At 44.9% G+C, this 58,844-nt stretch overlaps 2 protein-coding genes across 2 annotated transcripts; one reads left to right on the forward strand and one right to left on the reverse strand.

Moving 5' to 3' along the window:
- Positions 1–4,886: 4,886 nt before the first annotated feature.
- Positions 4,887–23,024, forward strand: LOC116974594 (inosine-uridine preferring nucleoside hydrolase-like). The gene is made up of 5 exons (XM_033023242.1): positions 4,887–5,069; positions 9,291–9,470; positions 12,894–13,005; positions 14,560–14,696; positions 22,603–23,024. Exons 1-5 carry the CDS (start codon positions 4,887–4,889, stop codon positions 22,948–22,950), a joined length of 960 nt encoding a protein of 319 aa, XP_032879133.1. The 3' UTR covers positions 22,951–23,024.
- Positions 23,025–32,006: 8,982 nt separating this feature from the next.
- LOC116974591 (inosine-uridine preferring nucleoside hydrolase-like) lies at positions 32,007–47,522 on the reverse strand. The gene is made up of 7 exons (XM_033023240.1): positions 47,368–47,522; positions 43,455–43,522; positions 38,814–39,004; positions 37,632–37,811; positions 36,861–36,972; positions 35,812–35,948; positions 32,007–33,575 (listed from the first exon to the last, which is right to left on the reverse strand). The coding sequence occupies exons 2-7, from the start codon at positions 43,477–43,479 to the stop codon at positions 33,228–33,230; spliced, it is 993 nt and encodes a 330-aa protein (XP_032879131.1). The 5' UTR covers positions 43,480–43,522; positions 47,368–47,522; the 3' UTR covers positions 32,007–33,227.
- Between the last annotated feature and the right edge of the window lie 11,322 nt (positions 47,523–58,844).

Genomic DNA, 58,844 nt, shown 5'->3' on the forward strand with positions numbered 1-58,844 from the left:
CTGCGCCGCCCAGATTATCAAGTAAAACAGGATCAGAGCCTTGTGCAAGAGACTCCAGAAGGACCCTTTCATCTCCCCAGTGATTGGGATGTCTGTATAATGTTCCTCCAAGGGTGGTGAAGCTCACAATTCAGATGATCCCTTGTGCTGTATCAGTCGGACAGTGGAATATATATGTATACATTGTGTGTGTATATGTATGAATTATTTTCCCTTGTTTATTATTTAGTTTACTGTGTACTATATGTACATATTCTGTTGTGCTGCTAACACTCTTGACTCCTGATATAGTTGCAGTTAACACCCAGGATGTGAAGCTGATGACACTCTCCACCACTGACCCACCATTGAAAACCGCTACATGGTCTCCTGGTGTCCCCTTTCTGAAGTTAATCCTAGGTCCCTTGGTTGTGTTGACATTATGTGAGAGATTGTAATTATGGCACCAATCAGCCAGGAGGAGTTCAATCTCCCTCATATACATCGATCTCCTCATCTTGGTTCAACTTTGCAACTTGGTTCAAGACAGCCTTTCGAATTCAACATTAAATGCAGCAACTTAGACCAATTAGCTTTTCAATCTTTACATTTCCAGCATGTGTATTTGTCCCTCTCTCTTCTGGTGTTTCAGACTTCATTCATCTCCTCCATTCTGCACGTCCTAAATGTTTATTTTCCATCCTATTTATAGCTGGCAACACACAATCTCTATAGGTCTCCATCCTATGGTGATATGTCACCTCTTCCTTTTCTCCAGGATTGCTGCCTGACCCGCTGAGTTACTCCAGCATTTTGTGTCTATCTTTGGTCCCTAACCTTGTATGTCTTGACTCTTCAATTGCCTTTCTAGATGTCTCTTAAATTATTGTGTTTGTATCTGCTTCCAGCATAAGGTTGCCAACTGTCCCGTATTAGCCGGGACATCCCGTATATTGGGCTAAATTGGTTTGCCCCATATGGGACCGCCCTTATCCTGTATTTGACTGCTACTACTTGGGTCGAGGGGTCTGTCGGTTGGAGCGCTGCGTCGGACCCCGCCTCACCCGTCCCAATGTTGTGCAGCCCATGGAGTACAGCAGCAGCACCTCGCCCGTGGCCCTGTCGGTCGGCAGCCCCGCCAGCTATCCGCAATTCGGAGCTTCGCTTCCGCCGACACCACCAGCCCTCCTTCACATGGCCGTTCATCGGTTCATGAGTTGGATGGGGTGCCTGACTTTGCGCGCGGGCCAAAACGCCTCAGCTGGGCTCTGTGTGCAGCCCAGAACCCGGGCCAACTCATCATTCACCCAGCCACAACCAAGTCGGTCAACGAATTGCCATCGGGAATTTGTCCCTTATTTTGACCGTTTGTCCCTTATTTGGGAGTGAGAAAGTTGACAACCCTACTCTAGCACCACCTCTAGCATCCATTCGAGATAACAATCATTCTCTGTGTGCAAAACTTACCTCCTTGATCTCTAAACTTTCTCTCTCTCACCATAAACTTACGCCCTCTTGTTTAAAACACCCCACCTTGAAAAAAGATTCTTACTGTCAACCTCATAGTAGTCAACATAATCAAATACTTGTCGCAGCCCAGTCATTCCTTCTCCTCCCAACTCCCATCAGGCATAAAATACAGATGCTTGAATGCGTGCACCACCAGACTCAGAAATAGCTTCTTCCTTTCTGTTATCTGGCTTTGGAATGGTCCTTCCTTAAGCTAGCAATTCACCTCGATCCCATTACAGACATTGGACTTTGTCTATGGAACTGTTCCACTTCAATGCCGAGAAATATATTCTGCCCTCTGTACTTTCCCCTTTGCTCTACTTATTAAACTTGGTTTTGGCTCGATTGTAAATATATGTTTTGCATCTGATTAAGGTCAAAGGTCAAGGTCAAAAACTTTATTTGCCATTTGTGCTTACACACATAGGAACTCTTGTGCGGCTATTCAGAGAGTCAAGTTAAGTTAAAAATTAAAACAAAAAATTTAAAAATTAAAAAAAATTAAAAAAGACACACAGAAGACACATAGAGCATTGTAACTTGCACAAACCCTATATCAGGACATCAGTTCATTTTGTTGTGTTTTGGCCAAGAGTCTCACTGTTGCAGGGAAGAAGCTCTTAAAAAAGCGTGTTCTATTTGTGGCGATACTGTCTGCTCGTCTGTGCCTGAGGTTGTATGTGCAGTTTTTGTGTTTGAGCAGGGAGTGAGCTGGATGTAGTGTGTCTCTAATGATTCTCTCTGCTCTTTTTTGACAGCGCTGTGTGTAGATTGTGTCCATGGAGGGGAGTTCAGTTCTGATGATCCTCTCTGCAGTCTTTATGACTCTTTGCAGAGCCTTCCTCTCTGTCTGTGTGGTGTTTCCATACCACACCGTGATGCCTGTGGTGAGGATGCTCTCTACCAGTCCTTTGTAGACCTGGGTGAGAGGGCGACAGTGCAGACCAGCTTTTCTGAGCAGCCTGATGAAGTACAGTCTCTGCTGGGCTTTTTTCACTGTGGCTGCAGTGTTCAAAGTCCAGTTCAGATCTGATGTTACTTGTAGTCCCAGGTATCTGTAACTGTCAGCCCTCTCCACCACAGTCCCCTTGATGATGAGGGGCTGCAGGGGGGGTGGATTTTTTCTGAAGTTCATTATTATTTCTTTTGTCTTGTCTGTGTTGAGGCTTAGGTCGTTCACCTCACCTTAGGCAAGAATGTCGTTCACCAGACTCCTGTAGCCCAACTCGTCCCCCCCCTTGATGAGGCCCAGGATGGTGGTATCATCCGCATACTTAATAATGATGGTGTTTTCCTGGGTGGAGACACAGTCGTGTGTGTACAGGGTGAAAAGTTTGGGACTGAGACAGCAGCCTTGTGGTGATCCTGTGCTGACGGTGAGCTCTGCAGACACCCTCCTTCCCATCCTCACCACCTGTGGTCTTTCAGTCAGGAAATCCAAGATCCAGTTGCAGGTGGGAGTCGGGATGCCGAGGTCTGTCAGCTTCTCAGTCAGCCTGCCCGGGCGAATGGTGTTAAAGGCCGAGCTGTAATCCAGGAACAGCGTTCTGACGTATGTTCCTCTGCTGTCCAGGTGTTGCAGGATATGGTGTAAAGCAATGGCCACTGCGTCGTCCACTGAGCGGTTGGGGCGGTAGGCGAACTGGAGGGGGTCAATCGTGCCCGGGACCATGTGATTGATGTGTGTGAGAACCAATTTTTCTAGACACTTCATGGCAACTGGCGTGAGTGCCACTGGCCTGAAGTCATTCAGGGTGGATGGGTTTGGTTTTTTTGGAACTGGTACAATGGTGGAATATTTAAAAATACGGGGGACCACTGCTTGGTTTAAAGACAGATTGAAGATGTCTACATACACTCCCGTGAGTTGTTCTGCACAGGCCTTCAGAACTTTAGGAGGGACGCCATCTGGTCCCACAGCCTTGTGGCGGTTCACCTGCCTCAGAGCTTTCAGGACCTGTATGGATTAGAATGGATAGCATGCAAAACAATGTTATTCACTGTACCAATAATAATCCTAAACCCAAGCCATGTCTGTGTTATTGGGACAAATTGATTTAATAAGTTCAAGTCTTTGTTGTTATAAGTTCAGAAAAACTCTTTGGCCTGTACTCGTGGTTGGTCTCAGCAGTCACAGTATTTTTGTGACTTTTGAATCTGGAAACGTGGCGATTCTCTATGTACAGCCCAGGTGAAGTCTGCTGTTTGATTTTAGTGGATTGTGTGCAAAGTCAAAGAATTTCACTGTACCAGTGTACATGTGACAATAAGTGTAGGAAAGAACTGCAGATGCTGGTTTAAATCGAAGGTAGACACAAAATGCTGGCGTAACTCAGCGGGTCAGGCAGCATCTCTAGAGAGAAGGAATGGGTGACGTTTTGGGTCGAGACCCTTCTTCAGTCTGAAGAAGGGTCTCAACCCAAAATACTCCAGTATTTTGTGTCTACATGTGACGATAAATATCATTGAAGTATCATTGAATCGTTGACATTGAGATTTTCATTGGTGATATTGGACAAGACAACGGGAACATTAAAGCAGGGTTTCTCGCCCCTGGTCACTATCCAATGAACACTGCAAGTGAGTTCCAATGTGTGAGTGGCTGAGGTTCTCACCTAGCCCACAGCTATCAATGGCTTTTTTCCTTTATCATCATTACTTTTCTGCATATCTTTCATTCACTTATTCTATATGAGAACAACATTTTTCACACAGAGAGTGGTGAATCTCTGGAACTCTCTGCCACAGAAGGTTGTTGAGGCCAGTTCATTGGCTATATTTAAGAGGGAGTTAGATGTGTCCCTTGTGGCTAAAGGGATCAGGGGGTATGGAGAGAAGGCAGGTACAAGATACTGATTTGGATGATCAGCCATGATCATATTGAATGGCGGTGCAGGCTCGAAGGGCCGAATGGCCTACTCCTGCACCTATTTTCTATGTTTCTATCTATATCTGTCGATATCATCGTCTATATCTCTCATTTCCATTTCCCCTGTCTCTCAGTCTTAAGAAGGGTCTCGAACCGAAACCACCTATTCCTTCTCTCCAGAGGTGCCGTTGAGTTACTCCAGCTTTTTGTGTCTATCGTTGGTTTGAACCAGCATCTGTAGCTCCTTCCTACTCATTCCCCATTAATTTCCCTTACAGTGCACCCTATTCTACCAACCCCAACCCTCCAACATATTCCACCATTCAGCAATGCAATAGTATCAATTTAAGGGGACAATTATTTTTCTGCTGCCTTGAGAGAAAGGTCAGTGCCAAAACAAGTCAAATAACATGATGACTCAAAGCTTACATATTCACAGGGTCACCAGCACCTGGTGCGTTAGCTGCAGGACATCAGGCAGCTCATTCAAAGTCCATCTCATTGCCTTTCCCTCACAGGTACGAAGATGACAAAGAAGCTGTTTCTCCTAGACGTCGACTGTGGTGTGGACGATGCCCAGGCAATAATGATGGCCCTGGCAGCTCCTCACGTACAGGTCTTGGGTATAACCTGTTGCCACGGAAACACGTCAATCAACAACGTGTGCAGGAACGTGCTCCGAGTGCTTAAAGTTTGCCACAAGTCAGAGGTGGGTGATGTAAAGGGACAGATTCTTAGCACAGACATGCCTATGTGCCCATTTCAAAAATCAATGGGCGCTGCAACCTATGATCAAATTAAGCTATAAGTAAGCTGTAAGTAAGCTATGATAAGCTGTATCTAACAATGACAATTATTTTGAAAACTGTCATTTTGCTGTGATATAGATTAGATTACGTTAGTTTATCGTCATATACATCAGTTCAGTTTAGTTTATTGTCACGTGTACCGAGATACAGTGAAAAGCTTTCGTTGCGCGCTAACCAGTCAGTAGAAAGACAATACGTGATTGCAATCGAGTCATTCACAGTGTACAGATACATGATAAGGGGATAACGTCTAGTGGAACGTAAAGCCAGCAAGGTCCAATCAAAGATAGTCGGAGGGTCACCAAAGAGGTAGATAATAGTTCAGCACTGCTGTCTGGTTGTGGTTGGATGATTCATTTGCCTGATAGAATGCTGAAACTCGGGAGGGGACAGGACGGCGCCGGAGAGCCGGCCGGGATCATCCTGGCTGCGGATGAAGCGCAGGTCTGTGCCACGTCTCCCTCCTCCAATCACCGCGCTCTATCCTCAGTCCCACCCCCCCCACCCCCCACTCCTCCCCTATGGGGCCAGGGGAGAGGGAGTGTGGGGCCAGGGGAGAGGGAATGCGCGGCCCGGGGCAGCGGGAGAGGGAGTGTGGGGCCAGGGGAGAGGGAGAGGGAGTGTGGGGCCAGGGGAGAGGGAGTGTGGGACCCGGGACAGCGAGGAGAGGGAGTGTGGGGCCAAGGGAGAGGGAGTGTGGGGCCCGGGACAGCGAGGAGAGGGAGTGTGGGGCAGCGGGGAGAGGGGCATAGGAGGGGGGGAGACATTGAAGTGAGGGGGCAGGCGAGGGAGTGCCGGGGGGGGGGGGGGGGGGGGGGGGGGGGGATAAGGCCTAGTGTGTGTGAAGTTGCGGGGAGGTTTACAATGTTTCTTATTTAATGTCCCTTGTCTAGTCTGAAATAAAGTTCATTATTGGATCAGAAGAAATATAATTGTGTGTGTTATATGATTATATACATTTATATGATTTTCATGTATGTGTGTTTATAAACATTTTATTCTTTAACAAGAATTAACAGAATTATGAACTAACAGAATTATGAATCTAACCCTATATCACACACAAAAACTCTCCCCGCAATGTCAATTACCCTGCGAGTCGGGTCGGTTCCGGTTACTACAAAATCAACTCAAACACTGCTTGTGAACCATTTAAAAATAAATGATTTAAAAAACATTAAAAAAGACAATTACCAGAGTCAAATTTTATTCTTGACAAGAAGTATGAACTGACAGATTTATGAATCTAACCCTATATCACACACACAAACTGTTGCCCCGCAACATTGATTACACTGCGAGTCGGGTCGGGTCAGCAAAGATCTTATATCCGCTAAAAGATCTTTGGGGTCAGGTAGGCTCAGGTTACTAAAATGGGCGGGGAAAAATGCCCAGGATCCCCTCCATAGCGTACTACACGTCAGCCCATTGCATTTTGCAGGAGTAGCCTATCTTGCTCTGCTATAAGATCTTTGGGGGGGATGTCCCTCACCTCTCAAAACATGGAGGGGACGTGTCCCCTCTGGCCCCCCCGGGTTTTCCGCCCCTGCATCCGACTACACATCACACACCTGCAAACCTACACCTAAACCTGGAGAGGACACTCCAGGGTCACCTGTGGCGTCGACACAACATGGGGAGCAGCCGTTACCGGTTATAAGTCATCGCTAGATTGGCGTAAAGCGAAGCGCCAGGGGTTTCTCCCGACGGTGGGAGGGATTTTCTGATCTCACTGGACAGCTACCGCCCGCCGCAAGCTGGGCAGCCCCCAGCCAATAAGGTGCTGTCCCGTTATCCTCACTGGACGTACGGGGATTAGGAACCATCTGAACAGCAGATCGCAACCTTCGCACCTGCCAACAAAAGAACTCATCAAAAGAGACCAGCTCTAAAACTGGGAACTTGGATTGTCTGGACAAATTCACCCGTGGTCAACCATGACTGAGGGGGGCCTATCACTATACTTTTTGCCTGATGGGAGAGGGGAGAAGGATTCAATGAAATTGCTTGCTCACATGAAGTTACTAATTAAATTATCCATACAGTAATGATAAATGCAACAATAGAATGGTGCAAGTTTGTAGTGAGAATTTTGATTAGTGTAAAAGCATATTAAAATACATGAATGGAATAACCAAATGAGGTAGTTTTTGAGAGTAAGTGTAGAGTTGAGAGTTAGTGGCAACACTACTGGAACTAGGGTGTGAAATAGGAATTGGTTCAGTCTGATAGCAGTGGGGAAGCTGTTCTTAACAAGTCTGAACATCAGGTTTTGAGCTCTTGAATCTGCTCCCAGAAGGTGAAGAGAGAAAAGGGAAGTGACAGGAATTGGTTGATGATATTTCCATCCATCTTGATGTTTCTTTAATCATAGAAGACACAGGTTTGTGGTGTTATTCTAGCTGGAGGTCTGTCACCAGTGGTGTTCCATAGGGTTCCATGATGGAACCACTGTTATTTGTGATATACTCTAAATATAAAAATGACTTGGACGTAAAGGTCGATGGGCTGGTTACTGAGTTTGCAGATGACACCTAAATTGGTGGAGATGTGTGGACCCCGACTACAGGTGCTGTCTGCACGGAGTTTGTACATCCTCCCCGTGACCTGCCTGGGTTTTCTCCGAGAACTTTGGTTTCCTCCCACGCTCCAAAGACATACAGGTTCGGAGGTTCAAAAGGGAACTGCAGATGCTGGAATATCGAAGGTACACACAATTGCTGGGGAAACTCAGCGGGTGCAGCAGCATCTATGGAGCGAAGGAAATAGGCGACGTTTCGGGCCGAAACCCTTCTTCAGACTGATGGGGGGTGGGGAAAGAAAGAATGAAAAGGGGAGGAGGAGGAGGAGCCCGAGGGCGGGCGGATGGGAGGGTGGGAGGAGACAGCTAGAGGGTTAAGGAAGGGGAGGGGACAGCACGGGCTAGCCAAATTGGGAGAATTCAATGTTAATGCCATAAGGACGCAAGGACCCCAGACGGAATATGAGGTGCTGTTCCTCCAATTTCCGCTGTTGCTCACTCTGGCAATGGAGGAGACCCAGGACAGAGAGGTCGGATTGGGAATGGGAGGGGGAGTTGAAGTGCTGAGCCACCGGGAGGTCAGGTAGGTTATTGCGGACTGAGCGGAGGTGTTCGGCGAAACGATCGCCCAACCTACGCTTGGTCTCACCGATGTAAATCAGCTGACATCTAGAGCAGCGGATGCAGTAGATGAGGTTGGAGGAGATACAGGTGAACCTTTGTCGCACCTGGAACGACTGTTTGGGACCTTGAATGGGGTCGAGGGGGGAGGTGAAGGGACAGGTGTTGCATTTCTTGCGGTTGCAACGGAAAGTGCCCGGGGAGGGGGTGGTGCGGGAGGGAAGGGAAGAATTGACGAGGGAGTTGCGGAGGGAGCGGTCTTTGCGGAAGGCAGACATTGGGGGAGATGGGAAGATGTGGCGAGTGGTGGGGTCACGTTGGAGGTGGCGGAAATGGCGGAGGATTATGTGTTGTATTTGCCGGCTGGTGGGGTGAAAGGTGAGGACCAGAGGGACTCTGCCCTTGTTGCGTGTGCGGGGATGGGGAGAGAGAGCAGTGTTACGGGGTATGGATGAGACCCTGGTGTGAGCCTCATCTATGGTGGCGGAGGGGAATCCCCGTTCCCTGAAGAACGAGGACATTTCCGATGCCCTGGTATGAAATGTCTCGTCCTGGGAACAGATGCGGCGTAGGCGGAGGAATTGGGAGTAGGGGATGGAGTCTTTACAGGGGGCAGGGTGGGAAGACGTGTAGTCCAGATAGCCGGCATCGCAGGACTTCTGCGCGGACTCGGTGTGCCAAAGGGCCTGCTTCCATGCTGTATCTCTAAACTAAACTAAACTAAACTAAACTAAACTAAACTAAACTAAACTAAACTAAACTAAACTAAACTAAACTAAACTAAACTAAACTAATCTTGGATATGCATGGAATGGAGGGATATGGATCATGTGCAGTCAGATATGATCAGTTGATGTTGACATCATGTTCGGCACAGGCATTGTGGGCTAAAGAGCCTGTCCCCCTGTGCTGTATGTTTCTATGTTTTATGTTCCATGCTCTAGTTCATCGTCAATGTTTCTTTTTCTCGTACATGCAGATTCCCGTGTACCGAGGTGCGGATGTCTCTCTCCTTGGAAAAGAGTTAAATGCGCACTTATACCATGGGAAGGATGGTCTGGGTGATGCTCCAGACTCCAAAGCTCCAGGGCTGGAGAACATACAAACTGAACATGCAGTAAATGCCATGATACGGATTGCCACGGCACATGCTGGCCAGGTGAGAAGAACAGGCCATTCAGCCCCTTTGCCACATTCTGTTCAGTTTCTCCATCCCATTTCATCACCCCCATTTGCATTGTTTTGATTTTGTAGCTCCTATCTCCTTTGCATAACAAATGTTGATGTGGTTGCTGGAATAAAAACAGAAAAGTCTGGGAATATTTAGTGGTCTTGTTGCCGTCCACAAGTCCATTAAGCCTTTGTAGATTCCTATTAGTGTTCGCTTTGCGTGCCTTTGTACTGACCCACGACTCAATCTGTACCTCAGCTTTTAAACGTACAACCATTCCTTTGCAACCATGAGCCATAGAGCTAGTCTCCACAGCCTGGTGAAACATCCTCCCCACCTCTACCCTGTTATGCCTAGAGAGTAATTTATATGTTTCAATAACGTCACCCCTCATTCTGCTAAACTCTGATGAGTAGATGCCCAACCAATCATCATTCCAATTATTCAATTCCAGCAACGAATTTGATGAGTCTTTGCTACTGACACAGTGGCACTGGTAGAACTGCTGCCTCACAGCACCCGAAACATGGGTTTGATCCTGACCTTGGGCGTTGTTTGCGTGGAATTTGCATGTTCTCACTGTGACTGCGCGGGTTTCCTCCGGGTGCTCCAGTTTCCTCCCATATCCCAATCTTCTTCTTACAGGTATGTTACAATACTTACCTTCAGCGACGCTGCAATTCTGCCACTGGCCGTGTGCACAATTTTGGCGCGTTTGAGGGGGGGAGGGGGGGGGGGGGGCTAAAACGCGTTTTTTTCTTACATTGTCCTGGATTATATTTGGTTGGAGTGCAAGCTTTTGTTGAAGAATCGTTCCGACGGGCGTTCTGTGTATTTTTTTTTTTAAATCACCCGACTCGTTCAGCGCTGGAGTCATTTTAAAATCAGCTTCTAAAGCCGACAACGCCGACAACAGGGACGGATTTCATGTAGGTGACAAGTAAAAGAAAGCTGTTTATTTTTATGTATAAAAGTGGTCCTTAAGATACCTTTAGTTCACATTTTAAGTTGCGAAACGGTGATTTAGTCCCCGTACCAACCGGCATGCAGATATGGGGTCTACGTCACTGCAAACCGCAACGTTCCAAATGGTCGCGTTCCAGAAAAACCCACAGGCAAGTTGATTTAAATGGCTATTAATTTATAGGTATTAAACATTAAATTCCTTCCAATTGGCCTATAAATCCATGACAATGAGATTTAAAAATTATGTTATATTGTGAATTCTTGTGTGAATGTTATTTGGGCACTTAGGCTATTTAAAAATGTTAATCTATTCTTAGGAAATTGATAGATGTTTAGATCTAGTAATTGAATTTTGTAATTAGCTACAATTAGGTAACTAACTAATTATATGCTTTAATTTCAAGTCATCTAAGTAAGATTGATTCATATTTGTTTCAGAATGCTTCAATCTATAAAAACTGAAAATGTATTTTAGTTCTCTTAATTTTTAAGAAAGTTATGGCCATTTGACTGTCCTCGATCACAGCTTTTGTGTTAAGTCAATGGAAAAGCAATAGAGAACAAGATGCTAATTTCCAAGTATTAAAATGGCCATAACTTTTTTATTACTGAAGATATGAAAGTGAATTAGGTGTCAAATTATACTTCTTTTTATGCTTTATCTGATGGGGGTAAATTACAGACTTGATTTTTAAAATCTCAAAATGTTGTAACATTGAGTCCACACACAAGATTAGAAATTATTCAGCCAGAGCTGAACACACTTCTCGGCATCTGCACACCATGGTGTCTGTCTTGCGCTTCTTGTGCTTCATGTGCGTGGTGGCGGAAAGATTGGTGAAAACAGGCCGCGACGTGAACACTCTCTCCTTGACCCCACGCCATATCCCAATGACATGTGGATTTGTAGGTTAAGGGCCTATCCCACTTGGGCGTCATTTGTGCATCATTTACACGGCATCATTTACGCGTCACGCGACGCACGACGTGTGCATGGCGTGCATTACGCGTGCATGGTGCGTGGTGATGTAGGCAGTGACGTGTGGTCGCGCGCGGCGCCCCAGGATTTTGGGATTCACAAAATGACGCGCAAATGACTCCCAAGTGGGATAGGCCCTTTAATTGGCCTCTGTAAATTGGGATACACAAAACTAGTGTGAACGGATGAGCAAAAGTCGGTGTGGAATCAATGGGTCGATGGGACTGTCTCCATGCTGTATCTCTAAACTAAACTAAACTCTGAACTCCCTTTTTAGGTAAGGTGAACATTTTGTGTACTATACTTATACAGGTGTGGTATACCGAAGTTGCAGCAATACCTTTGCTTTCAGGGTTACCTGACCTGGGATGTCTGCCATTGTAACATATGCTTCAAAGGAGCAGAGTTGCTGGAGGGACTCAGCAGGTCAGACAGCATCTGTGGAGGGGAAAGGATAGTCAACACTTTAGATCAAGACCCTTCATCTGCACTGAAAGAGTAGAGGGGAAGTAGGCAGAATAAAGCGTGGTGGGGCAAGAACTACCAGGGGATGTGGATCCAGGTGAGGAGGGGATGTTGATCCAGGTGAGGAGAGGTTGATTAGCAGGTGGGGGAGGATAAGGTGGTGATAATCACAGAAGCTGGGAGGTGAGAAGTGGAGAACAAAAGGCTTCAGATTCTAAACTCTTAAGGGCCTGTCCCACTTAGGCGTCATTTGCACGTCACGCAGGTGGCGCGCGATGATTTTGTATATCCCAAAATCCTGAGGCGTCGCGAGCGACCGTGCGTCACTGCTTACGTCACCACGCAACTTGTGCGCGTAATGTGCACCATGCGCGGCATGACGCGTGCGTCGTGACTCGTAAATGATGTCGAGTAATTATGCGCAAATAACGCTCGTGGGACACGCCCTTTACAGGAAGGTGAAGTGTCAGGTTGGTGTCAGATGGGAACAACAAAGTGGGGGGGGGGGGGGGGGAATAAGCAATAGGGGGTGGACAGCAAATAGTTTAGTTTAGTTTAGTTTAGTTTAGAGATAAAGGGTGGAAACAGGCCCACCGAATGAGCGCCAACCAGCGATCCCCACACACTATTACTATCCTGCACACACCTGGGACAATTTATAATTTTACCAAACCAATTAGCCTACAAACTTAAGGTACACAAAAAGCTGGAGAAACTCAGCGGGTGCAGCAGCATCTATGGAGCGAAGGAAATAATTTCAAACCCAGTCTCTGACGCTGTAAGGCAGCAACTCTACCGCTGCGCCACCATGCTTTAATGAGAACAAGACTGTTTGAACCTCAAACTGCTGTAGGTGCTTCTGATTAAACATCTGAGTATAAAATGAATTCTAAATGAGTACCGAAACAAGAGAGTGAAAATACCGGTTGTATTTTACCACTGTACAATGTTTCCATACGTCTCTCATTCTCTGTACTGACCAACTATTTATTACCCCACAGGTTACGCTTGTGGCCACTGGACCCCTGACAAATGTTGCGTTGGCTTCTAAAATGGATCCAACTTTCCCATTGAAGTTAAAACATTTGTACATCATGGGAGGGAATATGGAAGGTAGACCCTGTATTTTGTGCTATTCAACTGACAGCTGAATTCGACCAGACTTTATCTGATATTCATATACTGTCGAGGAATTCCCCTTACTACAAAAGGGGATTAGATAGAGTGAATGCACAGTCTTTTACCCAGAGTAGGGGAATCAATTATTCAATCATGGCTGATCTATTTCTCCCTCCTAACCCCTTCTCCTCATTCTAATCAAGAATCTATCTATCTCTGCCTTAACATAGAAACATAGAAACATAGAAATTAGGTGCAGGAGTAGGCCATTCGGCCCTTCGAGCCTGCACCGCCATTCAATATGATCATGGCTGATCATCCAACTCAGTATCCCGTACCTGCCTTCTCTCCATACCCTCTGATCCCCTTAGCCACAAGGGCCACATCTAACTCCCTCTTAAATATAGCCAACGAACTTGGCCTCGACTACCCTCTGTGGCAGGGAGTTCCAGAGATTCACCACTCTCTGTGTGAAAAAAGTTCTTCTCATCTCGGTTTTAAAGGATTTCCCCCTTATCCTTAAGCTGTGACCCCTTGTCCTGGACTTCCCCAACATCGGGAGCAATCTTCCTGCATCTAGCCTGTCCAACCCCTTAAGAATTTTGTAAGTTTCTATAAGATCCCCTCTCAATCTCCTAAATTCTAGAGAGTTAAAAATATCCATTGACTTGGCCTCCACAGCCTTCTGTGGCAATGAATTCCACTGATTCACCATCCTCTCACTAAAGAAATTCCTCCTTATTTTTCTAAAGGAACATCCATTAGAATATGGGGAGAAGGCAGGAACGGGGTACAGATTGTGGATGATCAGCCATGATCACAGTGATTGGCTGTGCTGGGCTCGAAGGGCCAAATGGCCTACTCCTGCACCTATTGTCTATTGTCCTTTAATTCTGAGGCTATGACCTCTGGTCCTAGACTCTCCCACTAGTGGAATCATCCCCTCCACATCCACTCTATCCAGGCCTTTCACTATTCGGTAAGTTTCAATGAGTGAGCGGCAGAGTGAACATTATTGTTGGTGCGAATGCTTTGCTTGGGTTTGACAATCTGCAATGAAAACTAAACTGAGCTCTATAATAGTAAATATTTACATGGGCCTACCTCATCGAGGAATCTTGATATGCGACTGTGGGGCATTCTTTACTTAAATTCCTTAAAGCAGGGATTCTCAACCTTTTTCGTCCCGTTTACCCCTGGCAACTTTAATAGCACATAACAATGTTATTTCACTTATTTATGAACAACTAATGAGGAACAAACCAGAACCAAACAGTCAGTCAATGAGAAAAAATATGTACAAATCCAGAATCAACATATTTACCCCCTGGGTAGGCGAAATTCACCCCCTGGGGGTAAATTTACCCCAGGTTGGGAACCCTTGCCTTGAAGTAATGATATGACACCTGAATTGCTGAGATATTTGTCATTGAATATTTTCAAGTAAGTGATAAGGAATTACTTTCACTGTACTGCTAAACGTGTTTGAGTAAAGGGAGCTTTAAAGTTGAGGTGGGATGAACTTCATTCATGGGTTTTATTTTTCAGGCAGGGGGAACATCACCGTGTGCGCTGAATTTAACTTTGCAGCTGATCCAGAAGCAGCTCATATTGTCCTGAATTATTTCGCGTGTCCCATGCACATCATAACCTGGGAATATTGTCTTTACCATCCTCTGTCTTGGGTAAGTTGTTGAAAGCAAACTCAATAGACAATAGACAATAGGTGCAGGAGTAGGCCATTCGACCCTTCGAGCCAGCACCACCATTCAATGTGATCATGGCTGATCATCCCCAATCAGTACCCCGTTCCTGCCTTCTCCCTATATCCCCTGACTCCGCTATCTTTAAGAGCCCTATCTAGCTCTCTCTTGAAAACATCCAGAGAACCTGCCTCCACCGCCCTCTGAGGCAAAAAATTCCACACTCACAATTCTCTGTGAGAAAAAGTGTTTCCTCGTCTCCGTTCTAAATGGCTTAACCTTTATTCTTAAACTATGGCCCTTGGTTCTGGACTCCCCCAACATCGGGGACATGTTTCCTGCCTCTAGCGTGTCCAAACCCTTAAGAATCTTATATGTTTGAATAAGATCGCCTCTCATCCTTCTAAACTCCAGAGTGTACAAGCCCAGTCACTCCATTTTCTCAGCATATGACAGTCCCGCCATCCCGGGAATAAACCTTGTAAACCTACACTGCACTCCCTCAATAGCAAGAATGTCCTTCCTCAAATTAGGGGACCAAAACTGCACACAATACTCCAGGTGTGGTCTCACTCGGGCTCTGTACAACTGCAGAAGGAACTGCTAGCATTTATTTCAAGAGGGCTTGGAGACAAAAACAGGGATGTAATGTTGAGGCTCTATAAGGCGCTGGTAGGTACAGAAGAGATTTACTAGAATGTTGCCTGGGTTTCAGCAACTAAGTTACAGAGAAAGGTTGAACAAGTTAGGTCTTTATTGTTTGGAGCGCAGAAGGTTAAGGGGGGACTTGATAGAGGTCTTTAAAATGATGAGAGGGATAAACAGAGTTGACGTGGATAAGCTTTTTCCATTGAGAGTAGGGAAGATTCAAACAAGAGGACATGATTTGAGAATTAAGGGACAGAAGTTTAGGGGTAACATGAGGGGGAACTTCTTTACTCAGAGAGTGGTTATCCATTTTGGTGGCAAAAACAGGAAAGCAGACTATTATCTAAATGGTGGCCGACTAGGAAAAGGGGAGATGCAGCGAGACCTGGGTGTCATGGTACACCAGTCATTGAAAGTGGGCATGCAGGTGCAGCAGGCAGTGAAGAAAGCGAATGGTATGTTAGCTTTCATAGCAAAAGGATTTGAGTATAGGAGCAGGGAGGTTCTACTGCAGTTGTACAGGGTCTTGGTGAGACCACACCTGGAGTATTGCGTACAGTTTTGGTCTCCAAATCTGAGGAAGGACATTATTGCCATAGAGGGAGTGCAGAGAAGGTTCACCAGACTGATTCCTGGGATGTCAGGACTGTCTTATGAAGAAAGACTGGATAGACTTGGTTTATACTCTCTAGAATTTAGGAGATTGAGAGGGGATCTTATAGAAACTTACAAAATTCTTAAGGGGTTGGACAGGCTAGATGCAGGAAGATTGCTCCCGATGTTGGGGAAGTCCAGGACAAGGGGTCACAGCTTAAGGATAAGGGGGAAATCCTTTAAAACCGAGATGAGAAGAACTTTTTTCACACAGAGAGTGGTGAATCTCTGGAACTCCCTGCCACAGAGGGTAGTCGAGGCCAGTTCATTGGCTATATTTAAGAGGGAGTTAGATGTGGCCCTTGTGACTAAGGGGATCAGAGGGTATGGAGAGAAGGCAGGTACGGGATACTGAGTTGGATGATCAGCCATGATCATATTGAATGGCGGTGCAGGCTCGAAGGGCCGAATGGCCTACTCCTGCACCTAATTTCTATGTTTCTATGTTTCTATGAATGGCGGTGCAGGCTCGAAGGGCCGAATGGCCTACTCCTGCACCTAATTTCTATGTTTCTATGTTAGCTGTGTGGAATGAACTTCCAGTGGAAGTGGTGGAGGCAGGTTCGATTTTATCATTTAAAAATAAATTGGATAGGTATATGGACGGGAAAGGAATGGAGGGTTATGGTCTGAGTGCAGGTAGATGGGACTAGGTGAGAATAAGTGTTCGGCACGGACTAGAAGGGCCGAGATGGCCTGTTTCTGTGCTGTAATTGTTATATGGTTATATGGTTATATATCTGAGGAAGGATGTGCTGGCTCTGGAGAGGGTCCAGAGGAGGTTTACAAGAATGATCCCAGGAATGTGTAAGTAAACCTATGATAAGCGTTTGTCAGCACTGGGCCTGTACTCGCTGGAGTTCAGAAGAATGAGGGGGGACCTCATTGAAACATACAGAATAGTGAAAGGCTTGGATAGAGTGGATGTGGAGAGGATGTTTCCACTAGTAGGAGAGTCTAGGACTAGAGGTCATAGCCTCAGAATGAAAGGACGTTCTTTGAGGGGAAATGTCATTGGTTGGTGGTGAATCTGTGGAATTGTTTGCCACAGAAGGCTGTGGTGGCCAAGTCAGTGGATATTTTTGAGGCAGAGATAGATAGATTCCTGATTAGTACAGGTGTCAGAGGTTATGGGGAGAAGGCAGGAGAATGAGGTTAGGAAGATGAAATAGATCAGCCATGATTGCATAGTGTAGTAGACTTGATGAGCCAAATGGCCTAATTCTACTCCTATCACATGACCTTATGACCTTATGAAAGACAAAATAGGGACAACTAAACACGGCAGTTCTATAGAACTTTGGCCGCATTTGGAGTCTTGCTGCTCTATAGAACTTTGGTCTGGTTGCATTTGGAGTCTTGCATGCAGTTCTGGTCTCCGTATTACAGGAAGCATGTGGAGGCTTTGGAAGGAGTGCAGAGGAGGTTTATCAAAATGCTGTCTGGATTAGTGGGTATTAGCTTCGGGGAGAGGTCAGACAGACTTGGATTGCCTTTGCTTGGAATGCCGGAGGTTGCGGGAAGACCTGATAGAAGAATATAAAGTGATGACATGCATAGATAGTGTAGCCGGTCAGAACCTTTTTCCCAGGATGGAAAAATAAAATACTAGAGGACTTAGCTTTAAAGTGAGAGAGCCAAAGTTTAGAGGAGATGCGCAGGGCAGCTTTTTTTTAACCTGGAACGTACTCCTGGGGGTGGTGGTTTAGGCAGATACAGTGGTGGCATTTAAGAGACTTTTGGATTGGCACATGGGTATGAAGGGAATGGGGCGATATGGATTATGGGCAGGCAGATAAGAGTTGATCTTGATATCATGTTTGGCACAGACATTATTGGCCATAGGACCTCTTCTTGTGCTATACAGTGTAATGTTCTATGTACATAGGAGCAAGTGTAGACTAATTAAACCTCAAGCCTGCGTAGGAAGGGACTGCAGATGCTGGTTCAAACCGAAGATAGACACAAAAAACTGGAGTAACTCAGCGGGATAGTCAGCATCTCTAGAGAGAAGGAATGGGTGACGTTTCGGGTCGAGACCCTTCTTCAGACTGGTTAGGGATAAGAGAAACGAGAGATATAGGCCATGATGTAGAGAGATAAAGAACAGTGAGTGAAAGATGTACAAAAAAGTAACGATGATGAAGGAAACAGGCCATTATTAACTGTTTGTTGGGTGAAAACGAAAAGCTAGTGCGACTTGGGTGGGGGAGGTATAGAGAGAGAGAGAGAGGGAATGCCGGGGCTACCTGAAGTGAGAGAAATTAATATTCATACCACTGGGCTGTAAACTGCCCAAGGGAAATATGAGATGCTGTTCCTCCAACATCAAGCCTGTTCTACTATTCATTGTAATCACGGCTTCTCTTTGTTCAACCTTCTTGTACCCACCCTTTCCTCATGATTCTTGATACCTTTAATTAACAATAACTATCACTCAGAATTCAAATAACCAATTAACCTGAAATAAAAGTAAAAGAAGACTGAAAACATTCAGCAAGTCAGGCCGCATCATAGAGTCATAGATTAATACAGTGTGGAAACAGGCCCTTTGGCCCAACTCACCCACACCGGCCAACAATGTCCCAGCTACCTTAGTCCCACTTGCTTGCGCTTGGTCCATAACCCTCCAAACCTGTTCTATCAATGTACTTGACCAACTGTTTCGTAAACGATGGGGTATTCCCAGCCTCAACTACCTCCTCTGGCAGCTTGTTCCATACACCCACCATCCTCTGTGTGAAAAAGTTACCACTCGGATTCCTATTAAATCATTTCCCCTTCACCTTGAGCCTGTGTCCTCTGGTCATCGATTTCTCTACTCTGGGTAAAAGTCTCTGGGCATCTACCCGATCCATTCCTCTCATGATTTTGTATACCTCTATAAGATATCCCCTAATCCTCCTACGCTCCATGGAATAGAGACCCAGCCTACTCAACCGCTCTCTATAGCTCACACCCTCGTAAATCTTTTCTGAACCCTTTCAAGCTTGACAATATCTTTTCTATAATATGGTGCCCAGAACTGAACACAATATTCTAAATGCGGTCTCACCAACATTTTTTACAACTGCAACATGACCTCCCAACATCTATACTCAATATTCTGACTGATGAAGGCCAAAGTGCCAAAAGTCTTTTTGACCATCTTATCTACCTGCGACTCGACCTTCATGGAACCATGCACTTGTACTCCTAGATCCCTCTGGTCTACAACACTACCCAGAGACCTACCATTTACTGTATAGGTCCTGCCCTTGTTTGACGTCCCAAAATGCAACACCTCACACTTCTCTGTATAAAATTCCATCAACCACTCCTCCGCCCACCTGGCCAATCGATCCAGATCCTGCTGCAATCATTCACAACCATCTTCACTATCTGCAAAACCACTAACTTTTGTATCATCAGCAAACTTGCTAATCTTGCCCTGTATGTTCTCATCCAAATAATTGGTGTAGATGACAAACAGTAACAGGCCCAGCACCCAAGCCCTGTGGCACACCATTAGTCACAGGCCTCCATTCTGAGAAGCAACCTTCCACCATCACCCTCTGCTTCCTTCCATGGAGCCAATTTGCTAACCATTCAGCTGTACCTCCTTGGATCCCATTAGATCTAATCTTCCAGACCAGCCTACCATGCAGCACCTTGTCGAACGCCTTACTAAAGTCCATGTACACAACATCCACAGCTCTGCCTTCATCAACCTTTTTGTTCAAGTCTTCAAAAAAAATCAAAAGAAGGCAGTTGAAAGAAACAGAGTTAACAATTCCATTCTGAGTTCTAGTTTAGAATGTGTTGGGAAATTTGTCTCATCAATTGTATTTATGTATGGAGCCAATCTTGCTGATCTGTATACAAAAAATGTGTTCACTGTATCTGGTACACGTGACAATAAAGAAATCAATGAACCATCGAATTGGAGGATAGGACACTGAGGGTTGATCTTCCAGATGTATATAAAGTCACGAGGAGCATAAATAGGGTGATTGCCCAGTCTTTTTCTCAGGGTTGAGGAACTAGTGGACATAGGTGAAGGGCTACTTTTTCCACAGAGGTTGTTAACTACATGGAATGAACTGCCAAAGGAGGTAGTTGAGGCAGGTACTATAATAACATTTTAGTTTAGTTTAGAGATACAGCACGGAAACAGGCCCTTCGACCCGCCGAGTCCGCGCCGACCAGCGATCACCACACATTAACACTAGGGACAATTTACACATTCACCAAGTCAATTAACCTACATACCTGAAGATAGGCTGCTGGGAAACATGAGGGGGAAAGGGATAGCTCTTAAGTGCTGGTATGGGTTCGAAGATCTTAGTTCCGTTCAGTTAGTTTATTGTCATGTGCAGTGAAAAGCTTTTGTTGTGTGCTATTCTGTCAGTGGAAAGACATTACATGAGAGTGGTGAGTCTGTGGAATTCTCTGCCTCAGAGGGCAGTGGAGTCAGGTTCTCTGGATGCTTTCAAGAGAGAACTAGATAGGGCTCTTAAAAATAGCGGAGTCAGGGGATATGGGGAGAAGGCAGGAACGGGGTACTGATAGGGGATGATCAGCCATGATCACATTGAATGGCGGTGCTGGCTCGAAGGGCCAAATGGCCTACTCCTGCACCTATTGTCTATTGTCTATTGATTACAATCGACCCATTTACAGTGTACAGATACATGATAAGGGAATACAAAATGCTGGAGTAACTCAGCGGGACAGGCAGCATGGGTGACGTTTCGGGTCAAATACAAGTTCTGTACTGTTTCATGCCTCCAGTGTCCGTCACCCCCTGACTCTCAGTCTGAAGAAGGGTCTCAACCTGAAACGTCACCTATTCCTTCTCTCCAGAGATGCTGCCTGTCCCGCTGAGTTACTCCAGCATTTTGTGTCCTCTTTCGATTTAAACAAGCATCTGCAGTCCTTTCCTATACATGATAAGGGAATAACATTTAGTGCAAAGTAAAGCCAGTAAAGTCCGATCAAAGATAGTCCGAGCGTCACCACTGAGGTAGATAGTAGTCCAGGACTGCTCTCTAGTTGAGGTAGGATGATTCAGTTGCCTGATAACAGCTTGGAAGTAACAGTCACTGAATCTGGAGGTGTGTGTTTCACACTTCTATACCTTTTGCCTGATGGGAGAGGGGAGAAAAGGGAATGGCCAGGATGTGATTCGTCCTTGATTATGCTGCTGGCCTTGTCGAGGCAGCGTGGGTACAAATGGAGTCAATGGAAGGGAGATTGGTTTGTGTGATGGTCTGGGCTGCGTCCACAATTCTCTGCAATAGTTGAGAGATAGTGTGTGAAAACAGGCCCTTTGGTTCACAGAGTCCATGCCGACTATCAATCACCTGTGCTATGTCACCCCATTATCAGAGGGAATGTCAAATAAAATGGCTTCCTCTGGCAAAGGCATTAAAGTTGCACCCACTTCCTTACCAAGATTACAATGGCATATGCAGTTTGGAATGTCACCATTTAACTACAGTATTTATGTACATGTTTTATTGCCACTGCCTCCACGTCTACAACTGCATTGGCAGAACGCTATTCACGGCTGATCAACAGTGCCAACTATCAATTTCCTGAGCCCACTCACAGAATTGGGACCGCATGTGTTGCAATGAGAAAACATATGTGGCTTAATGCATGCCTCCTAACACGCCAACCTCCAATGGACATAAATACAATTTCTGCATGCGGTTCACATCTTAGTTAGCTAGTGGGGAAAGCGGAAGGGATGGAGGCATTTAACAGCTGCGTACATGTTTATGCCAGCTTGCCCTCCTCTCACCATCTGGAGATGTGCCGAGTTTAACTTGGCATCACCAAACCTCAACCTCATGATTTACTTCTCCTTTCAGTTTTAGTGGTGCTCATTTCATCTTTAGTGGTGAAAAGTACTTTAGTCCATTCCCATGGTTCCTCATGTGTAGGAAAGAACTGCAGATGCTGGGTTAAGTCAAAGGTAGACACAAAATGCTTGAATAACTCAGCTGGACAGGCAGCATCTCTGGAGAGAAGGAATGGGTGATGTTTCGGGTCAAGATCCTTCTTCCAACCAAGGTCTGAAGACGGGTCTTGACCCGACACGTCACCCATCCCTTCTCCGGAGATGCTGCCTGACCCGCTGAGTTACTCCAGCATTTTGTGTTTACCATGGTTCCTCATTTGAGAAGAAAGGGCTGTAGAGTTAAAGAACTTTACAAGGTTAACATGAAATACATCTTAACTGGATTGAATGTTATTAATGTGCAATGATTTTAGATTTATGGAAAAAATCTGGAGGTTTGTTAGAAAAACAGCAGCAATGCCAGAAAAATATTTGTTCAGTATTTAGCACTCACTGACATGAGATAAGGCAAAATTCTGCTATATTTGTTCAACTTGTTTTGTACTATCTGTAGTGCCTACACTGAAACCATCTGTGCACCCTATGTGCCACTGAGTCTGAAGAAGGGCCTAGACCCAAAACGTCACCTATTCCTTTTCTCCAGAGATGTTGCCCGACCCACTGAGTTACTCCAGCTGTTTGAGTCTACCTTCTGTTTATGGATGGAAGTGATGACATTTCTTTCCTGTAATTTGCCAGGCGTTCTTCGAGGAGTGGATACATCAAGGCACAAAGAAAGCTTCCTTTATGAAGAAGATAACGGCACACAGCGAAACAATTGCCAAGAGCAAGCAAGGCAACAGAGATTTGTATATTGTACCGGGTTTTGTGTCCTGCGATTCTTATGCAATGGCCACGGCTATTGACGAGAGTGTTGTCACTGAGCACATCCATGTGGGAGTGAGCGTGGAGTTACAGGGGTCACTAACCAGAGGGATGATGGTCCTGGACAAATCAAACCTACTGAAAAAACAACATCGAGCTTTTATCGCAACAAAATGTGATATGGAGAAGTTTAGTCAATTTATGATGTCCGCTCTGAAATAGTGAGAGGTTAATAGTAACAATAGCAACATCAGCCTTGTAACTGAATTAATAAAGTGTGTTTATATTTGCACCTACTTCTTCTCTCCCCCTCTCCCTCCACATACACTCCTTCCTCTAGCTTCACAATTCCCTCACCTGTATAACTGTATCAACCTATTACCTGCCCGGTTTTGTCCTACCCCTCCTCTCTTCCAGCTACCCCTGCCCCCCCCCCCCCTCCCCCCCCCACACTCACTCAACAAGGGTACAAACCTGAAACATCACCTGTTCAGAGATCCAGAGATTCCTACAGATCTGCTGAGTTACTCCAATACTTTGGGCCATTTTTTGTTTATTTCCTTTGTCTTCTCTTCCACTTCTCATTTTCTCCTCTAAGGGTAGTGAATGTCTCCATCCACAGTAATACACCTGTATCCTAATCAAGTTGTCTCTCTTCTTCCATGGGTTGTGTTATTGATCATATCATCCCCAAATTTAATCTTGTCCACTCAAGATCCCAACTTAGTTCAGTGCAGAGTTATGACCAGTAGTTTCTTTTGTTTTTAGAGATATAGCGAGGAAACAGGCCCTTCGGGCCAACGAGCCCGTGCCGACCAGCGATCCTCGATGATTAACTCTATCCTACACACACTAGGGACAATTTACACTTATACCAAGTATACAAACCCCAGCCAATTAACCTACAAACCCTGTATGATATTGGACTGTAGGAGGAAACCCAAGTTCTCAGAGAAAACCCACAAGGTCACGGGGAGAACATACAAATTCTGTTTAGACAGCACCTGTAGTCAGTATAGAACCCGGGTCTCTGGTGCTGCAGACGCTGTAAGGGCAGCAACTCTACCGCTGCGCCATCGTGCCGCCCTGTTGATTTTGAAGTTGATTGAATTCCTCTTCCATCCTGCAGATGGTGTATGGTTAACATTCTCTCTTGTATGTTCTGAAGTAGCTGAGGAGGTCAACATAGGGTGAGTGGATGCTTTGGGTCGCGATGTTGGGGAAGTCCAGAACAAGGGGTCGCAGTTTAAGGATAAGGGGGAAATCTTTTAGGACCGAGATGAGAAAAACATTTTTCACACAGAGAGTGGTGAATCTCTGGAATTCTCTCCCACAGAAGGTAGTTGAGGCCACAGTTCATTGGCTATATTTAAGAGGGAGTTAGATGTGGCCCTTGTGGCTAAAGGGATCAGGGGGTATGCAGAGAAGGCAGGTACGGGATACTGAGTTGGATAATAGTAGACTTTTATCTGAATGGTGGCCGATTAGGAAAAGGGGAGATGCAATGAGACCTGGGTGTCATGGTACACCAGTCATTGAAAGTAGGCATGCAGGTGCAGCAGGCAGTGAAGAAAGCAAATGGTATGTTAGCATTCATAGCAAAAGGATTTAAGTATAGGAGCAAGGAGGTTCTACTGCAGTTGTACAGGGTCTTGGTGAGACCACACCTGGAGTATTGCGTACAGTTTTGGTCTCCTAATCTGAGGAAATACATTCTTACCATAGAGGGAGTACAGAGAAGGTTCACCAGACTGATTCCTGGGATGTCAGGACTTTCATATGAAGAAAGACTGGATAGACTCGGCTTGTACTCGCTAGAATTTAGAAGATTGAGGGGGGATCTTATAGACACTTACAAAATTCTTAAGGGGTTGGACAGGCTAGATGCAGGAAGAATGTTCCCGATGTTGGGGAAGTCCAGAACAAGGGGTCACAGTTTAAGGATAAGGGGGAAATCTTTTAGGACCGAGATGAGAAAAACATTTTTCACACAGAGAGTGGTGAATCTCTGGAATTCTCTGCCACAGAAGGTAGTTGAGGCCAGTTCATTGGCTATATTTAAGAGGGAGTTTGATGTGTCCCTTGTGGCTAAAGGGATCAGGGGGTATGGAGAGAGGGCAGGTACAGGATACTGAGTTGGATGAACAGCCATGATCAACTCGAAGGGCCGAATGGCCTACTCCTGCACCTATTTTCTATGTTTCTATGATACATCTCCTTTGTTGTTATCACTGGGCTTCCAACTGCTTCCAAATAATCACGTTCCCAATGCTACCCCAAACACTTCTCTGCTGAGCCGTCACAGTCCAGGCATAGAGTCGTAGAGTGGTACAGCAGGAAACAGGCCCTTCCACCCACAACGTCACTGATTTACACGGAGATAAATGAATGAATGAATGAATGAATACTTTACTTTATTGTTTCATGTGACAAGTCACAGTGAAATTCTTTAGTGTAACTAATGTATGCAAATAGTCACCACATAAAGGGCACTGACAAAGTTACAAAGTATCACATGCCGGGTCCTCCTTTGTCCCCCCCCCCTCAGGCCGGTTCCCCCACGCCGGGTCCTCCTTTTTTTCCCCTCACATTAATCCCATTGTTTAATAACCCCCCCCCAAGACTACACCACGCCGATAGACTGGGGCAATTTACAATTTACGACTCACATTTCTTTGGGATGTGGGGGAAGTTCAGAGCACCCAAAAAAACCTCATGTGTTCAAAGGAAAAACGTGCAAACTCCACAAAGATATCAGGATTGAACCTGGGTCTCTGGTGTGATGAGGCAATGGCTGTGCTAGCTGCACCACTGTGTAGCCCCCTCTCACTGATGTCCAGAAATCAATGAGAAAGTGAGAAAGGAAGAGTGGGGTTTACTTGTTTAAATATGCTCTTCCATTGCATTTATCCGCTATGAGTGTATTCCTGATTAAAAGGCTTCACCTGTTGATTTAACTATTACAGCGCATGAAGTGCCGGTTATTCGAGTCTATCATACTGTCAGTAAAACTGATTCTGGCAGAGCGTAAAACTTCCCACTGTTGGAAGAACATACAGATTTCACACATGTGGACTTAATGGTTATTCGGGGCAAAGAGAGGAGTCATAGAATCATAGTGCAGAAGGAGGCCACGTATACATCATGTCCTTGCCAGTTTTAAACTAGAACAACTCACTAGTTCCACTCTCTGCCACTCACGAGGGACAATGAGGGCTACAATGAAACCTGCCTCCACCAAATCTGGAGGCAGTGCACTTCAGATTCAAATCACATGCTGCATAGGAAGAGATCACCTTCATGCTACTACTAATTCCCTTCTTCCTTATTTTGTACCTGTGACCCCTTGTCCTTGGCTCATCCACCAAAGGGAATAACCTCTCACAACCCACTCTGTCCAAACGACTCAATATTTTATATGCTATCAAATTTCCCCTCGACTTCCTCTGAAGAAATAGTCTCAGTTTCTTGACTCCATCCTTGTAACTGTTAATAAATTCTTCATCCCAGAGACCATTCTTGCTAATCCTTACAAAGCCATTTCATACGCCTTCACGTCCGTCCTAGAATGTGTGATCAGACAGGAACACAATACTCCAGTTGGTTTATAAAGCTGCAACATGACTTATTGTACTCCCAATACTCTTGCAACTGTGCAGCCAAAGTCTGCACCCCATTTGTAAGTTTACTCACACCACTGTAATGGACTAGATCTCAAACAATAGCAAGATGCTGTACTGAAAGAAGATGGAGAGATTAGCAACATGGTGTCAAGACATTGAACCTCCTCTTCAATGTCAGCGAAATGAAGGAGCAAGTCATCAACTTCAGGAAGTAGGATGGAATACCCACTCCATTCTGTGACAACGTGGCACAGTGGCGTAGCGGTAGAGTTGCTGCCTTACAGCGCCAGGGACCCGAGTTCGATCCTGACTGCGGGTGCTGTCTGCATGGAGTTTGTATATTCTCCCTGTGACCGCATGGGTTTTCTCCGTGGGCTCCAGTTTCACCCCACACTCCAATGACGTATAGGTTTGTAGGTTAATTGGCTTTGGTAAAATTGTAAATTGTCCCCAGTATGTAAAATAATGCTAGGGTACTGGGTGATCACTGGTCGGCACGGACTCGGTGGGCTGTAAGGCCTTGAACTGTCCTCCCTACGTGATTGTTAACACTGGATCTCTAAAGTCTATATGGTTGAGTTTCAAGTTAGAGTCATAGTCACAGAATCATACTGGGCAGAAACAGATCTTTTGCCTTACTCGCCCATGCTGACCTAGACCTATGCATCACTAGTCTGGCTTATCTGCAGTTGGCCAACGTCCATCTAAACCTTTCCCATCCATTAACCTGTCCAAATGTCTTTTAAATGTTATTATACCTGCTTCAACTACCTCCTGTGGCAACTCGTTCCATACACCCACCCTCCTGTGATAAAATTGCCCCTCAGGTTCCTATTAAATCTTTCCCCTCTCACCTTAAAGCTACGACCTCTGGTTCTTGATTTCCCTTTGTTGGGTAAAAGACTGCATTCACCCAATCTACTCCCCTCGCGATCCTATACACCTCTGTAAGATCATCCCTCAGCGTCCTGCACTTCAAGGAATAATGTCCTAGCCTGCTCAACCTCTCTCTGTAGCTCAGGCCCTCGAGTCCTGGCAACATTTTTGTAAATCTCTGCATTCTTTCCAACTTAACAACATCCTTCCTATAGCAGGTTCCAAGGTATAAAAATCACCCACAATCTTTAAACTGCTTAAATACTTAAAGCTCATTCTGCCCAGTGGGTTGGAGTGAGAGGATGGCTGAAGGATGGGTTGAAGTTCAGGAGGGAATAGCTCAGTTATTTATGTTGGTCTTGCACATGCTATCGTACGTGCAGCAGCACATCGCATTTATGGGAATGCCAGCAGAAATTTTAAATATTAAACATTTACAAGCCACATGTTCCACCAATCATTCAAAGAATAAAATATTGTGCAACCGAATCCTTTCCCCACTAAACTGTAAAGTTCCCTTGAAACCATGGTTAAAGTTAAAGCATGAAGGGGCAATTAAGCCCAGTAATTGTATGATAGCTCTCTGCAGGAGCAATCCTAGTTGTCCCACCTGTCCTCTCATAATCCTGCAACATTCATTCTCTTTCAAGAACCTCCCTACTTCCTGCCAAGATGCTGCACTTGCAATATCCCACAATTTAATTTTAATTATTCTTTTAATTGAGAGATACAGCATGGAAACGGGCCCTTCAGCCCATTGAGACCATCCGTTCTATGTTATCCCACTTTTGCATCCACTCCCTAACACATTAAGGGGCAATTTTTAGACACCAATTAACATACAAACCCCCAAGTCTTTAGGACGTGGCAGGAAACAGGAGCGCCCATGCGTCCACAGGGAGAACGTGAAGACTCCACCAAGACAGCACCCAAAGTCAGAATCGAACCTGGGTCACTGGCGCTATGAGGCAGCAACTCTACCAGCTGCGCCACTGTGCTGTATCCCTCAGGTTTGGAAACCCTTCCCTTCTGCTCACGGCCTCATGTAATTATCAGGGACTTTCTACAAAATGGTAGATTCAAATATCACGAAAAAGTAAACGTAACTTTCTGTATCTTAAGCAAATTAGAACTTTAATCAACTTCCCTCTAATATCTGATTAGAATATAAAGAGAGTATAGGGCAGAAAATAAGCGCTGGGCCACATTTTGAGTAGGAGAATCTTGAAAGCTATAACTCCATTTTCTCAGCTTCTGCCCCTACATTAACTGGTGAACAGTGCTCCTCTTAAAAACATAGAAACATAGAAAATAGGTGCAGGAGTAGGCCATTCGGCCCTTCGAGCCTGCACCGCCATTCAATGTGATCGTGGCTGATCATCCAACTCAGTATCCCATCTCTGGCTTCTCTCCATACCCCCTGATCCCTTTAGCCACAAGGGCCACATCTAACTCCCTCTTAAATATAGCCAATGAACTGGCCTCAACTACCTTCTGTGGCAGAGAATTCCACAGATTCACCACTCTCTGTGTAAAAAATGAATTTCTCATCTCGGTCCTAAAAGACTTCCCTCTTATCCTTAAACTGTGACCTCTAGTTCTGGACTTCCCCAACATCGGGAATAATCTTCTTGCATCTAGCCTGTCCAACCCCTTAATAATTTTGTAAGTTTCTATAAAATCCTCCCTCAATCTTCTAAATTCTAGCGTGTAAAAGCCAAGTCTATCCAGTCTTTCTTCATATGAAAGTCCTGCCATCCCAGGAATCAGTCTGGTGAACCTTTTCTGTACTCCCTCTATGGCAAGAATGTCTTTCCTCAGATTAGGAGACCAAAACTGTACGCAATACTCCAGGTGTGGTCTCACCAAGACCCTGTACAACTGCAGTAGAACCTCCCTGCTCCTATACTCAAATCCTTTTGCTATGAATGCTAACATACCATTTCTTTTCTTCACTGCCTGCTGCACCTGCATGCCTACTTTCAATGACTGGTGTACCATGACACCCAGGTCTCGTTGCATCTCCCCTTTTCCTAATCGGCCACCATTCAGATAATAGTCTACTTTCCAGTTTTTGCCACCAAAGTGGATAACCTCACATTTATCCACATTATACTGCATCTGCCATGTATTTGCCCACTCACCCAGCCTATCCAAGTCACCTTGCAGCCTCCTAGCATCCTCCTCACCACTAACACTGCCCCCCAGCTTCGTGTCATCCGCAAACCTGGAGATGTTGCATTCAATTCCCTCATCCAGATCATTAATATATATTGTAAATAGCTGGAGTCCCAGCACTGAGCCTTGCGGTACCCCACTAGTCACTGCCTGCCATTCTGAAAAGGACCCGTTTACTCCAACTCTTTGCTTCCTGTCTGACAGTCAGTTCTCTATCCACATCAATACTGAACCCCCAATACCGTGTGCTTTAAGTTTGCATACTAATCTCTTATGTGGGACCTTGTCGAAAGCCTTCTGAAAGTCCAGATATAACACATCCACTGGTTCTCCCTTATCCACTCTACTAGTTACATCCTCGAAAAATTCTATAAGATTCTTCAGACATGATTTACCCTTCATAAATCCATGCTGACTTTGTCCAATGATTTCACCACTTTCCAAATGTGCTGCTATCCCATCTTTAATAACTGACTCCAGAATTTTCCCCACCACGGATGTTAGACTAACTGGTCTGTAATTCCCCGTTTTCTCTCTCCCTCCCTTTTTAAAAAGTGGGGTTACATTAGCTACCCTCCTGTCCTCAGGAACTACTACAGAATCTAAAGAGTTTTGAAAAATTATCACTAATGCATCCACTATTTCTGCGGCTACTTCCTTAAGTACTCTGGGATGCAACTTATCTGGCCCTGGGGATTTATCGGCCTTTAATCCATTCAATTTACCTAACACCACTTCCCGGCAAACCTGGATTTCACTCAGTTCCTCCATCTCATTTAACCCCCGGTCCCTTGCTATTTCTGGCAGATTATTTATGTCTTCCTTAGTGAAGACAGAACCAAAGTAGATATTCAATTGGTCTGCCATGTCCTTGTTCCCCATGATCAAATTTGCCTGTTTCTGACTGCAAGGGACCTACATTTTTTAAAACTAATCTTTTCCTCTTCACATATCTATAAAAACTTTTGCCGTCAGTTTTTATGTTCCCTGCCAGTTTTCTTTCATAATCTATTTTCCCTTTCCTAATTAAGCCTTTTGTCCTCCTCTGCAGGACTCTGAATTTCTCCCAGTCCTCTGGTAGGCTGCTTTTTCTGGCTAATTTGTACGCTTCATCTTTTGTTTTGATACTATCCCTGATTTCCCTTGTTATCCACGGATGCACTACCTTCCCTGATTTATTCTTTTGCCAAACTGGGATGAACAATTGTTGTAGTTCATCCATGCAGTTTTTAAATGCCTACCATTGCATATCCACCGTCAACCCTTTAAGAATTAATTGCCAGTCAATTTGGCCAATTCACGTCTCATACCCTCAAAGTTACCTTTCTTTAAGTTCAGGACCCTTGTTTCTGAATTAACAATGTCACTCTCCATCCTAATGAAGAACTCAACCATATTATGGTCACTCTTGCCCAAGGGGCCACGCACAACAAGACTGCTAACTAACCATTCCTCATTACTCAATACCCAGTCTAGAATAGCCTGCTCTCTCGTTGGTTCCTCTACATGTTGGTTTAGAAAACTATCCCGCATACATTCCATAAAATCCTCTTCCTCAGCACCCCTGCCAATTTGATTCACCCAATCTATATGTAGATTGAAGTCACCCATTATAACTGTTTTACCTTTGTTGGACGCATTTCTAATTTCCTGTTTGATGCCATCCCCAACTCACTACTACTGTTAGGTGGCCTGTACAAAACTCCCACTAGCATTTTCTACCCCTTAGAGTTTCGCAGCTCTACCCATATCGATTCCACATCCTCCAAGCTAATGTCCTTCCTTTCCATTGCATTAATCTCCTCTCTAACCAGCAATGCTACCCCGCCTCCTTTTCCTTTCTGTCTATCCCTCCTGAATATTGAATATCCCTGGATGTTCAGCTCCCAACCTTGGTCACCCTGGAGCCATGTCTCCGTGATCCCAACTATATCATATCCATTAATAACTATCTGCACATTCAACTCATCCAGCTTATTACGAATGCTCCTTGCATTAAGATATAAAGCCTTCAGGCTTGTTTTTACAACACTCTTACCCCTTATACAATTATGTTGAAAAGTGGCCCATTTTGATTTTTGCCCTGGATTTGTCTGCCTGCCACTTTTACTTTTCACCTTGCTCCCTATTGCTTCCGCCCGCATTTTACACCCCTCTGTCTCTCTGCTCTTGCACCCATCCCCCAGCCTATTGAAATATAGTTAATTCAATAGAGTAGACAACATTACAATAAACACAATTCACTGTTGGATTTAGAACTTAAGACTCGAGAGATACAGTGTGGAAGCAGTCCCACTGAGTCCAGCTGACCAACAATCACCCCATACACTAGCACCGTCCTACACACTAGGGACAATTTAATTTTACTGAAGCCAATTGATCTACAAAACTGTTTGAATGTGGGAGGAAACTGGAGCACCCAGAGAAAACCTATGTGGTCGTGGGCAGAACGTACAGAGTCCGTACAGACAGCATCCGTAGTCAGGATCGAACCCATGACTCTGGCACTGTAACGCAGCAGCTATACCACTGCACCACCGAGCCGCCTCATTACAATCAACGCAATTCACAGCTGGATGAAAATAAAAACATTGTAAGCAGTTTAGTTCCATTCAACCTTTATTTTCTATTAATTCACACAGTATTTATGAGCCATCACAATATGAATTCAGTGGTTCCCACGAGATTCAGCAAAAGCAAAGCCTATTTTTATGACGTTATATTGTCACCATATCAAATAAATCTTCTCATGTCAGTTCTCCTGTGGAGTGTTAACAGCTTGAAATATCAAGGCAAACCATGTCTTTGAAATTGACATCTCTGATCACAACAAAATGAACCCAAATCCAATTAGGCATCTTAATAAACAATGATATGTATTCATAGGCCGGATTTATCATATGAATCATATTAAAGGCTGAATCACACAGGATATAAGATGCCATTAATCTCTCTGCTGGGGAAGAGAGCGTGGGGTTTAAGAGGCTTAGGAAGAGACTTCTAAAGCGCACGGCCTTCACGGGTCACAGGGCTGGAGGAGGCAACAGACGTAGAGAACTTTGAAGCCTGGAGGTGGTGGGCGGAGAGTAGGATATGTTGGGCATGGACTATTGAGCAGAGAGTGATGGGGAGACTTCACTGGCAGTGATTTGGTTAAATTTGCGGTGGCAAGAAATGAGGATGGAAACCAGTGCGGCATCAGAATAGTGTTGGAATGAACTGCAGATGCTGGTTTACACTGAAGTTAGGCACACAATGCTGGAGTAACAATGGGTGACGTTTCGGATCGAGACCATTCTTCAGACTGAGAGTCAGGGGGTGACGGAAACTGGTACATAACTTGTACTTGACCCGAAATGTCACCCATTCCTTCTCTCCAGAGATGCTGCCTTGTCCCACTGAGATACCACAGCATCGGAACAGTCAACTCTCGAGATATCACAATAAGGAAGGTTTCCGAATAAGGTTCAGAGGTGGGGTTGAGGGATCTTATGAGTTAACAATGGCAAACACCATTCAATTTTCCCATACCTTCCATTTAATTTCCTTGGGAAAGGTTAGTGTAAATATTTCATACTTAAAAAAGATGATCAAATTTCCACGACAGATTTAATAGTTAATCTCCTAACTGGTTTAGTTTGACTTTAAATGCCTTTATAAACAAGATAATAATGAGTTATTGGTAGCGTTGAATACCCCAATTTTAAGGTATCAATAGTCTGTTATTGCAGTATAAATTTTATTGGCGTTAGTTGGCATTGTGTATAATTGTAACTCAAGCACTGTTGGCTTTATGTTCTTCCATGTGGGACGTACCGCATCTTATTTCAGGGCGTTATTCATCAGCTGCTTGAACTTTTCCATGTCACATCCCAGGAAGACGGTGACTTTGTGTGGGAGCTTCAGGATGTCGAGGGTGTCCACGATCATCATGGCTCTGGTCAGAGAACCGTGCAACTCCACACTCACCCCGTACTGGGCGCGCTTTGTCACCACCGAGTCATCGATGGCAGCAGACATTGCGTACGAATCACAGGACACAAAGCCACTTCCAAACACCAACTCATTGCTACCTATGCCTTCCTGGGTGTAGTTCGCAGTATGTGCAGATATCTTCTTCATGAACCGAGCCTTTGGGGTGTCTTGATTCACCCACTTTTTGTAAAAGTCCTGTGAATGAATGGTGAATGAATGATACTTTATGATCCTTTACTGAATGCATTCAAAAGAGAGTCAGAGAGAGCTCTTAGGGCTAGCGGAATCAAGGGGTATGGGGATTAGGCAGGAACGGGGTACTGATTGTGGATGATCAGCCATGATCATAGAAACATAGAAACATAGAAAATAGGTGCAGGAGGAAGCCATTCGGCCCTTCGAGCCAGCACCACCATTCATTGTGATCATGGCTGATCATCCCCTATCACCTAACGCTGCCACTTATGGCTGTGATTTTTGGCCATCTTACTCAGTCCCCCTCTGCTCAGCAGGTGCAGAGAATCCTTCCCATCAATGAAAAATAAAAGTGTTTAAAAAATGTTGAGAATCTCTCTCCTGTCAATCACGCCATGAAGGCCACACCTTTTCCGGTGGGAGGGGGAGGGGTTATAAAACCTGGAAGTGTGGGTGTGGCTCAGTCTCTGCATGATGGGGGAGGGAGAGGTCACGACTCTGTCTGAGCTGTGAATCAACTGAACACACTGAATGTCTACTGAAATGTGAGTTTGGTGTTTTGTGTGGTTTTATGGTGGTTTCACCCTGCATGAAATGGTATGAAGCTGCATTTGAATTTGGTGGCCTTGCACCCTGCTTGAAGTGGAATGAAACTGCACTGAATTTGGTGGCCTTGCACCCTGCTGAATGTGGTATGAAACTGCACTTGAATTTGGTGGCCTTGGATCCAGCTTGAAGTGGTATGAAACTGCACTTGAATTTGGTGGCCTTGGATCCAGCTTGAAGTGGTATGAAACTGCACTTGAATTTGGTGGCCTTGCACCCTGCTTGAAGTGGTTGGAAACTGCACTTGAATTCAGTGGCCTTGCACCCTGCTTGAAATGGTAGGAAAATGGATTTGAATTTGGTGGCCTTGCACCCTGCTTGAAATGGAATTTCAAGGAATAGCCATGAGTCAACTGCCAGCCCACCAGCCGTGAGTGAGCTGCCAGCAGATCAGGCTTGAGGGACTGAGCTGCCACCCCAAGAACCCATACCAGCGCTCCAGAAAGCCCCCCCCATTGGACACCAATATTGGAATTGGTGGAGAGGTGGAATATTGCGTTGGGGGACCAGCCCTCCTGTGTGAACATGGGACTCATCGGGTCCCACTTAGTCTAGTTTAATTATAATTTGCTGTGCCACACCTAGTCATGTTCGACTGAGTGACTGGAGAAATTGCAGGCAGTGTTCAATGCAGGAGAGATGCAGCATAAAGTTGTCTTGAACAGCAATGTGCCTGAGGGCAGGTAGTATTTTAGAATTCAGCAACACAGGAGCAAGAAAAACAACAGAGACTTTGAAAGTAAGATGTCAAGGAAAATAAAAAATGGAATGTAAGAGGTTCCATGGTAGTGTAAAAATTAAAAGATAAGGTCAGGGCAAATCTTGGTCCCTTGCAGAGAGGGGAGGTTTTATAAAAGGAAATAAGGAAATAGCAATGGAGAAACAACAGAAGATGCAAAAACAAAACCAGAGAAACCAAGGATCTTGTGAGAGCGAGGAACTGAAGGAATTTAGTTTCCATCAACCTCATTGGAGACCCTCGGACTGTCTTTAATCGGACTTTACTGGACTTAATCTTGCACTAAACATTATTCCCTTTATCCTGTACCTGTACACTGTGAACGGCTTGATGTAATCATGTACAGTTTGTCCGCTGATTGCATAGCACACAACAAAAACAAGCGTTTCACTGTAACTCGTACACAATGAAATAAACTAAACTAAAACTAAAGAAAAGTTACTAGTTGGTGAAACAATAAGATGATAAATCCCAAAGACCCCATAATCCACATTCCAGAGTTTTGAAAGACATGGCTAAAGAGATAATGGACACAGTATTATAAACTTACAACATTGCACTGATCTGGAATTGTTCTTGTGGATTGAAGGGGAGTAAATTCTGAGCCCCCTTCTTAAGAAAGGAATGGGGAGAGAAAATAGGAAACTGCCAACCTCATAGACAAACTACAGTAATTGGACCAGTTGGATATCGATAACAATTCATGGTCACCATACGAACTAATAATTCCAGATTTTTTTTTTACCTGAATCCAAATTTGTCAATTATCACGGTGGGATTCAAACTCCCATCTCTGGACCAGTAACCTTGCCTCTGGAGCTTATCTGATTAACATAAGCACTAGGCTACCATTCCCCATGACTGTTCTGAAGCTGCTCCTACACAACATACCCAGGACAGATGATGGCGGAGGCTGTACTCCAAGGTGGCGATGTACACGGGACAAGTGAAGTGGCTCAGCACAATGGAAGCCGCTTCTGGGTCTGTGACAAAGTTGAACTCGCCGCAGACTCTCACATTCCCTCTGGCTGGAAATAAAACAGTGGAGTTAATGCTTGAGTGTAAAATATTGACTTAACGCACAACATAATAGCTGCATCATCTGTGAATCATTTAGTAAGATCTTAATGACAAGTTGATGGGCCGAATGGATCTTAATGATGGTAGACTTGATGGGCTGTATGGTCTAATTCTGCTCCTCTCACATGATATTTTTGAGCTTATGATAACACATTGCTCCAGATGTGGACTTAATTCCTTGGTACCTCACCTGGTCTTGTTATGTTCCAATTTTTGGTTATGGGTTGGAGTTGAACTGGGTACAGTCCTTTCCCACCACAGACATTCACTCCTAAGATTCCCTGCACTGTTACGGAATATAATTAAAAGGATGGATAATAATTCAATGTATTTTTCCAAATCAACTAGACAAGGCAAACTCTGGCCCTGTCTGCCTGCCTTACTGCCAGACAAGTACTATGGGCTGTCCATGCAGTACATGTATCAGAGTACCGACAAAAACAAAATACTGCAGATACTGGAATCTGGCGACAATATGCGTGCCCACTCAGTAGGTCAGGCAGCATCTGTGGGGAGAGAAACAGAGTTCATGTTTCATTGGAACGGAGAATTTAACTGTCAATTTCGATTTGTGCACCAGAGAAGGACTGAACAAGAGAAAAATAAATTGGATAAATTGGAAAACAGGAGAGGTTAAATGACAAAAGTTTGGTTCGTGCGAGATCACTAAGTTCCAGAGCGGGTGAAATTACAGAGCAATTATCCAGACACTGCAAGGTCTCTGAAATGGGAATGTAGGAAGTGCTCATTATCTGAAGTTGTTGCACTTGTGTGCAGTAATGTGCTATAGGGAAGGTGAGTAGTTGGTTTCATCAATAATGTCTCTTCGGACAGTGTGGTAAAGCAGGATCTGGGCATACCTTCCATGTTTCCACCCATGATGTACAGACCCTTCAGCTTTGAAGGAAAGGTGGGGTGTAACTTGGCAACCAGGGCTATGTTGGTCAGGGGTCCAAGAGCAACAAGAGTGACCTACAAGAGGAAGAGAAAGGACTTAGTATTGTAATGGTGAAATATTAATTGCTTTGTTTATTTCAATTATAAAGATTTCATTTAGTTTTGGGAATTCAAAACTGCAATCGTATTTGTAGACATTCCAGTTTATTGCAGACATTTGCAAATTTCATTGATACTTTGACACAATGTACTCTGTTCAACTTCAACTAATACAAACTTCTGATGTTAGAGATGTTAGAGATAACTCAAATCTGTTCAAGAAAATCAATGACTGTTTAAATTGAAATTGGGACATTCAAATATTCTTGTCTTCATGAAGTTCATTTTATCAAGTTCTCAATAGCCCAAGGTTTTACGCGTGGCCAATTAATCAATCAGGCCGTACATCATTGTGGTTTGGGAGGAAGCCAGAGTACCCAGAGGAAATGCATGTAATCCTAGGGAGAACATGCAAACTCCATGCAGAAAGCACTGAGGTCGGATATAACCGGACTTGCTGGAGATGTATGAGAAAGCAGCTCTACGAGCAGCGCCACTATGCTGCCCCAAATACCGTCCCACCTCAATGCTAAAATCGCAAGTTACCCATACATGAGTCAGAAACAAGGGCTCAAAATCTATACGGGTTACAACTGACTACCAAGTCTAGCGTTCCCAAAGGCGGCACATCTCACCTGCCCAGGGTGCTCATTAACTATCCGTGCCATGGCATTCACTGCGTGTTCGGACTTTATATGTTCCACACCCGGAGCGTCGGGATCGGGAACATCGCCCATGCCATCCTTCCCATGGTAAGCGGCGTCGTGATGGATTACACCCAGGAGAGAGGTGCCTGCTCCACGGTAGACAGGGATCTGGAACGTGGACAAACAATCAGAAATATCACTTGTGCCTCGGGTTCGTTGCTCACCAACAATCATGAAAGGCCAAGAAAGATGATATCATTTGGCATAAAGACATATAGGTTCATGAGCTATAGGAACAGAAGTATGGTATCCGCCCCATCGAGTCTACTTCGCCCTTCAATCGTGTCTGATCTACCTTTCCCTCTCTATCCCATTCTGCTGCCTTCTCCCTATAACCCTTGACGCCTTTGCTAATCAAGAATCCCCGTGAAGCTACTTCGCCAGTGAGCAGCCCAGAGCACAGGTGGGCAACAAAACTGAAACACTTCCCTGATTCAGTATTATTGCCATGTGCTAATCTATAATATGGTAAAATATGATCTGATTTATCAGGGTACTGAGGGAGACGTTAGCTAGATTCCAGTCTCCCGATTACCATTTAACCACACTCTAGTCAGCCTCTAGTTGGGGGGAAAACCACCTTCTCGTGCTAACACCGTGACTTTAACACCTCACCACGTGGGTAAGGATTTATAAGACTGTCTCCATTGGTGTCACTGCTTCTCTCTATCAAAGAAAAATTCAGGAACAGCTTCTGAGCAGTCCTTACATGAGCTTTAGAGATACAGCGTGGAAACAGGCCCTTCGGCCCACTGAGTCCATGCCGACCAATGATCACCCCATACACTAGTACTATCTTACACACTAGGGATGATTTACAGAAGCCAATTAACCTACAAACCTGCACGTCTTTGAAGTGTGGGAGGAAAGTGGAGCACCTGGAGGAAACCCACGCGATCACAGGGAGAACGTACAAACTCGTTACAGAGAGCACCCGTGGTCAGGATCGATCCCGAGTCTCTGGCGCTGTAAAGCAGCAACTCTACCACTGGTTGGCGCTCTAAATATTGATTATTTTAAGAGGATGTACATGTTTTATTTTCTCCTATGGGCAGAGTTGTTGCTGAACAGAGAGGCACAGTCCCCGACCTGCTCCTCGTCACTACCTACCTCCATCCTGTTACACAGTTTCAGCACACGCAGCACGTTCTTGCACACGTTATCGATGCCCGTGTTACCGTGAGTGCAGGTTATTGCCAGGATGTGCACGTTGGGAGCTGCCAGAGCCATCATCAGCGCCTGGGCATCATCCACCCCAACATCCACATCCAAGATCAGCAGCTTCTTGCCCAGGTGACAGCCTAAAGACGACGAGTTTGGAATAAATGTGGCAATGTTTAGCAACACAATGTAGAAACAAAAGAACTGCAGATGCTGGATCATGCACAAAAGCACACAAAGTGCTGGAGTAACTCAGGAGATCAGGCAGCATCTTTGTAGAACATGCATAGGTGACATTGCAGGTCAGGAGCCCCATTCAGACCTCTCTGAGAGGACACCCATCCATGTTCTGTCCAGAGATGCTGCCTGACCCATTGAGTTACTCCAGTACTTTATTAACTGCGGCATGGTGGCGCAGTGGTAAAGTTGCTGTCTTACAGCGCCAGGGACCCGGGTTCAATGCTGACTACGGGTGCTTGTCTGTACGGAGTTTGTACGTTCTCCCCGTGACCTGCTTGTGCTTTATCCAGGATATCCTATTTACGCCCACACTCCAAAGACATACATGTTTATAGGTTCATTGGCTTTGTATAATTTTAAAGGGCCTGTCCCACGAGCATGCGACTCCATGCGGCAAGCGCTACCTAACATGGTCGCTTGAGCCGTACGACCTCGCTGGGCCGGTTCCACTTCGATCGCCAGAGCCGTATGGAGTTGTGCGGAGCTGGTCCCGACATCGCGCGGGGCTCCGAAAAACAGACCGCGTTCAACAATTCCGCGCGGCAACGGCCTGCCGGCCCACAGCCGCCTCGACGCCGTACGTCACGCGCGAACTTCCCGCGGACTTCACTCGTACTTCATGTCATTCACTCGACCTCCGCACGGCCCCCGCTTCTGGTTAGGTCGCACTTGCCGCATGGAGTCGCATAGGTCGCGCTTGCCGCATGGAGTCGCATGCTCGTGGGACAGGCCTTTAATTTGTCCCTAGTGTGCATTGGATAGTGTTGGCGTGTGGAGATCGCTGGTCGGCACAGACCCGGTGGACCTAAGGGCCTGTTTCCGTGCTGTATCTCTAAACTAAACTAAACACAATGTTCAACTATAACTGCTTGTTTCAGGGTTAAAACAGAATTCCTTGGATCAGTTCGTATTTTAACCCAACCAGAATACCCAAAAGGAATTTCCAACTAGGAAATTATAGCTGGTTTCAATGATCTTCCCTCTGCCCTGCCCCAAACCCATGTTATTTTCTGCCCATTCCATCGAGGGTCCAAATCTCAGATCCCAGCAATACTAAACGGGAAAGGAAATTGGTGCAAGCTTAATGCTTCCGACAGAAAGTCCCTTGGATTTGGGGCCATATGGTGGCCAGCTGTATAACCATGGTTTTCCAGTTTCCCTACTACTTCTCCTCCCACACACTCTGTAACCTCCACCGATCATCTGTTTCTCTGCTAATCTAAGACAAGCCCCACTGGCTACTCTTCTTGGGACACCCATCCAGTTACATGCCCAATAGGTTAACAGGGCAGACAGTGAGGCAGGGGACTGGGAGTGTTCACAATTGCCTCACTAACATCTCATCAGTGGACCTTTGTCTTTTGAAATTCATTTCTGTACCTAATACCCCAACTCTGGTGAATGACCAACTTCTGGCGCCACATAATGTGTGATGGACTCACAGAGCAACATATCTTTAGTACCTTTCTCTGTGCAGAAAATATGTGAATCCCGTGGGCAAAGGTGAGGGGAGATTGGTTCCACCAGGATATCAGTAAACAAGGGTCTCAACCTGAAATTCTCTCTAGAGATGCTGCCTGCCTGCGCTGAATTACACCAGCGTTTTGTGTCTATCTCCTTGTTTAGTTATTCACCTATTCAGACTAGCATCGACTTGTATCTTTACTGGGGAAATTATTGGAAATTGAAACCCCAGTCAATGGAGAAATATCCAACATGACTGTGATTTATTTATTTAGCGAATGCAAAGTCCTTTAGCCAAGCAGTTGCCTCTTGATCTGCTGTATGACTGTGATCAAACCAATGGATGAAAGGTTTATCTTCTGAGGAATCCTTCACCAGCTTGGGCTTCAACCTGTAGGGCGGTAAGGTTGTACAGCGGTAGAGTTAATGCCTTATAACACCAGAGACCCAGGTTCGATCCTGACTACAGGTGCTGGTCTGTATGGAGATTGTACGTTCTCCCCATGACCTGTGTGCGGTTCCTCCTACACTCCAAAGACGTACAGATTTGTTGGTTAATTGGCTTGGTATAATTGTAAATGATCCCTAGTGTATGTAGGATAATGTAAGTATGTGGGGATCGCTGGACGACACAGGGGCCTGTTTCCATGTTGTATCTCTAAATTAAACTAAACTAAACTAAACTTAAGATCTTAAGTGATAGGAGCAGAATTAGGCTCTTTGGCCCATCAAGTCTACTCTGCCATTCAATAATGGCTGATCCATCTCTCCCTCCTAACCCCATTCTCCTGCCTTCTCCCCATAACCTCTGACACCTTTCCTTACAAGTAGCAATGTTACAAAATTTTGAGATTTTAAAAATCAAGTCTGTAATTTATCCCATCAGATAAAGCATAAAAATAAGTTTAATTTGACACCTAATTCACTTTCATATCTCAAATATTTAAAAAGTTATGGCCATTTTCATACTCGGAAATGAGCATCTTGTTCCCTATTGATTTTCTATGGACATAACAAAAAAGTTGTGATCGTGAACAGTCAAAAGCCCATAACTTTCTTAAAAATTAAGAGAACTGAATGAAATTTTCAGTTATCATAGATTCAAGCATTCTGAAACAAATATAAAATAATCTTACTTGGATGACCTGAAATTAAAGCATATAATTAGTTAGTTACCTAATTGTAGCTAATTTCAGACTTCAATTACTAGATCTAAACATCTATCCATTTCTTAATAAATGATTAACATTTTTAAATAGCCTAAATGTCCAAATAATATTCACAAATAATTCACAATAAAACATGATTTTTAAATCTCATTTACATTAATTTATAGGCCAAATGGAAGGAATTCAGTGTTCAATTGCTGTAAATAAATGCCCATTTAAATCAGCTTTCCAGTGGGTCCCTGTGGAACGCGCTGGTTTAGAACGTTCACATTGCGGTAGATTTGTGCCCCAAATGCCCAGAAAAATACTGCGCGATATAATGGGCCCAAAATGAGCTACTCGCAATATTAAACTTTGTATAAAGGGATCTTTAGAAGCCCTTTTTAATGTAAAAATATACAGCCTACCTTCAGCTGTCTGCTTTATGAGACCCTGCGGTTGCTGGCGGTCGCGGGTTTAGAGATTGATTTTTAAACTACTATAACTATTATACGAGGCCTTTAAAACTAATAATAGCTTTTGCGACGGGGACTTCCAGCGATTTTTCGTTAATAATTAACCAGGCTGAACATCTTCGATTTGAACAGCCTAGAGAAAATCGCGTTTTAAACCCGCCCCCTCTAAACGGCGCCAAAATCGCGCACACCCGCAGCGGCAGATTTTCAAAGACGCTTCAGGTAGGCTTTGCAACATACCTATTACAAGGCAACCCCATCCCAGAATTTAGCCTAATGAATCCTTTCTGGGCAAACCCCAATACAAAATGATCCCTCCTAAGTAAAACTAAAACTGGTTGAAGTACTCCAGGTCTCACTTTACCAACACTACTTCTTCTTCTTGCGTATGGCGTGCACAGCCTAAAGTTGTAAGACAACTTGTTCTGTTTGATCTTCTGTTTGTGCACGCCAGGTTGATTGCATTTGTTGAAACATGGTGGACCACGTGAAGGTTGCAATCTCCCACCCCACTTTACCAACACAATGTATAATGATAACAGAGATACTTTGAGGGCCGAGTGATAGGAAACATACAGGAAGATGGAAATAAAGCCAAGATCTGGCCACCCATGATCTTATTAAAAACTGGACCCAAAGCATTTCTGCTGTCCTATTTCACATGGCTTGCAGTGGCTCTCAGTGTGAGCATTGAGTTCTATATTTTTTCAGCACAGTTTAACTTGGATATGCTTGGATATTACTTGGAACTTATAGAAAGATATAAATTTCTTAAAGGATTGGACAGGCTTGATACAGGAAAAATATTCCCGATGTTGACGGAGTCCAGAACCAGGGGTCACAGTTTAAGAATAAGGGGTACGCCATTTAAGACAGATGAGGAAAAACATTTTCCTCCCAGAGAGTTGTGAATCTGTGGAATTCACTGCCACAGAATGCAGTGGAGGCCAATTTGCTGGATGTTTTCAAGAAAGAGTTAGATTTAGTTCTTAGGACTAAAGGAATCAAGGGATATGGGGGAAAAAACAGGAATGGGGTACTGATTTGAGATGATCAGCCATGGTCATATTGAATGATGGTGCTGGCTCGAAGGGCCGAATGGCCTACTCCTGCATCTATGTTTCTATGTTTCTATGTTTCTATTTTTCTATGTTTCTGTGTTTCTGTGCTCCTCTTTCCTGGAATGTTTTCCATCGCCATTAACTCGTGACTGGGAAATTTACCCACAGAATTGATTTATTTCTTTTTTAAGCATTACTCACCAGTCGGGAGCACAGCTTGCTGCATTGTTGGGTGTTTGTTTGATGTCGCTCAGTTGCCAGTTTCAGCTCTAGATGCAATAAAATATATATATTTTAACAATTTTTCAAAGCATGCAAAGTTCTAATCATTACATTCTGAACCTTGGTACTAACCAGGTTCAATAATGAAGCAACATTATCTCTTGGGACCTACTTGGAATAAAGCAAGAAAGGCGGCTTATTCAATTAATAATGTTCTCCAGTACTACAATAACTTGAAGACAAATGGGCTGATTTATTGATTACGCAGAGGTTTTATAACACTGCAAGTCAAGTCAAGTTTATTCGTCACATACACATACGAGATGTGCAGTGAAATGAAATGTGGCAATGCTCGCGGATTGTGCAAAAAAACAAACAACCAAACTACAAACAGAATGGAACAGAATCACATATTCACATATTACATATTTTTGGGAGGAAAAAAAGGAAAAAAACAGCAATTTTAAAAAGACACCAAACAACAGTAAAATGGTACGGTAAAGTTAGTCCCTGGTGAGATAGGAGTTTACAGTCCTAATGGCCACAGAATTCAGGCATGTTTTGCATTGGAGATTCTTGCAAACAATTAACATTCACATATATTTATTTGGTAGGTGCTATGCATCTCAACTGGAATTAAAGAAATGAATCTCTAACAGTCAAGAGACAAGAATGTTTAATTGTCATATTTACTGAAAATAGAACAATGAAATTCGTACTTGCAGCAGCATAACCAGTATTACACACAAATCCCTTGCCGATAACCAGAAAGTTAACACCCCTCCCCCAGACAACGCCACCCTTCCTGACGAGCTAAACCATTTCTATGCTCGCTTTGACCGAGATAACAAAACCCCAGCCATCAAAGTTGCTCCACCCCCAAATGAACAACCCCTCAGTCTCTCCACCTCTGTTGTACAAGATGCACTGAGCAAGGTGAATGAGCGCAAAGCTGCCGTCCCCGATGGCATCCCTGGCCGGGTGCTTAGGGCATGTGCTGGACAACTATCCCCAGTCTTTACCGACATTTTCAATATCTCACTGGCCCAGGGTGTTGCCCCCACTTGCCTCAAGACATCAACCATCGTGCCAGTGCCCAAACAGTCAGCCACAGGAAGCCTCAACGATTTCCGCCCAGTGGCACTCACCCCTGTCATTGCTAAGTGCTTTGAGCGGCTGATCTTGGCTCACCTCAAAGCCAGCCTCCCCCCCACACTGAACCCCCATCAGTTTGCCTACTGGGCCAACAGGTCTACAGAGGACGCCATATCGGCGGCCCTACACTCTGCCCTGACCCACCTGGACAACAACAACTCCTACATCAGGTTGCTGTTCATTGATTTCAGCTCCGCTTTCAACACTGTCATCCCCGCCAGCTTGATCACCAAACTCAGCGGGCTTGGCATCTCCACCTCCCTCTGCAACTGGACACTGGATTTCCTCACCAACAGACCACAGTCTGTTAGGGTCAACAACCTCACCTCCACCACTATAACACTGAACACCGGCGTGCCACAGGGCTGTGTGCTCAGCCCTCTCCTCTACTCCCTCTTCACCCACGACTGCATCCCTAAGTACGGATCCAACGCCATCATTAAGTTTGCTGACGACACCACGGTGGTAGGACTGATCAGTGACAACGATGAGTCAGCCTACAGAGAGGAGGTCCAGCACCTGACAACCTGGTGTGCCAATAATAACCTCGTCCTCAACTCCAAGAAGACGAAGGAACTTATTGTCGACTTCAAGAAGGTCAGGGGGCAGACATACCCCCATCCACATAAACGGGACTGAGGTGGAGCGCGTCTCCAGCTACAAATTCCTCGGGGTACACATCTCGGAGGATTTGTCCTGGTCCCTCAACACCTCCAAGCTGATCAAAAAGGCACAGCAGCGCCTTTACTTCCTGAGGAGGCTCAAGAAAGCCCACCTGTGTCCCCAGATCCTGACCAACTTCTACCGGTGTACAATCGAGAGCATCCTGACCGCCAGCTTCACGGTATGGTACAGCAGCTGCACTGTTGCGGACAGGAAGGCACTACAACGGGTGGTGAAAACCGCGCAGCACATCATCGGTGCCCCGCTCCCTGCCATGGATGCCCTCCACCGTAAACGGTGTCTGAAACGAGCTGGGAAGATCATTAAAGACCCCTCCCACCCCAACCATGGACTGTTTGCCCTCCTCCCATCAGGGAGGCGGTACAGGAGCCTCAGGTCTCGTACCAGTAGGATGAGGAACAGCTTCTACAATCATACCGTCGCATTGCTGAACTCGGAGTCCCGCCGATAGATTCCTCCGGTATCTCCGTCCCCATTGTTTAATTATTCAGTATTTTTTATTATTCTGTATCCTCTTTTTTTTTTAAATTTCTATATTGCACTACTACGGACTGACGCAAAACTGCATTTCGTTGTACCCATACTCAGTATTTGTGCAATGACATTAAAGTTGAATTGAATTGAATTGAATATAATAAACAAATATTCAATAAAGTAATGACCACAATGCTTGTGCAAAAAATAACATCCATAGTCCTTAATGCAACCAAGGAACTCCATCCCTGCTGTATAGAATTCCCAAATGTATACTAATGGTTTGAGGATTTTGTCATATTACATTTTTACTGTATAGAATTCCAGATATTTTTAACTATGAAGGAATCTAGTTCCATTTCTTTCCTCAAAAATTGTTAAAATTGATCATAATGTTCTCTCTCAAGTGGGCACCTTGACTACATGCGGCTGGGTCTCGGAAACAGTGGCGGCAGACGGAATTGGAGCAGGAATTCATAGGAGATTTTCAGGCGTGGTTTTAACCCTATAGTTTCTCCATAATTATTGGAGGGGCTGGGTTGAAATCAGCTTGCTTCTCTTTTAATGTAAGTCTCCTGAGATTCTGCAGTGAACCAAGGTTGAGTTGGTGAGTGAGTCGAGAGGGCATGGACTATCTCAACTCCTCCGGTAGCTCGTTCCATACACCTACCACCCTTTGTGTGAAAACGTTACCCCTCAACTACAACACAAAATGTCCTCATGTTTTATACTTGACTATTTAGTGCTCAAATGCCAACAACCTATATCTCTCACATTGTTACAGCACCATGGCTCACTCTCATGTAATCTGTACTTAACATCCCACAGTTCAAACCCACACCACATTGGGTTTAGATCAGCAATATACTGCTTGGCATGGAATTAGTTAATTTACTGGGAGACCTGTTTGGCCTTCTGTCGAAAAAACAGAACTAATTTTGAAGACTTCCTTCAACTTCCTTCAACTTCCTTCATTGAACAGAAGGGGTCAATTAAAAGATAAGATTACTTTTAATCAGCATGACACATAAAATTGAAAATAAAACATTCTGCCTCACTGTTCCCATGGTTTGCAAAAGCTGGAAAGTTCTTGGATAAAATAAAAAAAGTGTCTAACTCAGCAAACCTGAAACTAATTGAAAATGTAGAAAAGATTAAGGCAATAAAATATCAGGGAGACCAGTGCGCTAAGCAGTCAGCAGGAAGTCAATACATGATTACAATCGAGTCAATTACAGTGTATAGATACATGATAAGGGTATAACGTTTAGTGCAAGGTAAAGCATGTAAGTCCAATCACAATTTAGTGCAAGGTAAAGCATGTAAAGCATGTAAAGCATGTAAGTCCAATCAAAGATAGACTGATGGTCACCAATGAGATAGATAGTAGTTCAGAACTGAAAGTGAGTGTCAATTAGCTTGAAGAATGTTATCAATTTCGATGCAAATAAATGTTCAACCTGTTAAAGTTACTGAAACAACATTGGAGCACATATACACAATCCAGCCAGAAATCATTTTGTACAACTGAATTAAATGTCTTAGGCAATTATTCCATTAGAAAAGTAACTCCTCTCACCAGGTTAAGTGTTTTGTCCAAATAGATCCTCTTTTCACTTAATGCAAGTGAAGTACGCACTCAAGTCTTCAGTCCGTTCAATCTTCTCCAGATAACTGCAGCTTCTAACTGAGGAACTTCATCTGTCTGCAACTTTCTATGTTTGATCATAGGACACTCTGTACACGCCCAGAAATGCAACTCTTCCAGCTGGATGTTTTGCACAGTCTCACCCTCCAGGCTATTTAGCAAAGGGAATGTATTGCGTGTAAGTCATTGGGTTTGAAGTTTTAAGAAGAGCATAATTGTGACCAGATTTAGAATATGGCTTTTGTTGCACTTGGTTTCGAAAGATTTCCAGAGAACAAGGAGATTTTCTATTGATGTTTAAAATGTAGATAACATTATTTTCAAATTCAACTATATTTAGCCACTTCTTGAAGCAGCCCTTGTCTTAGACTGTAGACTTTAGAGTTACAACATGGAAACAGGCCCCTCGGCCCTCTGAGTACACTGACTAGCGATCACCCCGTACACTAGCACTATCTTACTAATGACCACTAATGACAATTTGTAATTTTGCCGAAGCCAATTAAACTACAAACCTGGACATGTTTGGTGTGTGGGAGGAAACCGGAGCATACGGATAAAACCCAATGTGGTTAAAGGGAGAATGCATAAACCCTATACAGACAGCATTAGTGGTCAGGATTGAACCTGGGTCCCTAGTGCTGTAAGCAGCAATTCTACCGCTGTGCCACTGTGCCACACCTTGTGACTGAGTTACATCTATCAGATCAGATTCAGATTCAGATTCAACTTTAATTGTCATTGTCAGTGTACAGTACAGAGACAACGAAATGCAGTTAGCATCTCCCTGGAAGAGCGACATAGAGGGGAATTGTCGCTATTTCTCCATTTTTTGGGAGACACGGGGCGTCGCAATGTGCCCGCGCCGCCGCCATTTTGTAATTCATATCACTGGCTTGGCTGTGATGCAACTGAGCTGCTGGATAGACTGGTCTGTCAGCATAGAGACAAAGAATTGGGTAAGCTAGTGTACTAGTTCCAATTGCCCATAAAAGGTGCTGAACCCTTTCTAAGTGTATGTGAGATAAACGGTTATGAAATACCCAGCATTTCACATACTCTCATCTGTTACAACATGGAGGAGCACATTATAGCAATACTTGGTTCAAACAACTCTTGGAGGCCAAACTATCAACAGATGCCTTTACTTATTGACTTGGTGTTCTTTCAAAATTTCAAACCTTAGACAAATTTTTACAATGTTTTTTGACACTACTCTTCCTCTCCTGAAGAATTTGTTCATGACTCAGGCCTCAAATGTAAGTATAGATTTGTCATATAAGCATTAATTCATGTAAAGTACACCACCATACATCAGATATAGTTTCTGGACATGTTCAAGACTAGAATATTAGACATTTTTGTTCATTAACCACAGGACGTTGAGAGAAAGAGTTGGTTTTGATAGAAATGAGAAAACTGTTTCTGATTGTAACAAGGCTTTTTTTGCAAACGAAGGTGGGACAGTAGGTGACATAGCAGCCAATAAAAGGAAGGAAGATATAACAGAGTGGACCTTTTTGGAGCAGCCATGTTTGGAGAAGGGACAGTGTTGAGGGTAAGTGAAGTACTTAGGCTTTGGCTTCAGAGGCTTCGCTGAGAAACAGATAACTGCAGGTTGAAGTACAGTCTATTCTCTGTACAATTCTTGCAACATGTTTGGTGTCGTGGGGACAGCAGGTGGGATAGTGCTGGTCGCTGCATTACAGGGTGGATGTGGTGGCTTTGGAAAGGGTGCAGAGGAGGATTGCGAGAATGATGTGTAGAAAGGAACTGCAAATGCTGATTTACACCAAAGATAGACACAAAATGCTGAAGTAACTCAGCGAGTCAGGCAGCATCTCTGGAGACAGAGCCGACCTTAGGAGGTGCGGGGCCCAATTGGGAACAATTTTCATAGAAATATAAATAAATAATTACAAATGAGTCATGTGTCGTGAGTAATATGACAATCAGTCGGCTTTTAAAAAATCTTATACCGCGCATGCGCAGATTGTTCTCTCCGTAAAAATAAAAATAAAAATAAATAAAGTAACAATTCAATTTGCCCAAGGCTTCCAAATCTCCTTCTTTCTGAATTACTGAATGGGTGGGAGGTGGAGGGTGATGGCAGGTGGAAAGATGGTGGGAAAAAACGGGAGCACACCGGGCCAACATGAATCAGTTGTCATCTTATTGAATGACAAAACTAGTTCAAGGGACCAATTGGTGGGAGAGTACCTTTCACAGCATGTGGGTAGTCTAGCCAGAAGTAATGTTGCGGGGAGGGCAGGAGCATTGAGAAGGAGGGGGTCGGGTTCATGCTAGTAACCCACTCATTCACCGCTGCCGCGGCGTTCCAGGCGCGGAACCACCGCATTGTGGCCGGGGAGGGAAGCACCTCACGTGGCTATGAGCGGCCGCCATCACCGGACAGCGGAACCGACTGCCATCTCAGCGCCTTCTGCCGGCCTGCTCAACTCTGGCAGTGCTCTCCGTCTGAACAGTGAGGGGACCAGCTCAAGATGGAGTAAGCTCCACCGCCCACTGTCCTGTTATCCATTGCCCGCTGACCCGCTCTTGAACTGGATGATCCCCGACCGCCTCCTTCTCAACGCTCCTGCCCTCCCCGCAACTTTACCCCTGGACAGACCACCTACACGCTGTGAAAGGAACTCTCCGCCACCCCCCCAGCGGCCCTGTCCTTTTTCAGCCGCTCCCCACTTTACAGCCGCTTCCCATCAGCTGCTAGCAATAAGGGATAAACTTGGCTATCCCTCAATACAGCAACATCGTTCTTGATGTTGTACAGGGTCTTGGTGAGACCACACCTGGAGTATTGCGTACAGTTTTGGTCTCCTAATCTGAGGAAATACATTCTTGCCATAGAGGGAATACAGAGAAGGTTCATCAGACTGATTCCTGGGATGGCGGGACTTTCATATGAAGAAAGACTGGATAGACTCGGCTTGTACTCACTAGAATTTAGAAGATTGAGGGGGGATCTTATAGAAACTTACAAAATTCTTAAGGGGTAGGACAGGCTAGATGCAGGAAGATTGTTCCTGATGTTGGGGAAGTCCAGAACAAGGGGTCACAGTTTAAGGATAAGGGGGAAGTCTTTTAGGACCGAGATGAGAAAAATATTTTTCACACAGATAGTGGTGAATCTGTGGAATTCTCTGCCACAGAAGGTAGTTGAGGCCAGTTCATTGGGTATATTTAATGAGGGAGTTAGATGTGGCCCTTGTGGCTAATGGGATCAGGGGGTATGGAGAGAAGACAGGTACTCGCGATCTTCCAGAGTGACTGACTCTTGTCCAGGCATCCGGGGTTTTATAGACCTGCCCCCCTCCCCTGGAAGGGGCGTTACCTTCATTGTGGTGATTGACAGGCAAGAGGACCAATCAGCTGATCTCAAGATTTTTTAAACACTCATAACTTTTTTATTTTTCATCGATCGGAAAAATCCTCGGGCTGCATCAGCGGAGGAGGACTGTGAGTAAGATGGCCAAAAATCATAGCGATATAGGGTAGCATTTTCTAAAATCACAGTCAGTCTCTGCAAGATGGGGGAGCGAGAGGGTCACGTTTCTCAGTCTGAGCTGTGAATAACACTGAACACATGTCTACTAAACTGTGAGTGGTTTTACTGACCTGTCAGTGGTTTGAAAATATAGTTTAGAAAGGCTAAAGCTGTGTTGTCTTTGGTTTGGAAATGCTAAAGCTGTGTTGACTTTGGTTTGGAAATGCTAAAGCTGTGTTGCCTTTGGTTTGGAAATGCTAAAGCTGTGTTGCCTTTGGTTTGGAAATGCTAAAGCTGTGCTGCCTTTGGTTTGGAAATGCTAAAGCTGTGTTGCCTCTGGTTTGGAAATGCTAAAGCTGTGTTGCCTTTGGTTTGGAAATGCTAAACCTGTGTTGCCTAATTAAAGTTGCCTTGCCGAATTAAAGTTGCCATGCCAAATTAAAGTTGCCTTGCCTAATAAATGTTGCCTTGCCAAATTAAAGTTGCCTTGCTTATATAATTAAAAGTCTAATCTTGACCATGTACAGCAGGCAGTGAAGAAAGCGAATGGCATGTTGGCCTTTATAACAAGAGGAATCGAATATAGGAGCAAAGAGGTCCTTCTGCAGTTGTACAGAGGCCTAGTGAGACCACACCTGGAGTATTGTGTGCAGTTTTGGTCCCCTAATTTGAGGAAGGACATTCTTGCTATTGAGGGAGTGCAGCGTAGGTTTACAAGGTTTATTCCCGGGATGGCGGGGCTGTCATAAACTGAGAGAATGGAGCAGCTGGGCTTGTACACTCTGGAGTTTAGAAGGATGAGAGGGCATCTCCTTGAAACATATAAGATTGTTAAGGGTTTGGACATGCTAGAGGCAGGAAACATGTTCCTGATGTTGGGGGAGTCCAGAACCAGGGGCCACAGTTTAAGAATAAGGAGTAAGCCATTTAGAACGGAGACGAGGAAACACTTTTTCTCACAGAGAGTGGCGAGTCTGTGGAATTCTCTGCCTCAGAGGGAGGTGGAGGCAGGTTCTCTGGATGCTTTCAAGAGAGAGCTAGATAGGGCTCTTAAAAAAAGTGGAGTCAGGGGATATGGGGAGAAGGCAGGAATGGGGTACTGATTGGGGATGATCAGCCATGATCACATTGAATGGCGGTGCTGGCTCGAAGGGCCGAATGGCCTACTCCTGCACCTATTGTCTATTGTCTATTGACCACTTCCTGTTTGCGCTTTATATTGATTTAAGAAAAAACGGTACCACGTACGGCTGTGATCTTTGGCCATCTTACTCAGAGTCCCTCTCCGCTCATCAGGTGCCGAGGATTTTTCCCATCGATAAAAAAAAAAAGATTCCAGCAGCTTCTCAGCAAGTCTGGTGGGGACTATCATGTTGACGGCTGAACTGAAGTCTATGAATAGCATCCTCACATAGCCCCCCTTCTGGCTGTCAAGATGAGAGAGAGCGGTGTGCAGAACCTGGGAGACCGCATCATCCGTGGATCTGTTCATGGACAGTATGCGAATTGTAGCGGGTCCATGTTGCGAGGGAGGAAGGGGAAGATGTGTTTCTTGACCAGCCTCTCAAAGCATTTCATGACTACCGAGGTGAGGGCCACCGGACGGTAGTCATTCAGACAAGCTGGGGAGGCATTCTTTGGTACAGGTACAATGATGGATCTTTTGAAGCAGGCAGGGACCATGGACTTGGCCAGGGAGAGGATGAATATTGTAGTGAGCACAGGAGCTAGCTGCGTAGCACAAGACTTAAGTACTCGCCCTGAGATGCCATCTGGGCTGACAGGTTTCTTCGTGTTCACACGTGTCAGAGCCCTCCTCACGTCGTGCTCAGACAACGAGAGTGTGTGCACATCCCCAGCGGCGGCCCGTTGATTCACAGCTTAGAATCACAGTTGTGGCCTCTCCCTCGCGATCTTCCAGAGTGACTGACTCACGTCCAGCTATCTGGGGTTTTATAGTCCTACCCCAACCCCCCCCGAAAGGGGAGTTACCTCTATCACGGTGATTGACAGGCGAGAGGACCAATCAGCTGATCGCAAGATTTTTTAAACACTCATAACCTTTTTATTTTTCATCGATCGGAAAAATCCTCAGGGCTGCCTCAGCGGAGGAGGACTGTGCGTAAGATGGCCAAAAATCATAGCGATATAGAAACATAGAAACATAGAAAGTAGGTGCGAGAGTAGACCACCAGGTCCGTCGAGCCCGCACCGCCATTCGCTCATGGCTGAACACTAAACAGACACACTTACCCACAAACAGTAGACACAAGACACAGAACACAAGACACTACCCTCCCCTTTATACCGCTATCACCCCTCTCCACCCCAAGAACCTCGTGATCTCCTGGGGGAGGCAAAAAACCGGATAAAAACCCAGGTCCAATTCGGGAAAAAAATCCGGGAAATTCCTCTCCGACCCCAATCCAGGCGATCGACACTTGTCCAGGAGATCACTCAGGTCTTACTATACTAACCATACCTAGGTCCATATCCCTGCCCTCTCCCCGTAGCCCCTTATCCCCTTGGCAGCTAAAAAACCATCTATTTTAGTCTTAAATATATTTAACGTTTCTGCTTCCACTGCTCCCTGGGGCAGTGAATTCCATAAATTAACCACCCTCTGGGTGAAGAAGTTCTTCCTCATCTCAGTTTTAAAAGAGCCCCCCCTTATTCTGCAACTATGTCCCCTAGTTCTAGTTTCCCCGATCATTGGGAACATCCTCGGTGCATCCACCCGATCAAGGCCCCTCACGATCTTATATGTTTCAATGAGATCGCCTCTCATTCTTCTAAACTCCAAAGAGTAGAGTTCCAGCCTACTTAACCTTTCCTCATATGTCAATCCCCTCATTGCAGGAATTAATCTTGTAAACCTTCGCTGCACTGCCTCCAGGGCTAGTACATCCTTTCTTAAGTATGGACCCCAGAACTGTACACAGTATTCCAAATGTGGTCTCACTAATACTGTGTACAGCTGCAGCAAGACCTCCGTGTTTTTATACTCAATCCCCCTAGCAATAAAGGCCAAAACTCCATTGGCCTTCCTGATTGCTTGCTGCACCTGCATACTAACTTTTAGTGATTCATGTACTAATACCCCTAGATCCCTTTGCGTTGCATTACAACGCAGCTCCTCCTCATTTAGAAAATAACTTGCCCTATCATTTTTTTTCCCAAAGTGAATGACTTCACATTTATTAGTATTAAATTTCATCTGCCAAGTTGTTGCCCACTCACCTAGCTTATCTATATCCTTTTGCAGACTCTTCCTATCCTCCTCATCCCCTACTTTTCCTCCCATTTTTGTATCGTCCGCAAATTTTGATATATTACACTTGGTTCCCTCCTCCAAATCATTTATATAAATTGTGAACAACTGGGGTCCCAGCACCGACCCTTGCGGAACCCCGCTAGTTACCGGTTGCCATCCCGAGTATGAACCATTTATCCCCACTCTCTGCTTCCTATTTGTTAGCCAATCCTCTACCCATGCTAATATATTACCCCCAATCCCATAATTTTTTATTTTTAGCAATAGTCTCTTTTGTGGCACCTTGTCAAAAGCCTTTTGGAAGTCCAAGTATACCACATCCACCGGTTCCCCTTTATCCACCCGGGTTGTTACTTCCTCAAAGAATTCGAGCAGATTCGTTAAACAGGACTTCCCCTTCACAAAACCATGCTGGTTCTGTCCGATGAAGTCATGTTTATCCAAGTGCCCCGTCCGTTAGTGTTTCTTTAATAATTGTCTCTAACATTTTACCCACCACCGATGTTAGACTAACCGGTCTATAGTTACCCGCCTTCTGTTTACTTCCTTTTTTAAATATAGGTGTTACATTGGCCATTTTCCAATCCACTGGGACCGTTCCTGCCTCCAGGGAGTTTTGGAAAATTATCACCAATGCATCCACAATCCCCACCGCTATCTCCCTCAAGACCCTTGGATGTAATCCATCAGGCCCAGGGGATTTATCCTCCTTCAGTCTCATTAATTTCCCTAATACCACCTCCTTGGTGATCTTAATAGTATTTAGCTCCTCCATTCCTACCGCCCCCTGTTTATCCAGCGTTGGAATATTTTTTGTGTCTTCTATGGTGAAGACTGATACAAAATACTCGTTTAATGCCTTTGCCATTTCCATGTTCCCCACCAACAACTCTCCAGTCTCACCCTCCAATGGACCAACGTTCACCTTAGCCACCCTTTTTCTTTTTATATAGCTATAAAAACTCTTACTATTAGTTTTTATGTTGTTCGCTAAATTCCTTTCATAGTCTATTTTCCCCGTCTTAATTAATCTCTTAGTTATTTTTTGCTGACCTTTAAATGCTTCCCAATCCTCTACCCTCCCACTATCTCTGGCTACCTTATATGCCCTTGCCTTCAGCCGAATACTATCCTTTATAGTTTTACTGAGCCATGGCTGACTGTTCTTACCCTTACCCCTTTTTTTCTTCATAGGAATAAATTTTTCTTGAAGGTTATACAGTAGACCCTTAAACGTACACCACTGCTCATGTACCGTCTTATTCTTGAGTCTGCTATCCCAGTCAACTTTGATCAGCTCAGTCCTCATACCTTCATAATCCCCCTTATTTAGACTAAGCACCCTAGCCTGAGTTTCAACCTGCTCCCCTTCTATTTGAATATGGAATTCGACCATATTGTGGTCACTTGTTCCCAACGAGTCCCTAACTATGACATTTTTAATTAATCCTGCTTCATTACACAGGACCAGATCCAAGATTGCCTCCCCCCTTGTCGGTTCTGTGACATACTGTTCTAGGAACCCGTCTCTAATACATTCTATAAACTCTTCCTCTAGTCTACCCTGCTCAGTTTGGTTTGCCCAATTAATATGAAAATTGAAGTCCCCCATGATTACAGCAGTTCCCTTTTTACATGCGTCAACTATTTGCAGATTTATGTTCTGACTAACAGCGTCACAGCTATTTGGAGGTCTATAAATTACACCCACTAGTGTTTTTTTCCCCTTGTTATTCTCTATCTGTACCCAAGCTGTTTCACTATCCTGATCCTTCAACGCAATATCCTTCCTCTCTATTGCCGTTATTCCCTCCCTTATTAAAAGGGCCACCCCTCCTCCCTTTCTTTCCTGTCTATCTTTCCTAATTGTCGAGTACCCCTCCATATTTAACTCCCAGTCCTGATCCCCTTGCAGCCATGTCTCCGTAATGGCCACGATATCATAACTATATATACTTAATTGCACCGTTAATTCATTTATCTTATTTCGAATACTCCGTGCATTTAAATAAAGCACTTTCAGATGATTTTTACTACCCTTCCTTTCCGTTTTTGCCCCTTTTACATCTAGAGCTTTATCTTCACACATTCTATCTCCTGTCACATTTTGACTTTCCGCTTCCCCACTGATACCCTGCTCTATTTCCTCTACCCCTGCCGTTATTACCCCCCTTGATACCTCCCCCCCGCTACTTAGTTTAAAGACCTCTCTACTGCCCTAGTTATATGATTTGCCAGGACCCCAGTCCCAGCACCGTTCAGGTGAAGTCCGTCCTTACAGAACAGATCCCCCCTGTCCCAGTACTGGTGCCAGTGGCCCAAGAAACCAAACCCATTTTTCCCACACCAGTCTTTGAGCCACGCATTCAGCTTTTTAATTTTATGTACCCTCGCCGATTTGGCCCGTGGCTCAGGTAGCAATCCGGAGATCAGTACCCTCGAGGTTCTGCTTTTTAATTTATTCCCTAACTGCTCAAACTCCTTCAGCAGATCCTCCTTCCTCGTCCTTCCTATGTCATTGGTCCCCACATGGACCACGACCACTGGATCCTCCCCCTCCCTCTGCAAATTTCTCTCCAGCATCGCAGAGATATCCTTAACCCTAGCACCGGGTAGGCAACACAGCCTTCGGGACATGTTCTGCTGGCCGCAGAGAACCTTATCTACCCCCCGAATAATACTATCCCCTATCACTACGGCATTTCTTCTAACTCCCCCCTCTTGAATGGCCCCCTGATCCACGGTGCTGCAGCCAGGTTGCTCATCCCTCCCACAGCCCCTGATCCCGTCCTTACATTGAGTAAGAGCCTCGGTCATGCTCGTCAGGGACAAGGGCTGTGGCTCCTGCCGCATCTCCTCCTGGTTCCCCCTACCTGCCTCGCTTATGGCCACACCTTCCTTTCCTTGCTCACTGCCAACTGAATTAGTTAAACTGGTCGGTGTGACCATCCCCTGGCACAAAACATCCAGGTAATACTCCCCCTCCCTGATGTACCGCAGCGTATGAAGTTGGGTCTCCAGCTCATCAATGCGGAGCTTGAGTTCCTCTAGCCTCAAACACTTACTGCAGCTGTAGGGATCTTCTACATCAATGGTGTCGACAAATTCCCACATCTCACAGTATTGGCACATCTCCTGGCCGCCCATCTTATATAAGTAATTAACTGGTCCTATTTAAGAATCCCCTACCCGGATTACTGTATTGATACACCCCTTATTTATATAATCCTACCTCCTATAAATGGGAAAGTACTCACCCCCGCCGTAAATTACCTACTGGTTTGGCTGTCTAGTGGTAATTCCGTCCGCTCTTCCTGTCTGGTCCACTGCTCCCTTGCAGTGCGTGGCAAACCTCTTTGCCTCTGTTAGTCTCTCGAGCCGCGGCTCCGTCCGTCCGTCCTCCCTCGGCGACAGCACCTGTGGCACCGTGGTCGTGACGTCCCTTCCGTTCCTGCAGAGCCTTCCTGTCCTGGGCGGAGTCTGCAGCTAACTGTGTGCTCAGAGATATAGAGTAGCGTTTTTCTAAAATCAATATACAGCGCAGACAGGAAGTGGTCAAGTGTGACTTTTAGTTATATAGATGTGTGTGTGTGTGTCCCTGCTATGTCGTGCGATTATAAATGTGTTCATTAGTGAAGAAACAAAGTAGTATTCAACTTGGTCCGCCATTTCCCCGCCCCTGGGAATTGTAGCCGGTTTTAGTGCCTGCATTGGGAACATGTGTTTTCACGGACCGCTTTCAGTTTTCCTACTTCCAAACTTTGCTCCGTTTTTATGGGGGAGAGAGAGAGTTTCTTTCAGAGAAGGGCTTTCCTAGAGAAAAGAACTTTCCTCCTTGCTGGTCTCTGAATTTCTCCCAGTCCTCGGTGCGCTTTTTCTGGCTAATTTGTACGCATCAGCCTTCGCTTTGATAATATCCCTGATTACCTTGTTACACGGATTGCACTACATTCCTGATGTATTATTTGCCAAACTGGGATGAAACAATTTTGTAGTTCACCAATGCAGTCTTTAAATGTCTTCTATCGCATATCCACCGTCACCCTTTTGAATTAATTGCCAGTTCAATCTGGCAATCACGTCTCATACCTCAAAGTTACCTTCTTTAAGTTTCAGAACCATGGTATGAAATTAACAATGGTCACTCTCCCATCCTAATGAAGCACCAACCGATTATGGTCACTCTGAACAAGGGGGCACGTACAACAAGACTGCAACTAACCTCTCATTATCAATACCCGGTCTATAAAATAGACTGCTCTTCGTTGGTTTCTCTACAAGGTTGATAATAACTATCCCGCATACATTCCAAGAAATCCTCTTCATAAGCACCCTGCAATTTGATTCACCCAATCTATTGTAGATGAAAGTCAACATATAACTGTTTGCCTTTGCGCTACGATTACGTAACTTACTGTTTGCTACCATCTACAACGCCCTACTACTGTTAGGGGCCTTTACACACACAAGCGTTTTCGCCCCGTAGTGTTTCGGCAGTGACCCATACACGATCAACATCCTCAAATACATGTCCTTCCTTTCATTGAGTAATCTCTCTCTGACTCAGCAACGCTACCCCACCTACTTTCCTTTCGCTCTATCCCTCCTGAATATTGAATATCACTGGAT

The sequence above is a fragment of the Amblyraja radiata genome, chromosome 6, assembly GCF_010909765.2.
Source record: "Amblyraja radiata isolate CabotCenter1 chromosome 6, sAmbRad1.1.pri, whole genome shotgun sequence".
Taxonomy (NCBI): domain Eukaryota; kingdom Metazoa; phylum Chordata; class Chondrichthyes; order Rajiformes; family Rajidae; genus Amblyraja; species Amblyraja radiata.

What these genes read in the sequence shown, in the direction of transcription:
- LOC116974591 (XM_033023240.1), bottom strand. Translation starts at nt 43,479, where the DNA reads ATGCAGCAAGCTGTGCTCCCGACTG. An exon ending in CATGGGTGGAAACATGGAAG is followed by an intron (nt 35,949 to 36,860) that starts GTATGCCCAGAT and finishes TTTTATTTCCAG; the next exon opens with CCAGAGGGAATGTGAGAGTC. An exon ending in TCCGCCATCATCTGTCCTGG is followed by an intron (nt 33,576 to 35,811) that starts GTATGTTGTGTA and finishes ATTCATTCACAG; the next exon opens with GACTTTTACAAAAAGTGGGT.
- LOC116974594 (XM_033023242.1), top strand. Translation starts at nt 4,887, where the DNA reads ATGACAAAGAAGCTGTTTCTCCTAGACGTCGACTGTGGTGTGGACGAT. An exon ending in AAGTTTGCCACAAGTCAGAG is followed by an intron (nt 5,070 to 9,290) that starts GTGGGTGATGTA and finishes TCGTACATGCAG; the next exon opens with ATTCCCGTGTACCGAGGTGC. An exon ending in TTTACCATCCTCTGTCTTGG is followed by an intron (nt 14,697 to 22,602) that starts GTAAGTTGTTGA and finishes GTAATTTGCCAG; the next exon opens with GCGTTCTTCGAGGAGTGGAT.